General features: G+C 34.6%; 3 protein-coding genes and 2 pseudogenes across 7 annotated transcripts; 2 read left to right on the forward strand and 3 right to left on the reverse strand.

Annotated features, from left to right (window-relative positions):
- Positions 1–5,250: 5,250 nt before the first annotated feature.
- Positions 5,251–10,799, reverse strand: LOC129900415 (anthranilate synthase alpha subunit 2, chloroplastic-like). Of its 2 annotated transcripts, XM_055975388.1 has the most exons (11): positions 10,667–10,799; positions 10,041–10,225; positions 9,748–9,940; positions 8,033–8,184; positions 7,652–7,767; positions 7,329–7,575; positions 7,171–7,227; positions 6,900–7,052; positions 6,685–6,765; positions 5,984–6,070; positions 5,251–5,853 (listed from the first exon to the last, which is right to left on the reverse strand). In XM_055975388.1, exons 1-11 carry the CDS (start codon positions 10,785–10,787, stop codon positions 5,455–5,457), a joined length of 1,791 nt encoding a protein of 596 aa, XP_055831363.1. In that variant the 5' UTR covers positions 10,788–10,799; the 3' UTR covers positions 5,251–5,454. The 2 variants fall into 2 exon arrangements, with proteins under 2 accessions (XP_055831363.1, XP_055831364.1); XM_055975389.1 differs by lacking the exon at positions 10,667–10,799 and having other exon boundaries at positions 10,052–10,176.
- LOC129901794 (5S ribosomal RNA) lies at positions 9,202–9,312 on the reverse strand (annotated as a pseudogene).
- A 5,165-nt stretch (positions 10,800–15,964) lies between the features above and the next one.
- Positions 15,965–55,770, forward strand: LOC129900891 (DExH-box ATP-dependent RNA helicase DExH11). 4 transcript variants are annotated; one of them, XM_055975971.1, is made up of 23 exons: positions 15,965–16,341; positions 26,545–26,802; positions 26,984–27,244; positions 27,341–27,412; positions 27,594–27,669; positions 33,512–33,723; positions 33,865–33,972; positions 34,289–34,390; positions 34,645–34,845; positions 34,945–35,055; positions 37,682–37,749; positions 37,930–38,317; positions 38,573–38,728; positions 38,835–38,945; positions 40,061–40,114; positions 42,463–42,720; positions 43,406–43,515; positions 44,331–44,484; positions 45,236–45,692; positions 52,790–53,004; positions 53,104–53,342; positions 55,015–55,141; positions 55,278–55,770. In XM_055975971.1, the coding sequence occupies exons 1-23, from the start codon at positions 16,207–16,209 to the stop codon at positions 55,488–55,490; spliced, it is 4,086 nt and encodes a 1,361-aa protein (XP_055831946.1). In that variant the 5' UTR covers positions 15,965–16,206; the 3' UTR covers positions 55,491–55,770. The 4 variants fall into 4 exon arrangements, with proteins under 4 accessions (XP_055831946.1, XP_055831949.1, XP_055831948.1 ...); XM_055975974.1 differs by having other exon boundaries at positions 33,542–33,723; XM_055975973.1 differs by having other exon boundaries at positions 27,350–27,412.
- On the forward strand, positions 41,501–41,676 carry LOC129901890 (U2 spliceosomal RNA; annotated as a pseudogene).
- Positions 55,693–59,130, reverse strand: LOC129900892 (uncharacterized). The gene is made up of 4 exons (XM_055975976.1): positions 58,729–59,130; positions 57,805–57,900; positions 57,062–57,199; positions 55,693–56,006 (listed from the first exon to the last, which is right to left on the reverse strand). The coding sequence occupies exons 1-4, from the start codon at positions 58,966–58,968 to the stop codon at positions 55,965–55,967; spliced, it is 516 nt and encodes a 171-aa protein (XP_055831951.1). The 5' UTR covers positions 58,969–59,130; the 3' UTR covers positions 55,693–55,964.
- Positions 59,131–72,089: the final 12,959 nt, after the last annotated feature.

The raw sequence follows: 72,089 nt of genomic DNA on the forward strand, positions 1-72,089 counted from the left end.
ACTAGGTTCTTCATTTTTTTTGAATTTCTATAGAACTATATATAATGCGAATAAATTCAGACATAGTACTAAATTTTATATTCAAATTTAACATAGCACCAATTAAATAAATAGGAGGAATATAAAAAAAATATTTTTAAAATTTTTCTATCATTCCAGTTACAACTTCTTTGTAATCATATTTATTTTTATATTCAATAAGCAATACAAAAATTTCGGCTAAATAAGGTAAAACATTAAAAACAGCAGGATAATAAGCATCGAAAAATTCAATAGTAGTCAAATAAAATTTTTCTAAAAACATAACAACATCATCAATTTTAGTCCAACCAGATTCTTGCAACATGGCTTCAAAAAATTTATATGCATATTGATTAAAAGTTGTAGTTATAGGGCTTTATAAATATTGCAAGTTTTTAAAAAATCATAATTATAATTTCACCTAGTCTCAATTTCTTAGGCATTAATATTGGTCTAAGATTATTTTCATCGCATTTTATTTTAAATTTTTTAAGTCTAACTTTTCTATTATTTCCTTGAATAAAACCAACTGCATACCTAATTTTTTTAATTGTTGACTCAAACAAATAAAGTCCATTTTTTACAATTAAATTATATATATGACAAGCACATCTAATATGAAAAATATTAAAGGGAGGGGGGAGCGCAGTTTTTAAAGAATTAACAGCAGCGGTGTTGTTGGATGCATTATCAAAACAAATACATAAAACTTTGTTTTGAAGACCATAATATTTTGTAACCATTGATATAGAATCAGAAATAAATTGTGTAGTATGTTTTCAGTCTTCAGCATATTGAAATGCTAATATGTTTTTGCATGACAAAATCACTATCTATCCAATAACAAGTAATAATTAAATAATCATTTTTATTTATAACACGACTAAGATTAGAAGTAAGTGAAACTCTACATGGAATATTTGTTAATAACCAACGTAAAGAGTATGCATATTGTCCATAAAGTCTAAAAATATATGATCTACAAGTATTTCTAGGAATACCTTTAAATATGCGATTATAAAATGATTGTATAAAATGATAAAAACATCAGAAGAAACAAATGAAAAAGATAGACAATCCAAAGCTATCATTTTTGCTAACTTTTCATGGTCCCTCATTTTATTATACGTCCTCATTAATATTTTGGTCTGTGGTTTTAATCTATCTTGAATTGACCCAGTAGAACCTCCTATTCGTTCTCTCCAACCAGCATTATCCTTATCTAGATGTTTAGTCAATTGACCCGTCCCACCTTTATTACTCCTTGCCTTATGCTCGAAAATTATTTGACAATCTTTACATTGAACTATAGTTGTACCGGCTATGCGTTCAAAATAATGTCGTGCTAAACTAGTCTTTTTTTTTCTTTTACAGGTCGTGGAGGAAGATTAACATTTCTAAATTAAGCATTACCTATATCTACATCAGGTCTAGTTCGTGTAACATCTCATCATCATTACTATCTTGTTCTATTTCTACTCAACTTCATTTGGTTCTTCTATACCGTAAGTTTCTTTATATTCATTTTCAAACATATCATGTGCACCTACACTTATTTCTCCAAATGCACTAGGTGGTGCTTCAGACATACGTGAATAATTTTTGCTTGTACTACCTCTACGAGAAGCACTCTTTTTTTCTTACTACCACTATCTCCGGGACACAATTTTTTAACACTTTTACCTACTTTTTTTAATCTATTCATTATGCAAATTAAAATAATAAAAATTATAAACGCAAAAATTAAATATTTAAATATTCTAAAATTAATTTACTAAATAAAAGCAAGAGAAGGAACGATTATACCAAATTACCGGAATTAAATAAAGAATCATTAAATTGATGAAATGTTGAAAACTTGAAAATTAAAAACTTCCACTTGATGTTGTTAATTGCAAAAAATAATAAAAGATTGATATTACTTTAAGAGAGAATTGAGAATTAGAGAGAGAATTGAGAGAATTAGATGATTGTTGGTGGGAAAAATAAGTAAATGTTGTAGGTATTTATTGAAAAATAATTGATTAATAATTTTTTTATATTTTTTTAAAAAAACACAATTTTGGCCACTTTCTGAAAAGTGGCCCAACGGATATATTAAATAAAAAAAAACTTCCTACGGGGCCGATGAACAGGTGGGCCGGCTATCGGTCCCTTACCATGCGAATTCAAAAAATTAACCGGACTGGCCCAGTCCGTTAAAAAGGTGGGTCTGCTACCGGTATCGGGCCCTTGGTGGGCTGGTGTTAATGGCCAGCCACCGGACGGACGGGCCCAGTTTACAAGTCTAACATCAGACCATTTCCCCTTAATTAAAAAGAGTTAGGTATGATGCATCCTTAATTAATGTAATGTATTATTCAATAAGTTATATTGTTTAGTACATTGAATTAGCTAACAATATTAGCAGAAAGACAAGTTATTTTCTTTTGAATTAATTGTTGTCTTTCTTTCTCTTTTGAGTGTATCATTTCGATTAAATTTTATGTATGATTAATAACCGACCAAACCGAACCAAAATCGATAACAATCAAATGATAAATGTATATTATATTTAATTGAGAAAAGACTCAAATACTCCATCGAACTTTGAGAAAAGATTCATCTATGCCATTCGTTAAAGCTTTGACTCATTTATGTCATTTCTGTCTAAGAAAAGATTCATCCATGCCATTCATTTATCAAATTAGCTCGAACAATTGTGAATGCAAAAATGACAAAGTTAATAAAAAACCAAATCAAAATATCATACATAGTAAAAATATTTTCTTTAATTTTGAATTAAAATCAAAACATATAGTATTGATTTTGTGGCAATGGACTTACGTTGATGATGAAGCCTAACTAAGAACCCGTTTGAATTGTCTTATAAGTTGTTTTCATCTTTTTTTGAGTGTTTGGCTGGCCAACTTAAAGTAATTTTGTGCTTAAAATAAGGCTCAATAAATAGTTAGGTTTATTTGGATGAACTTATTTTAAGCAGTTTATAAGTTGAAAACAGCGTATAAGTCAAAAAAAAAAACTGGCCTGCACCTACTTTTTTTTTTTAATTTATAAACTGTTTTCAACTTATAAGTTGCTTAAAAATAAGTCAATCCAAACAGTCTATTAGTTTTATTACATGCATAATAACACTTCATATTGTTTATATAGACACCATGCCGTAGTTTTTTCCTTATTTTTTTTCTCGTGCAAATTAATGTAAATATTACTAAAAATAAGAATTACCATATTTTGATGGAGAAATATCAAATGAAAAAACTGCCTAAAAAAACACTTGAAAAATTAGAAAAAAATAACTCCAATAAAAGAGATACAAAGAAAAGGAAAATTTGATAAGTGAAAAAAAAAATCTTCTTACGGAATCAGTTTCCTACAAAAGCTTAAAAAATAAAAAAAAACTTTTTAGACAATTATTTGGTGTATGGGATGGAAACTTTTTTTTAAAACGTTGTTATTATGGAATAAGTCATGAAAAAAAAGTCTCACACATTACTATTAATTCCTTATTTCATGGCAACCTTTCCTTTGATTTTTATTCTAAGTTTTTACAATTAATTTTAAAAAATTTATATTTCCAAGTGTTTTCCTAGCATGCTGCTTTTTAATATAATGTATATATTTTCCTAGTCTACCATATGGTAATTTTCATTTTTAGTAATATTTTCAATTAACACATTAAAATAAAAATAAAAAATAAGGAAATAATTGAAGAAATAACATCTATATAAACAATAGAAAATATGCAAGGAATATGAAGTTCCATCTTTCACAAAGTTAACGTAAGTTCCTTTGCTTTTCTTTGTCATTATTTAAATAAATTGTGTGTTTATATGAAGAAGTTTATAGTACATTCATGCATGGATAAAATCAATATGTTTTGACATAAGAAAAGTAAAAAAGAAATGTTAACGTATTTTGATTTAGTTTTTGAATTAATCTATTTAATTATGTTACATATTGCAGCAATTCGAGTTTGGCATATAATATCAAAAGCTACACAAAGATGTCTTCATCAAGAAACAACAATGAGAACTTGAAGATGAAGAATAAGTTAGAAGAGGTGAGAGAACATATACAAGAGCGAACAAACTACGTTAAACAACTTGATCAGGTGCAAGATAATCATGGACACGATTTGAGGAGAGATAGATTTGATGCTTCAAATCAAATCAATAGATTGAAAGATTATGAGACCAAGCTTGAAGATAAATTGATGGAAAAGGGTGTTAGTTACTACAAATTTTTTTAATTTATAGTAAATCATAGTAGATGATTTAGGACTTCCCCAAATTTGTTACTAGCTAGCTTAGGACTTCAAATTTTATATTCTAGTTCACTATTTTTTTTATGTTATTCTTTTCTTTTTTTTAAGATTATTAAAATAAAGGGGAGTATTCTTTATTTATTTTTTCAGACAAATTATTTAGATGACTATTCCGAAGAAGCATTAGAAAATTATTTGTCAAATTCTATGGCATATATGAAGGGGAAAAAATGTTAGTTGATAAAAACAGTCTCTAAAGCAGATTGCTATTAAACTGATCTTAATCTAACATTTAATACAATTAAGTTCCCTAGTATTAGAATTCATATACATTTTCTACTGATACATGCAATATTTTTCAGTGAGAAGTTTTTTTTTCTTTTTTTTTTCTAGAATTAAAATATGAAAGTATATAACTCTTATTATTATCTCGTTCCTTAAAAATTGGAAGAGCATTTGAATATGAAAAATCCGTAATTAAATAATTATCAAAAAATCATTTATTTGTTTTAGTTGTCGTAGGGTGTTCACGATTTGGGTAAAAATCAATCCAAATCAAAAAATCAAATCAAACAGATTAAATAAATCGATTTATATTTGGTATAATTTGAATTTGCACTTTTAAGAACTGATAATATTTGGTTTTGTTTTAAAAAATTGAAGAAACAATCGAACCAAACCAACAAATTATTTTAAAATTATATATACATAATATATTATTTTTATGAACAATTTTTATACGAAAAATACCGATTGTTTATGTATTATTCAATAAGTTTATGTTGTTTAGTACATTCAATTAGCTAACAATATTAGCAGAAGACAATTCATTTCATTTTGAATGAATTGTTGTCTTCTTTTCTCTTTTGAATGAATTGTTTTGTTTAATTTTTGTGTATGATTAATAACCAAACTAAATTGATATCAACCAAACCGATAAACGTATATTATATTTGGTTTGGTTTGGTTTTAATAATTTAAAAATCGATTTATAAATTGGTTTGGTTTTGATTTTGACCAGTAACCGACCCAAACCGACTCGTTAACACCCCTAGTAGAGGGATTACAAAATGAGGAATCGAACCCTCACCAACAAAATGAAAGTTCAGGTAGAAATCCAACTAACTGAGCTACTGAGATTCGTCAAGCACATTTCATTTGGCTAGTTAGTTTCTTTTTTCATTTACTCTGGCCCTTGAAAATAGATTTGGAACAGAACCATTTATCTTGAGTACTGATGATCTTCCCTTAACAAAAGTTGATTCAGCCAAGTCAATTGCCCTGCATAGACAAGCTATTTTATTTTCACATTCTATCTGTTTCTCATCAGGATCACTATCAGCGGCAATTCGAGCCTCAGATTGGAGATGTGCAACCCATTCTCGACGTTTACTGGCATTCGTGTATGAATACATTGTGTCATAACGAGCTCCGTTCAAGAATACCATCGTCCTTAGAGCTAATCCCATGTCCATGTCACCTGAAAATGAAATGCCTCCAAATCCACCGCTGTAAGGCCCTCTCCGACTTACTTCTAGCTTATCGATCAACTCCATTGCCTTTACCTGGATCGTATATATATCAAATCCTTATATAGAATCCATAGCCGTCCTAGGGCTTGTCCGACTAGGACTACAATAAACTACATTTCCATCAACAATGAATGACCAGTGAATTTAAAGTCGAGAGTGTAACCTTTGGTGATCCACTGACAGTCCCAACAGGCAACGCAGCACGCAGTGCATCCCAACAGGTTAAATGATCAAGCAACTCTCCCGACACCTGTTGTCGAAAAAAATGTCATAATATGACTCCTATAAATGTGTTATCATGCTTGTAAAGATTCATGTCTAGATATTCCAAGTAATAGGAAGTCAGATGAAACAACCAAAGATCATTTTCCCGAGATGTAATCTACTGCATGTTATACCCTCATGAGCTAGCTTTTGGGGTTAAGTTACATTTCTCATTATTCACTTTGTTTCAACAATAAATATTGGATGCATAGCCTAGTGGGAGTGAGATCTCAGGTTCAAATCCCATCTGCCTAAGCCTTTTTAGGCAGACTACTAACTACTTGTGCTGGTGGAACATAGCTGTGAAATAGTCGAGCTGGACCAGACATCACCATCATAAACAATATAAGATGACACCGACGTCACACAATCAAATGTACCCATATGCTGAGTTTTGAAACATAGGAGATTGTCGCATATGAACCATCTAAGTATATCATCAATTGGGAATTGCTTCTGTTTTTCTTTTCTTTTGGGTCAATATTGTCCATAAGTTATTCAATGTAAAGGAAAATTAAGAGTCCAACAAGAACAACATTTTCATAAAGGTAAATTAGGTTCCAGTACAACCTCAGATAAGAAAATTGAATATGGACTCACCGTGGAGCTTACGTGCATCACATGGGGATACCTCTCGATGCTCATGAGCTTTTCAACATTCACAGAACCAGGTTTAGATACCTATAGCAAGAAAAGTTCGGTAAAACATCGTATTTTTCAAGTGCAAGTCATGACATATTCAGCAAATACCAACACTGTGACAAAGCAGAGATAACAACTAACAGGAACGGATAGCAGAAGGGTCAGTATCAAACCTTTCCTACATCATTTCGTCCTAAATCGACTAGCATGATGTGCTCCACACATTGCTTCTCATCTTTTAACATCTGCATTTCCAACATCAAATCCTCATCAGGTGTCTTCCCTCTTCTGCTTGTCCCAGCTAATGGTCGATTAACGATTCTTCTCTGTCAATGGAGCAAATGGACATTACAAACTCTCAAAAACTAACTAATTGTGTGAAACAATGAAAAAGGGAGACATCTAAGGTTCAATCGTTGAGAACAACAAGATCATCACTCTTACTTTCTTCACACGCGTTAGAATTTCTGGACTCGATGCAACTAAAATACAGCCTCTGGCCTGATAATATAGAAAAGATAACATAGTAACTCCACTGAAGCACAAATAACTAGGAATATCAGACAATTACTCACAGTGAACGCGAAGAACGGACAACTTACTTGTATGTAAGTCATGTATGGGCTTGGATTCACAATTCTTAATGCTCTGTAGACTTCAAATGGATCAGCAAATGTTCTTCTCTCAAAACGTTGACTTAAAACAATTTGAAATATGTCTCCTGAAGCAATGTGTTCCTTTGCCTGTAAGACGGCATTCTTGTACTCATCACGTGTCATGTTTCCCGTGGTTAACGATGATCCAAATTCATGAATACGGAAATCCACAGAACCGGGAGATAACCTTGGACTAAAAAAGAAAAATTAAATATGTAAATACTAATGTTTCTCAATTGCTTGCTTTTATTATGCAAAAAAGGACTTACGACTCGATTCCTTGTACTCTAGACATTAATATTTCCAAGCGTTTCTTCCCGTCTATATAAGCCTCAGGAAGAGAGGAGTACTGATCCAACCGCACCCAGTGAATCACATACGCTTTCTGCAGGAACAAGAAGTTTATAACAAAGGGAAATCAAAGTATGAGTTGTTCTGAGTTGGTTTACTTTCAGAGAAACCAACATGCACCTGTTGACATTTTTGAAGAGTCCAAGCAACATAGACTATAACACAAGTATTTATCGTGTTCTCATATGCGCCAAGTAAATCAAGAACAAATGATGATAACAACTTGACATTAAAAAGGCTGGATAAAAACTAATGGATAGAGAGACTATTCATAAGTGCAAAATTGGACAAAAAAATACCTTCTCTACATGATCAAACACAATGACATCCTCATAAAGTCCTAACTGAATATCTGCAAGGTTACGGTCATCTTCTAGAGCGCTTAGGAATGGTAACTTCTTGTTCTCTACGTATCGAACTGTGTCATATGAGAAGTAACCAACCCATCCACCTGTTTGAAGTGATATTAATGACAGTAGTTTTGCAATTTTCATCTGAGAGTCATATTTAAAAATGCAGGTGAGTACACAAAATGGCAGAATAGTATATCTGTTACAGATATATGTGAGTAAACAGATTGCACCACATGTCTACCAAGTTATCATGTGCATGGAGCTCAAGGTGTAGTAGCCTTCTCAAATACAATCAGTGTTGTCAAATGCTCGCTTAAGCCCCCGAAGCGAGGCTCAAAACGTGTTGAGCGCTTCGTGTCGCTTAATGTGGGCTTCAATGTCGTCATCAAGGTTCTAACACATACTTTTCCTTGCCAACGAGCCTCTTCTAAAGAGGCGACAATAAACAATTGATATTTCACTTTATCCTTAAAAAAATCAGTTTCTTTGTTCATATATTTGTGATTCATGCTTATTATAATGTAGGGATTACATAAACCCCATAATATTAAGAGCTAATTACATCATATCTCTTACTCTTTTTTCAAATTACAAAAATCCCTTAAATTTGATGGAATCCGAATGCATCCCAAAAACGCCCCGATACAACGCGTCTTTGTTCCGTATACATCACTCAATGTCCCGATACATCACGTCTCAGTTTCGGATACATCACTCAATGTCCCGATACATCATGTAAAGTAATGTATCTGACCGATACATCTCGTAAAGTGATGTATCTGACCGATACATCGCGTAAAGTGATGTATCTGATTGATACATCACATAAAGTGATTTATCCGAGTATAGTGGAGAGTAGAGATTTTTGTAATCTTTTCAAATGATAGGAAATTTTAGAGAATATAGTAAAATAAATTGTGTATTTAGATAATTTTTCCTATAATTATTGGTCTTGCACTAAATCTATAAATTTGGACTTTTTCTCCCTTTGTACTTTTTTCATTAAAGCCCATGTTTTATTTGAACTTAAAGCCCCAACCGAAAGGACCTTAGAGCCTTTTTGTGCTTTTTGCTTTTAATAATACTAAATACAACAACATACCCGCTGAAAAGGAGGGATGCAATACAAGGACTTTCCAGGTGGTCACCCATTCTAGTACTACTCTCACTCAAGCATACTTAACTTTGGAATTCTGGTGGGATCCAGTACTAGTATGCTCACATCCAGTACATACTTTTTCTCAAATATTTCAAAAATAATCAAGGAACTTAGGCTGATGCAAAACTACATCCATGACTAGCCTGTAATGAAATGGAACATAACAGAGCAGATTGACTAAATAATAGGGAATCCCGAATCTCCCAACAGAAAGTACAATTCATTTAAAAATTATTGGAGTTAGTTGAGAATTGGGAAGATTTATAAATACTGCAAAAGAACATATCCATAAGTGCTACATTATTTCTCAACTACTTCAATAAATTTTAGATCCCCAGTATCACACAAGTGGAAATATTTATGACTCTCATGACACTTATGTTTTTTTGGATGAACACCCTCACGGTGCCCTAGATCCGCCCCTGATTATATAAGGGTATGTTTTCCAGTGAACTAAGTAAACAGTTACTCGTACGACAATTAGTAAAAACAAAATCCTCACCACAAAAGGTATCAGGAAGTTCATCATCAATAAGTCCGGGCTTCCATCCGTTGGAAATACTTGCTGGAATTGTCATCGGATCTTGGACCGTCTTCTGAGTCAATTTTCCAGTCTGGTGGTCTAATATAGTCACATTGTGTTCCTTAGCTACAATTTCCATGGATGGTTGAGCTCCCACCAAGCTATAACGACCCTGAGAAAAATAACTATAACATTTACCTAGCATGATCGATAAATATCTATATCAAATCAATCAAAAAACTAAGTAAAATTCAGAAAAATATCCCCCTTACAACACTAGAACCTTGAATACCAGGTTCAACTGACTCATATAGAAAGCTTGGAGCTTCATGATCGTCTTCTTTCACCAAACATCGGTATGCCAAAACCGGAGTCAGATGATCAGAAAAAATGGTTCTATGCAGCGGAATCAAGTTTCCGCTTTTAGAAACTTCAATGAACCTCTCCTCATCCATAACTGAACAAAAGGAAAACAATTTATTTAATTTTTTTCTCACACACAGACACATATATCGTATGTATAAAATTGAACAAGTAGACGCACGCGTCTCGCGTTCATAATACATGTAGGATGCAATGTAGGACATAAACTTGTTCAATTTCTTAAAAAGTTTGTGTACTTACTCATAAAGACATTTTTAATTTTGTTTCCGAGCTCAAGAGAAAAACAGTCCAAAGGTTATACTGCTCCCTAGCTCTGTCCCAATTCATATCATACATTTTTCTTATTTGGAAAATGTTTGACACATTATCAACATTTTACTAGCAAAAAGTCCATAAACATGCAAAATTCAAGGGTAATTTTGAAATATTACAAAGTGTTATCATATTTCTTAATCAAACTACGTCACATAAATTGAGATAAACTGAGTAGTTAGGCACGGAGAGATATATATACCATGGCCAAGAGATGAAGAGCAACAATGGACACGAGCATAAGTTGAACTCCGGCTAGAAATGAGAGCAACCGGCATAACATTCCGATAAGAGATAGGTAATGACTGCATGCCTGAATTCATGATCAAAATTGAAATGTAGGATTTTGTGATGGTGACTTTGAAAATGGATCACTTATTTATAGTCTCAAAAAAAACATTTACTTCTACTTTCTACCTGTTTGGCCATACATAATGATTGTACTCCTTGTGTCGCAAGTTATGTGGCACTTTGGAATGTCGAGATTCAAATATATTTTTCCGTAAACATAATTTTTTAATATATTTTTTAAATATTTTATATTATCAATTATTATGATTTATAGTACTATTACGTAGTTTTTAGATATGTAGATTTTATTTCAAAAAAAAAATAAAAATTTCATGCTCGAATTTACAATCAAAATTAATTTATTCGAGTATCGAATTTTGAAAGAAAAATTAACGACTTTTTTTGGGAAAATTTGTTTGGTCATAATATGTCTTACTTTTTTGTGAAAATTTATAAACAAACAATAAAATATCCCATAAAGTGGTTTTAAGGAGAGCTGGTGTAGGTAGACCGTATCCAATTTTGAAGGTACAAATGTTGTTTTTCAATACGCCTTCAGTTCAACGGCCATAATCAAAAGCACTTAGAAAAAGAAAATAACATAAATATAAAAAAAGCCATGACAAAATACTATAAAAAGAATGACAAAGTATGCATAGTAACTATAAAGGAAATACGACTTTTAAAAATCAAAATTTTAAAATCTATTAAAAACTTGTTTTGGAGCCAAAGTTTTTGGCAAAATCTTTGAAATTTGGAAATTTATCCCAAGTTTTTATATTTTTTAAACAAAGTCTATCTACAGATTTTTATCTATCATTTTCGTTCATCAGATCTATAAATGCATGCTCACTGTGAAAAGATTGTTTGTAGAATGTGAAAGATTATATTAAAGAATATAGTTAGTTACAAAATATTGTTATTATTTATTTATTTATTTTCATTGATGGATATTTATAACTAATTATAATTTGACAAATTTTAGTATATAATAGGGATGGCAATGGGGCGGGGCAGGGTGGGTTGAACTAATTATTATCAAAATTAATACGGGACGGGGTGGATTGCGGGTTGTTGCGGGGTTTAAGGTATCAAATAAGAACCCGAAGAAAATTAAATCTTTGTAATAAGTAATAATCAAATATATAAAAAATTTTATATTAAACTTCAACTTTAATTTTAAATTCTTCTTTTTTTTTAATTTTTTTACATTAGACAAACATTAATTAGAGTTAATTAGCAATTAAGAAACAATTATTGAAATATTAACTATAAATAATTAATTAATAGTTGAGATGTTAATTAGCGAAAAATGAAAAAAAATTATGAATTTTATTTTTCATATTAAGCTCAATTAAAAAAGAAAAAAACATAAACAATTTATGCTGGTGAATCTATATGGGGCGGGGCGGGTTGAAAATGAAAAAATATTGTTATGGGGGGCGGTTTAAAAAAATTACGGATTGAAATCAACCCACCCCACACCCGCCCGTCCCTCCCCATTGTCATCCTTAGTAGATAATAATAATTTTGTTCCGAACTTATGGATATTTTTGATAGTTTTTCAAACTTATATTAAAGAATTAAGCTTTCTTTAGTTTGTTAAGTTTGGAGGCAATTTTATCTAAAGAATTTTCATTAAATGAATATAAAGGTCATTATTGTAATGCTTTTCTTATGGGGGGCAAATACCAAGATCAATCTCTATAAGAATCATTTATAAACTTAATCTTTTTTCTATATATATGTCAAAAATAACCATTTTTAAAATAACAGACAAATAAAAAATGAATGGAACTATGGAAGGAGTAATAAATATTTCAATTAATAAATTTAACTACAACCTACCCCCAAATAATTGCGACAAGTGGTCTATTTTGCAGAAAGGATAAGTTACTACTTCTTCCGTTCTTATTTATTTGTCAAAAAATTTCTAATTTGATTTTCTTTTTTACTTGTCAATTTTGACAAATCAAGAAAGAATAATTTTTTTCTTCCTATTATATCCCCAATTTATTAATATGAGTTAATGTCTTTGAAAAATGTAGTGAGTAAATATGTTTACAACTCTATTAATTAATAGGGGCAAAATAATAAACTCAATATACCAGTTATTATTTTTTTAATAAGTGTGTTCAGTCAAAATTTGATAAGTAAAAAGAAACTGAGGGGGTATTTTGTTTAAATTTCTTAACCTACTAGAATACCACTATTAATTCAAAATTGCTACTTGCACCATTGCCATAAATAAGGAATTTATGACGTGAACAGAATTCTTCTAAAAGTCAAGATTACTTTTAGGTAAAAGGGGTAAATATATCTTTGAATTTTGCGATTTAAAATAAATACTTTTTTATCATAAGTTCGTGACAAACATATATTTTTTACTAAATTTGATACCAAACTCAACTAAAGATAAACCAATTTCAATTTCTCTATTTTATAGACCTGACCCAAATTCATTTTAAGGGTAAAAAAAATAGAGAGGAGTAATTTTTTCTATTTTTTTTAAAATCAAATGATATATTTAGAATTAAAATATCAGTTTTAAGATTGTTCTTTTAATTTAGTAAATATATGTTTGTTAACAAAAAGGATAAATATGCATTATATGTTTGATAACAGAGTATATATGCATCACTTTTTAACAAGGAATGTATCCGTAAATATGTCTGTTACAAAACTTATGATAAAATTGTCTCTGTGTAACCTATAGATCACACATTCGAACGGTGAAAATATTATTTTTCAATTTGAATATTTTCATGGTAAACTCCTTTATTTTTATATAGGAAGGTTTTACATTATGATTTGAGACTACAAAGATTACATCCATTATAGTGGTGAAATCTCCTGACCAATCTTGTTCAACTAAGATAGTAATTAACCAAGCGGCCAAATCAATCAATGATATGATGAATTTCATAATATTTATAACAATAATATATTCACTATAATTTTACAAAATTGGGTCTCAGAAAAGTAAGATGTACGCAAATCTTATCCCTTCTTTGAAAATAGAGAGGTTGTTTCCGATATATCCTCAACAAAAGGGAAAAAAAATACTCCAAAACAATATAGAGAAAGAAATAATGGAATGAAAAAGTCATGACAAAATATTATAAACAACTTGATAAATCATCCTAAACATTAATCATAACAAAATAAAATGATAATTGAAGTAGAAAAAACCCACAGATAATATGAATTGTATTGTATATAAAATGCATGATAGAATAAAATATGGATATACATATATACATAAAAGAGAAACATGATAACCAATAGAATCATAGACATGACATGGAAAGGATTAAGAAGTCAAAAGTCATTAAGTTGTCTTAACATACAGTCTTTCATTATACATTAGTTCATCATGAGAGTTTATAAGTATATCTGATATAAACTATTATGTGAGCATATGGATTTTGATCTTGACCGGCTCAGCTAGGTCATCTCATATCCATAGAGTATGAGACATACATATATAATAAGTCCTTATTAAGAGTACATAGAGGAGTTGCCGACCCAAATATACAATCTTTTAATTTACGTCAGCAAACATAGTTAACAATTTTTATCCGGTGCACTAAAGCTTTCGCTATGCGCAGGGTTTTGGGAAGGGCCCGACCACAAGGGTCTATTGTACGCAGCCTTATCTTGCATTTCTGCCAGAGGCTGTTTCCAAGACTTAAACTCGTGACTTCCTGATCACATGGCAGCAACATTACCAGTTACTACAAGGCTTCTCTTCATTTCATGAAAAAGAACAAGCCAACTATTTTTGATTTTTGGGTTTGATCTTCTTTTTTTTCCCAATTTTTTCTTTTCGTCATTTTTCTTGGAGCATAAAACATAAATATAAAATAATCAATCTATTAAGGCTATGGATAAACTTTTTTCATATTCAAAATATGCTTAGCAACTAACAAGAATTGAACACTGATGAATTTATTTTATCAAAATATCTTTATGTGAAATTTAATCTATAATTCGTGATAATTTTTCACTCACACTAATATAGTATAGCAAAAAATAGGGTCGTGTATCGGTCAATTCGATTCCGTTTTAAAATTTATCGATTTGACTTATCGGTTTGTAGACATGTTATATCTTTATAGAACCATCAAGATATTGACTTATCGGTTATCAGTTTATCGATTATTGATCGTTATCGATTTGGTTATCATTTTAACCGTTAAGATTTGATACACAAAAAAATCATTGAAAATCACTTAGAAACAAGGTGACAAACCAAATGCACCATGCACATGAGTTGACAGATTATTTTTTGCTCAAAAACAAACACTGGTACATTGTAGAATAACCGAGAGGTTGAGACAACTAGAAATAAAAGTATGAAACGAAATCTTACGTCAAAGACTTTATATACTGAATGGTATAAACAAAATTTATTAATTTACTATCGGATTATCTATTAATCCGTTAAGAAAAAACCTCAAATTGTTAAGAACCAATAATTCAATAATAAAAAAAATTAAAACCTTTATCGCTAAACCGCTAATCCATTATCGATAAAACAATAACTTTTTTTTGATTCAGGTTATTGATTTCAATTCGATCTTAAACCTACATAACCTGAATGTTGCATTCATGTATACTTTCAAGCTTAGTAAACAAATAGGTCTTAAAATAACAACATTTCTTAATAAACAAAAGACAAAGAAATTGAAGTATCCATACATTGATAAGAAAGTGACCACATATGTTAGAATCAATCATTTAAATAATAATAATAAACAATCTTTTAATTATTACATCTAAAAAATAGATCAAAAGATATGACTAGGCTATACAAAATTGTATAACATTTTAAATTATATAACAAAATATTTAATTTATATATCGGTTCAATTTAATTTTTCTTATTCAATATCAATCAAACAAAAATAAATATATGTCAAATTTTAAATTGATTGATTTGATTATTTTAATTTGGTCAATTTTTTTCTTGAATAGCCTTAATCCAACATTACTCAACTTGTGGGGTTGTCACGCAATGAGTTATTATTATTAAAGCATTGTCTCCATAATGAGTCATGTGACGTGTTAATTGAATTTATTCAAACCTCAATTTAAGTTATCGAACACCAAACAAAAAGATAAAAAAAGGTTTACTAAATCATTTAAAACTTTATTTGGGGTTTAAAGCAAAAAAGTTTAGTTTATGTAGCAAAACGTTGCACCCTTAAACTATACGAGGCAAAAGTGCTAAATATTTAGGTCCTAAGAAAAACAAAATATAAATGAACATCCCGCCGTGACCTATCGCCGGCAAGTATCTCCGAAACCACCGCAAACGGCGAATTTTTTTACCTTCTTCGGCATTATTCCGGCGGAACATCGCCGGAGATATCAGAGTACTGACACACTTTTTTTGAGCATGTGGAAGAATCAAAACTGAAAGCGAAGAAAGAGCATTGCAGAACAATGGATCGGATAGTAGCAGCAAAGGAACTATCTTTTCGAATAGGGTTTACAGGACACAGTGGTCATCTCAGGATCGAGCCTCTTCCTCCTGTTGAACGTGATACTCCTCTCAATTCTATTCCTGACTTCATATTGGTAAGCTTTTCTGTCACTCACACTCCTTATCTTTCCTTTTACTAAGGGGGTCGTTTGGTACGAAGGATAAGGTATAATAATTACGCGATAAAATGCATGCTGTGTTTGGTTAGAGATAATAATTAATCACGAAATATCCCTAAGGGTGTTATTGGGGTCACCTTGCTTGCACCTGGACTTTTCCACAGGATACTTTCTTAACAGAGACGTATCTAGGATTTTTAGACATTAGCTCCTGAATTAAGGTGTAGCATTTGAATTGCTATATAGGCATTTGTTTAACGAGGGTTCAAATCCCACTCTTTCAGCACTTCACCTAATTCATTGATGTTAATGATTGAAATGTATCAAGTAGCAACGGAAATAATGATTCCAAGAGCATTTGCTTGGTCTTTTTCTAGTTTGATTGCCATCTATGGTTTGGATAAGTTAGAAAGAAGTTCTTTCTCTGGAAGGGAAGCAATCGACGGTTGGATCTGGGGATAGGAAGGAGAGTGATTGTAATGAAGTAGGGTATAAAGAGGGATTCAATACTCTTTAAAAGGCGTTTCATCTATTTTGGGTTCTATTATTTTTTGACAACTATCTTCAACATGTGTGTGGCTTGGAATGACTTTCATCCGAGTCTTTGCTCTAGCATGAAAGTTTCATTTCATAGGACAACTTACCATTATACGTTTTGTATTATCGAGCCGTACTTTGGTCTTAGGCATACATACACACACTCTGGCATACACGCACACGCACACGCACATTAGGTGTTCATCCATTTTAGGTTTTATTACTTCATAACAATTATATACAACCCGGGGGAGGCGCGCGCGGGGGGGTGCTTCGGTGCCCCCTCCGCGCGCATCCCTCCCGTCCCCGACGGCGCGCTTGCGCGCTCGATTTTTCGGGCGAATGCAAGGCAAGGCTGCGTACAATAGACCCTTGTGGTCAGGCCCTTCCCCGGACCCCGCGCATAGCGGGAGCTTTAGTGCACCGGGCTGCCCCTTTTATAACAATTATATACAACATATGTGGACCTGGAATGACTTTCATGTTCTTGCTCCATCATGGAAGTTTCATTTCACCATAGGTGAACATAGCATGATAGTTTCTATTTCATCGAGCTCTATTTTGGTCTCTGATAGGAGTACATGTTAATCAATCACATGTAAATAGGGTTTGAATCAGAATTCATGGGTACCCGTACTAGATACGACTTACTACTTGGCAACTCTGTCAACCAAAACTTAGGTATATGAGAAGAAATCAGTTAGCTTTTTATACATTTACACTCCCTATCTATACATTCCTGGAGATTTTATAGTTTTATGTTTTTGCTTTTTTTAGTATGTGGATTGAATGCATGTTAGTTAACCACCAATAGAAAGAGGAAAGTAAATTTTAAATTAATATAACTTATTTATGACAACAACGAGAACTACACTTAATTCCAAATTGTTGGGTCGGTTATATGAATACTCCTTATTTGTTCTGCTATATTTGAACCGTTACATGCTCCCTATGTAGGCAGTAACCGTTGGGGGTTTATGGGGAGAGAGAATACATCATCGTCTAACAACTATTTCCAACTAACAACCACACTACCGAGGTTGAAAGCGTCTCACAGCATAAACCCAACAAACTAGACTCTTATCGGAAGCCGCACATGCCCACATGCGCCACCTGGCCGTGACACTTCTTCGATGACGGCAGGCGCACGAGCCGTTTTCCATAAACTTTTTGTTGACATTTTCTTCTACCAGGGTGCTTGCTCGCCATCTTAGAGTCTTCCAATCTAGGTCAATACTCTCGCCGGTGATCAGAGAAGTGGTAACTGACTTTCCAATTTGTTTTGATGACTCTTTGATTTTTGACTACATTTCGGCGTCATTCTTTTTTCTAGGGAGCTCAGTTTTCATAATTGAGTTTGATCATCCATGTCAGGCCTTATTCGGTGACCAGAAAGCAATAATACAAGTTTTAAGTGTCTTTTTAGCTTTTCCATCAACTATTTTCCTTTTTGTTCAACTGTCTAGATATCAATTGGGTGGAAACAGCCAGAGGAGGCTATTTCTTTCCTGTTGAATCAAAGAAGGTTTTTTTTTTTTGAACTTGGTAACTTTGTATTATATCACAAAAGAATACATGGGTTGTATTGAAACCTTATAGAGAAGTTTACTCCTAATTTCACTTCTCTATAATTAGATTGAGTCTAGAACATCAATAATAGAGTTAGTGTCATTTGAGTATGATTGATTACACCAAAAAACTAAAAGAAGAATGCAGTTAAGTTTAAGTTTCTGCACATTATTCACTATACTCTCAAAGCATCTTGAATTCCTCTCTTTCCAGATAGGCACCATATAGCCCTAGGGATAATTCTCCATGTATTTCTGTCCTTTGCATGAACCCCTTCTTCCTCCCAGCTCATTAAGGCCTCAGTCACTTTCCTAGGCATGATCCAGGAAATGCCTTTAAGGCTGAGAAGTAGTCTTCATAATTGTTGGGTGTATTGGCAATGTAAAAATAGATGGTTGACTGTCTCAGCTGTTTCACCACATAGGAAACACCTGGAGCACAAGTTATCCCCCTCGTCATGACATTGTCCTGTGTAAGGACTGCTTCCTTAGCCATTAATCAGACAAAGCATGAAACTTTGTGAGGTATCCTACTCTTCCATATCTGTTTCCAGGGCTGGTTTGTTTGATCCATCATCTTATTGGCTTTGTTGACTTTGAAAATTCCCCTGTCATCCCTGTCCACCACAAAACAACCTCACCTGTCTGTAATCCATTGAAAGTATCCACTGTGTTGAAAAATTCAGCAACTCTCATGATCTCCCATTCATTCAACTGTATCCTGAAATTGAAATTCCAACCCTGTGGGGACCATAGCTCTGCTATGGAACTTTGTTGGAACAAAACCATGTTGTAAATATCTGGGAAAAGTATTTCTATGTTTCCTTTCTCATGCCAAATATCCTCCCAGAATCTGATCCTCCCTCTCTCCATAACTGTTATTTTTGAATTGCTTTTAACTTCATTCCACAGACTCCTGGTGGATCTCCAGAGACTAACTCCATAAGGGTGGTCACTTCTTTAGTTGTCCAGTTGTCCTCTTCCTCATATTTGGCTCCAATCACCTTCCTCCATAACATCTGGTTATTATTTATATACTTCCACAACCACTTCATGCTTAGAGCCTTGCTTTGAAGTTGTAGATTCTTTATCCCCATCCCTCTATTCTTCTTACCAGTCATCACTGCCTTCCATTTTACCAAGTGAAAACTTCTTCTCCTTGTTACCCTGCCACAAGAAATTCCTCCTGATGCTATCCAACCTCTTAATGACCCCTGCTAGAATAGGGAAAAGGGACATCATATAGGTTGGTAAAGCATCAAGTACTGAGTTGATAAGGGTCAGTCTACCCCCTATGGATAAGTACTGAGTCTTCCACTTGGCTAGTTTCTTCTTGCACTTCTCAGTCACACTGTTCCAAATTTCTATGGACTTAGAATTGGCTCTTAAGGGCATTCCCAAATAAGTAGTTGGTAGTGCTCCTATTTCACCACCCAAGATTAAAGCTAACCAACTTATATTGCTACCTCATTAATAGGATACATCGCACTCTTTATCCAGTTAATATGTAGCCCAGATACACCTTCAAACAGGACTAAAATCACCCTTAGGTACTTTAGTTGTTCCTCCTCAGCATCACAAAATATCAGGGTGTAATCTGCATATTGCAAATGTGTAACTTCTAATCTCTCAGTTCCTTCTCTGGCCACATCAAAGCCCCTTAACCACCCTCTCAAGTTAGCTCATGTTATTTACTCCCTCCATAGTGATCAGGAACAAAAAGGGGGACAAGGGGTCACCTTGTCTGAGTTCTCTTTGAGTTTGGAAGAACCCTGCAAGATTGCCATTGATAAGGATTGAGAAGCTAACTGTTGAGATACAAAATTTTACCCAATTCAACCACTTCTGCCCAAAACCCATCATTTCCAGCATCTTTTCTAAGTACTTCCATAACATGATCATATGCCTTTTCTATATCCAGCTTACAGAGTACACCAGGTTCCTTTTATTTATTTCTTGAGTCCACAACTTCATTTGCAATCATGACTGCATCCATTATCTGTCTCCCTTTAATAAAAGCCATTTGTTGTGAATCTATCAACTTATCTACCACCCTTTTTAGCCTCTCAGTCAAAACTTTAGAGATCAGTTTGTATACAATTAAACTAATTGGCCTAAAATCTCTCAACTCCTTGGCACCTTTCTTTTTTGGTACACGGGCTATGGATGTTGCATTGAAGCTCTTCTCAAATACTTCTTGCTCATAGAAGTTTTGGAAGGTGTCCATAATGTCTTGCTTTACCACATCCCAACATGTAATGGAAAACCGAATAGTAAAGCCATCTGGACCGTCTGCTTTATCAATTGCACACATCTTTAAGCACCTGAGGGCTTCACTTTCCTCAAAGTTACTTTGGGTAGTCTGAATTTCTTCTTCTATTAGAATAGGACATTGTACATTTTGATACAAAGGTCTTTACTGAGTAGTTTCCTTATACAGCCTAGTGTGTAATCAATAATTTCCCCTTTAATTCCTTTAATTCCGTTTGGCTCTTGGGTCAATTCTCCCTGTATCACAAGCTGGTCAATGTTGTTATATCTTCTGTGTGCATTTGTAGTCTTGTGAAAGAATTTAGTATTCTTATCACCTTCCTTCAGCCATAAAGCCCTTGATTTTTGCCTCCATGAGATTTCCTCCTTCTTGATCAACTCCTCATATTTTAGCAACAACACAGATTTTAATGCAGATTCCTCATATGTGAGAGTTTTGTCTTCCCTGTCAGCATCTAAGTCAGCCATCTGTTCCAACAATTTCTTCCTCTGAATGCTCAAGTTTCCTCCTTCTTCCTCCTTCTTCCATTCTTCGAGTTTGATCTTCAGAGCTTTTAATTTGCATACCAATCTATTGTCAGGTTTCCCAGTGAAGTTGGAAAATTAGCACCAATCCCTGACTCTATCAATTAAACCCTCAAATTTCAACCACCAATTCTCAAATTTGAAATAGCTTTTGTTCCTTTCCCAAGATCCCCAAGTAAAGCTATAGGTATATGATTAGAGCCCAGACTCTGAAGGGGAATCTGTTTCAGAGTTTGAAAATTGTCATCCCACTCCTCGGAAATTAATATTTCGTCAATCCTGGAGGCTACATCAGGATGATCCCCGTTGAACCAGGTATATGTAGCATCCTCTAGTTGTAGGTCAACTAGTTTCATGTCTTCAATAAAGTCTGAGAATTCCTTCATGCCCCTGGTTCTGTATGTACAATTCTTCTTCTCAGATGTGTATCTAGCTACATTGAAATCCCCACAGATGGCCCATGGCCCTTCCACCAAACCTCCTACAGAACCCACCTCTTCCCAAACTAGTCTTCTTTCCTTGTAACAGTTGGGAGGATACTCTCCTGTAATGTGGCATTTGAAGTCTTGTGCTTGAGATTCAAATTTACAGCTGATGGATTATGCCTTTATTTCCAAAATTTCCCCCTCCAGGCTCTCTCATCCCACATCATTAAAATTCCCCCTCTTGTCCCACTGGACTCTAGATATGCTTGTTTGATCCATCTGCCTCCCCAGACTTGTTTGGCCTACTCTGTAACATTGCCTTCTAGTTTTGTTTCTTGAAGGCATATGATGTCTGCCTTCCACCCCTATATCATACTATTCACCAACCTCCTCTTGTCTCTATTATTTAGTCCCCTAACATACCAAGAGGCTAGCTTGATCTTCATCCGGTTTTAGTACTTGTGTTCCTCCCCTTTCCTCAGTTTCCTGTACTTTTGAACTTGATATCAAAGCATATCAAATTTTTAATTCTTGTACCCCCTTATTCTTTGTCTTGCTCCTGTCTTCTTGCCTGTCTACAACTGTCTATTTGTACCAGTAGTTCTACGGCTTCCTCCTCATAACCTTGAAAATCAACCCCAAAGATTTTTCCCAATTTAATTAGGTTCTGTTGTACCCTCATTCCTCTATAAGTTGGAATCAGTTGTATGATTCTCACTAATCATGTTTTTCCATTTAAGCTCAACTCATGCCATCATTATACCAAATAAAAATAAAAGTAAAAATAAGTTAAATATATATAAATAATCGCACTATTTTATTGTACTTGTTCCTTTTTTCTTCATATTTTGCTTTGTCATACTTTCTATAGTATCTGCTTTGATATACTTTTCCTTGAGCATAGGGTCTATTATAAACAACCTCTCTACCTCCCAAGACAGGGGTAATGTCTGCGTACACTCTATGGTACTACGCTTCTAAGACCCCACTTATGGTATTACACTGAGTATTTTTTTTAAATAGAAATAATAGTGGTAATGACAGCAACAATAATATAATAATGATAATAATATCAATTGATTGCGAAAATACAAAAGGGAAAGAGAGAAAAAGGATTATCTGCCTTGGGGTGAGGACTAAAACCCTTTAGTTCTTCTCTATCTATGACGGAGAGTAGGGACCCTTATTCTAGTGTTGTTGCTGTAGAGAGAGAGAGGAGACTAGCTAAGCCTAAGGAGTTCGAATTAGTGTTGGCACCTTGACATAGCACACAATTGGAACAAGAGCTGGGAAAGGCAATTTGTGATGAGAAAAACATGAGCTAGTTGGAGCTCATTAAAGGACATCCAATTTGCAGTTGGTTAAAAAAGTCGTCCATAAATTCCATTTTGTAGTAGGGTCTTCTGTTGGTGGAAGAAAATGAGGGAGATGGTGGGTGAGAGGGATACGAGGGAGTTCCTATAGGGCATATTGGATATGTTTAGATAGAGGAAAAACAAGGTTGAGGAGATCTCTCGACCATTAGCCATCATTGAAGAGGGGTGGGGGGGGGGAGAGAATGACTAATTTGGCGGGGAGTAGATTTTTAAAGTTTGGGGGGGGGGGGGGTTCGTAGGTGTTTTATTTGAGAAGGTAGACAGAGTCAGAGCTTTTAATTGACATAGAACAAGAGTCTAGAGGAGTAAGCAATGATCGAAAATGGGTCAAAAGGATGAGGAGGAAAAGATTGTTGGTGGAATCTCATAAAATAAGAGGTAACACTATGTTTATGAAAGGAGGTATATGAGGAAAGAGAGAGATAGGATGGAGAGTGGGGATAGGCCAGTGGGGAGGGGTTGAAGGAGATGTTTTAGGGTTTTCCACATTTATAGTGGAATTTTATATTCCGTGGATAGTGGGCCCTCAGTATTGTTAGGTTCCAAGAGTAAAGGGTGTGGTACATAATGGTGTCAAAGGGAATGGAAAAGTTTTCAGAGTGTAGTCAAGGGAAAACCATCATTCCACTCGCAAAGAAGTTAAAAATACTGAGAAGGGACATAAGAGTGTAGAGTAGAAAGGTTTTTGGGAGGGCAGAAGTAAAAATATAAGAGCTTATGAATGTATTGGGGGAAGTTGAGAGGGAAAAAGGGGTGAGGGAGTTGGAGCAAAGTGAAAATTGAGGAAGGAAGAGGTGAAGAGAGACTTATGAATGCATTGGGAGGGTAGAAGTAAAGATGTAAGAGCTTATGAATGCATTGGGGGAAGTTGAGAGGGCAAAAGGGGTGAGGGAGTTGGAGCAAAGTGAAAATATAGGAAGGAAGAGGTGAAGAGAGCTAGCTATGTTGGCAATAGCTCAATATAGTACTTGGTGACGGTAAAGAAAAGAGAAGAAAATTTAAGGAGTGAATGGTTTTATTGTTCGTTCAAGCATATTGGCATTTAAATAGCGCTAACAAGTAATCCTAAAAAATGAAAAAAAAGTAATCCTTAAAGGAAAGTGAAGTAATTCCTATTCTAGTTTTAATGTTATAAGTATTTTTTCCCATATTTACTAGGAATGCACTCTTTCCATATTAACAATTTTCTAATTTTTTTATTGGTAAGGTAATTTTTTTTTATCAAAAACTGGGGGATAACCGCGTATTCAAGCCATATACCAAGATAAGAGAATCTACACCAAAATCTGGTTTTCAACAAAAGAAATCCAATCCTGTATATAAATTGGGACCTCGTAAGCACACCAAAAAGAAACTAAGGACAAAACACAACTCTGCAATTTTACAACTTTTTGGTGTAGGAGGAGTCTCAGAATTTATTGATAACCAATTTGTTATTGACCTTCCTTTGACATGTTCATCTTTCACTTTGTCTAAATCAGAAGATTCTTCTTCTAGATCGAGTCTTGACAATTTCTTGGTGTCCACTTCGTGGAAGGAGTTGACTTCGAATTTGATTCAGATTCCTCTTCCAAGATTGACTTCTGACCATTCACCCATTATGCTTGACGGTGGAAGAGGAAGGAACGCCGAAGCCCCATTCAAATTTGAAAATATGTGGTTGAGGGTGGCAGAGTTTAGGATAGAGTAGTAGGGTGGTGGAATAGTTATGTGGTTATGGAGAATCCATCTTTTCGACTCGCTAAAAAGTTGAAATTTCTCAAGAGGGACATTAGGGAGTGGAACAGGGAAGTGTTTGGGAGGGTTGAGGTGAAGATGAAAAGCTAATTCATGAAGTAGGGGAATTGGAAAGGGTCGAACGAGGGAGGCAGTTTGTGGAATGTGAATTAATGATCTTTTATTAATAATATTCTTACTTCATCTAAAAAGATCACACCCCTTGCCGCCAACCATGCCAAGAAACAAACCTTTCTTGGTGCTCTAGGGATCCAAATGGAGTTGTGGAGGAAGTACCTTCCTTTTTCACTAGCAAACTCTTATAAAAAGAACTAATAGTGGATAAGCCGTCACCAATCTCCCGCTACCTCCATACATCAGAAAAGTTGTTTGGTGTGTCTATCCCATACAAAAGCTCTATAAAGTTATGAAAATCTTTCATCTCCCAATCATGAATGTTCAAATCAATTAGGAACATGTTGTATGTTCCCAACTTGCAATAGATATACTTTGATTTTAGTTACCTTTTCCTCAAAAAATAGATGTACTCTGATTTTGGAGCGACGGAGTGACTTTATAAGAATATCTTTCATCTGATACTATGCTTGTATCATGCTCTGATACCAACAACAATAACAACAAAAACTAGTGTAATCCCACAGGTGGGGTCTGGGGAGGATAGAGTGTACACAGACCTTACCCCTACCTTGAGAAGGTAGTTTCCGATAAATCCTTGTCTAAATAAAAAAGAGAGGCAGTAGTAACACACAGAAAAAACAAGAAAATAAGATAAAGAGGTTTAATAATAACATGTAGTAATGGTAATCTAAAGATAGGGAAAACAAAAAGAATACTATTAATACTCTAAGAATGGGAAAGTATACGCCTGCCTACCTACTACCCTTCTACCCTAATCTTCGACCTCCACCCCCTCAAGGGTCGTGTCCTCGGTGACAGTGGTGAATCTAGGATTTTCACTAAGTGGTCTTGTTTATAATTATTGGTTTTCTTGATTGGTAAGCAGAAACTATGTTTTCTTGATTTGGATGGATAATCAAGTCCATATAATTCAGATCAAGCAAGGACCCACCAAATTCTTGATATCTACTTAATAACAAGTGATATATTGTTTGCAGAATTCCTAGAGATCAAACTTTAGCGCTGGACCTAGTGTGATTGTCTTTTTCCCTCTAATTTGCTTTTGCAGTAATAATTAACACCTTGCAAACTTCTGGCCGTCCTTTCTGGGTCCCCTTAATTGAAGCCTATGTTGTTTTGTAATCTAGCTTTTGGCTTTTGACTATATTATAAGTGGGAGATTTGAGGAAGCTTTAGTTTTAGAGAGTCCCTAATTTTTCATAAAAGACAAATGATTTTGCATTTAAACAGAAACTACCTGGATTGAGTCTAATGAATACAGAGGATTCCAATACCCAAGTGATCTAATCTGGGACTGAAGCTTAGTTGATTGGTTGACTGCTCTTTGAACTGCTACCTTGCAAGGCCAAGGACTTTCAAGTCTTTGTTTAAGACTTTCAAGTCTTTGTTTAACTTTCATATACTAGCAGCATATCGATGCTTAATATTTCCAGTTATATGAATAGCTTCCGTCATGAGCTTTTCTCCCTAATAATGACATCTCTACTTGATGTGTAATATTTAAATTTATAATTCCAATTCTCTCTCCATATCAGTTCTCATACACATTCCTCTTTAAAAAAAGAGTAGACACTGTTTACGGTCACTTTTACGTTGTTTCAGCCACCTGCATTTCCAAAGGAAACACCTGAAACAATAAGGGAATATATTAGGGAGAAGTATCTATTGCCTCAGCTGGACGCAGATGAGTTTTCTCCCGAAAAAGTCGGAAGGCAGTGGGAGTTTGATTGGTTTGAGAGAGCTAAAATCCTTCCAGATCCATCTTTGCCTCGATCTGTTGTTGTTCCAACATGGGAAGTGCCTTTTAGACGTCAGAGGGACAGATTGTATAATGGAGGATGGGAGCCAAAGTCAGAGGAGGTATACAGAATTTGCATTTTTATTTTGTCAACTTTTTAAGTGTTCATGTTTTAACAAGCTCCTTTCACTACTGATTTCCATTTCCTTTTCATACGAAGATCACTGGAGAATTTCAGGATCTGACAATTTGCTTTTTGGTTGCTAATCCTGACAATTTGTGGCTAACTTCTGACTTTCTCAGAGAGATGTATCAGAACTTACAGTTGGAGCTGATGATTCTGGGGCTCTACCACGCATTGTTGGACCACCAAAGGATTTTGTTAGAGGAAGCATCAACAATCGTCCGTTTCGACCTGGTGGCTTGGATGATTCCCCTTCGTTGGGCAGAGTTGTTCCTGATGGTGCTACGAATGGTGAATGGGTAAGAGAGGTGCTTAATGGCGGTCCTGCCCAAACCGCTCCTCCAAGCTTTAAGCAAGGACCTGATCTTGGCGATCTTAAGGTAATGGTTTTGAGTATTTCTAACCATTGAAGAGCTTTTGATTAAGTTATTATTCTGTAACAAGACGTTATGAGATATCTTATTTGTATATTCAAGGATACACAGTCATGCTCTTGGAATATATATGAGGATCAGAGTGCTGTCATGAACACAGTGGAGGTGAAACTGGTCAGTACCATCTTATCTATACAACAGACATCTAATTTTATATTTCCATCTATCAAGTAAAAACTGTGATGGATTATATGCACCCTAGGTCTGCTTGTCAGATTTGCTTTGGAATGTGTCGAGTAATTTTGTCCTCATCTTCTGTTTTTTTTTTGATAAACATCTGTCTGGCAATCTGCAGAGTGAGTTATCCGTGCAGTTTGATGACTTGTTCAAGAAAGCTTGGCAAGAGGATGTCACAGAATTTATTGGAGATGGTCTGTATTATCTAGAGACTTCTTTTAATTGTTCTATGTTTCTTGTGTTTGAAGAGTGATGATTTCATAGTCAAAGATCTCTAGATTAGCCAAAAGCCAATTTAGCTAGGACAGGGTTAGTTTTCTTTATCTGATATATATAGCAAACATGTAATATTTTAGGATAGCATGCTTATATGCCATGCATTCCTCCTTGAAGCTCAGGTTTTCCTTTTTTCCCCCACTTTTATTGGGAAAGCAGTTTCGATAGCAGAAGAGTGAAATGCTTATTTAACACCATCATGTGCTCAGGTAGTTTTGATCACTGAAGTCTTAAGTGAAATGTTTTGGTCATGGATGCTGGTTGAGGTTGGATAAAGGGATTTTTATGTTGATGACAATGAAGGAAATGGAGCTCGCACATGTGCTTTATGCTGATGGTACCCTATTGCTATGTGAAGCAGACAGGGTGCAGGCTTGCTTTATATATGAGGGTCATTTTTTTGGTGTTCAAAGCTGTGTCAGGGCTCAAAGTTAACTTGTCCAAAAGTACTGTTTTCTCTGTTAATGCTGAGGATTCTATTGCTGAGTTCTCTGAGATCCTGCAATGTAAAATAGAAGCTTTTCCCACTTCAAGCATTGTTCGTTAAGTGGTCTTAAGACACCTTGACCCTTGCACCACAATCAACCGAGGAAGCCGAAGCTAAATAGTTTGAGCTTTCCATTAATGGTTCTGAAGTGATCATAGGGCTTGAACTTCCAATTCCTGTATTTTTGGACCCAAAAATATCAATCTCGAAAGGCATCTTGTGAAATCAAAATTTGGTAGCCAAAAATCTGCAAATATGTTGCCAAACCCCCGGAATCTAATAAAAAAGGTGGTGGTTGCCGAAAAATTAGATCCGATTGCCGAATATTGGTCGGAATCAGGAAATAATTGTATGGGTAGCCTCGGAATGAAGAGGCAATTCTACTGGGAAAAAACTGCTGGAAAGTGGCCGGAACAGAGCTCACGCGCTGGCATGTGGCCATATCTTGCCGGAAAAGTCGCACCTCTAATCGACGCGTGAGGCCTGAGGTGGTCTTTTACGATGGGTCTAGCTGGGTTTTTGTTTCTGGAGAGTGGGGGACCTAGTGGTGGTGTTGGTTTTCACACAACACTGATGGAAACAGATCATAACAAAAATCAGCCTTGACAGTCACCGGAAATTGACACACGGTGACCTGTCTGACTGAGTTTTCTTCCTCGAGAAGTTTCTCACTAATGCTCTGATATGATGTGAAAAATATAGGAGAAAAAATATTATTGATTTATGTATTTACATTATTAGTCAGACCCTATTTATAGACACTATCCTACAATGCTTTATCAAGTAGGATTGTATATACTATTCCTATTCTTAGTAGGATTGTATATACTATTCTTACTCCTAATCCTTTTTAACCCATTCGGGACTCCCATTGGGTGTTAGAAAGAAAGATGTGGGGTTGCAGGAAGGATAGTTCAATTAGCAACCTGGTCTTTCTACTTATGTTATTTTTCCTTTTACCTCCTAAGATGAAAAATGATTGAATTCACTTCGAAGGAATGTCATATGGCAAGGAAATAAAGAGAATAGATTTGTCACGACCCAAACTAGGGCCTAGATGTGACACGACGATTAGGATTCCTGAAGAAACCCCAACCAAGCCTCTTAGCATATCTTAAGCATACATAAGGTAAACAATAAGCAGAAACTCATAAAAGTCCAAGGAGACAAAGCATAACTAGAGAGAATCAACACAACATAGACTCTTTATACATATGCTACATGACTACATAGGCGGGGACTAAGACATGTTCCTAGCTCACCCTCAAAGAAAGTAATGACACAACATAGAATAGTCTTTAAACATCATCATAGTCTAAAAATGACAATAAAAAGGAAAAAATGACTCGGTTTGCCCTCGAAGCATGAGGACTGACCATTAACTCTTCAAATGGATCACCGACTAGTCACAAGAATAGAATGGAGCGCCCGTCCCTACATTGTGATATAATGTAGGCAATAAAGTATGCGTTAGTACGTTTGAATATACTAAGGGGTCGTTTAGTAAAATGTATTAGCAAAATTAATGCATGCATTAATTATGTGTATTAGTAGTACCTTGTTTGGTACACTTTTTCATGTCAAGCATTAGTTATACACTCTATTGTGTATTAAGGTGTGTATTACTAATACCATGTATTTCTAGGTATTAGTAATGCAAGGGGATTTAATGCATGCATTAACATGTTTAAAGACCCAATTACCCCTCAAAATCCTTTTTACATCTTTTTCGCTATAATTATTGAGGATATTTTTGTAAATAAATATTTTTATGCAATGCATGCTATTTTTAATACACTAACCCAAACAATGCATAAGAAATATTCTATCTATAATTAATGCAAGCATAACTAATACAAGCATTACTAATACACCCTATTTAGCATTACTTTTATACACTCTACCAAACGACCCCTAAGTATGTAGGCAATGCAATGCATAGAAAACCATGTTTGTGCAAATGACCATTTTAAATAGCATGATAGAAGAAGTAGTAAAAATCATAAGTAGTCATAAGAAAGATCAATGCATAATACACCATAAGAGTATCATATAAAGTAAATGATAGGATTAGTCATTTAAAACATAAAAAGGACCATACATATGTGGGATATAACCATAATCGACATTAAGACCATGTGAGCCATAACATGAAATCCGATGATTCCCACATCGAGAAGGGGGAGGCTACTTGCCAAGGCAGACTCCGTCCAATATTATCATCATTATAAGGCCATATTGGCAAAAGAAATCCTACGGTAGCAACCTAGTTTTAGGGACTAGAGGTTGCTACTAAGGCTTAGGTCGAGCCCCCACCTCAAAGTCCTCTCGGTGCTAAGTTAACATCCCACGGAATACATATCATAATCATAACGTAGTTTTACAAGAAATAGAAATCTTATAATATCGTATATCATCATGGCTGCCATACCCAATTCCCATACTACTAATGAACTTTGGTTTATAAGAAAAATTGATCCACGATAATTGATGGTATTTCGGGTATCATACTAATCGAGACCCACTTTTAGGAAAAATGTTCAAAAGCATTGATGGCATATCGGGATGTCATACATGTCATATCATAATCCTAAACATATCATAGGAATAGCTCATTCGTCATCATTCATTACTTTTCAAGAGCCATTAGCTCATTATCATGTGATTCATGTAATCTGGGTGTAGGCCTTCTGTCATTACGAATTCTTTCCGTGAAACATCATTGGGGTCTTAAGTTACCCTCATTCATAAAACTTACTTTCATACTTGAAATCCAAGATCATAGCTTATACTTGAAATTAGGGTAAAACATGAACACATGATCAATTGACTTGGAAATCATGAAACTAACTTGAAAACATACATGATCATATACTTTATATCAACCCATACATAATTCATGAAAATAACATCAATTGGAAGTATAATTGAAAATACCCATAATCAATCCATATTATGAACCCTAGAGATCAATGTTGTAAAATTCATAGAAAAACTCTTTAATTCCATGCAATAATTATCAATTTATATTGAAATAGGATCATAATCATAGTTTAAAATCATAATTCATGCAATTGGAATAGGGATCCTAAACCGATAAAAATACATACTTTAATTGATTGAAAAAGTAGGGAATTTGTTGGGCTTCATAGGTGAAAGTACCCTAGGATTAATTATCCGCATACCTTGAGTGAGAAGACCAAATAATTTGGAAGAATTTGAGAGTTTTGATGGAGAGATTGAGTGAATTTCTTGGAGGTCTTCAATGGAGTCCTTGAGAGCTTTTGTAGAGAGAGAAATATTTGAATAGGTGAATTGTGGTAGAATGAAGAAGAATAGGGGTTTAGGTTAGTTTATGGAGCCGAATTAGGTCCTAAAAACGTCCAGGTTCATTAACTAACATTTAGGGAAATGTCTAAAGTAACCCCACTTAAAACTGAATTTGGGAACATGTAAATTGCATTTGGCACATGCATTTGATGAACAAAATGTAAATCGCATTCATGACATGAGTTTTATGACTAATTTGTCCGGAAGTGATTATTGGCCAGATTTCGGGAAAAATTGCACTATGGGGAAGCAATTCCACGACGCAGACTTGCCGCGCACCCTACTATTTTTTGCGATTCTTGAAAAATTTATCTTTTGATATTCGGGTCCTAAAAATCCACCGAAGCCATTTTTGGAATGCTTAACCTTATTATATCATATTTCAACCTTCAAATACCCGGGGTATTGCAAGATGTTCACCTAGTGGGATGGAAATCTTTGATCTCTAGTGAAAAAGCTGGTGGAAATGCTGAAAGGACAAAATTTCATCTGCGAAATGGGAGTCTGTGACTAGGGGTAAAAGGGATGTGGACTTGGAGTCAAGAACTCAAATTACATAACAGAAGTCTTCTATGTAAATGGTTGTAGAGGTTGAATGATGGGAAGGATGCTTTGTGGAAGAGGGTCATTGTTACTGAATATGGCAAAAATAGATATTGGGATCCCAGAATAGTTGATTCTCCCTTTGGGGTTACACCTTGGAAGCACACCATGACTCTATGGGGTGATTTTGAAATAGCATTAAGTTGAAATTTGGTGGTGAGAGTAAAACTAGAATTTGACTGACTTACGGGACAATGATGGACTCCTTAAGGGTCAGTTCCCAGCACTTTTAGCCTAGTTAGACTAGGAATGCTTAATTGCTGACTGATTTACTAATTCAGGGGGGGAACCTTAGATCAAGGAGAGGACAGAAGAAACTGTGGATGACAATACCCATCTGTATTGCGTGGACAGTTTTCTCGAAAGGAATAAAAGATGTTTTGAAGTCAGAAAGGATTTTACTTCTTGTGTTAAACCATATATGTATTCAGAATTTAGTCTTTTGTGTTGAAAGAGAATTATGTAACTAGGATGCTAGAAACAATGTACTTGTTTGATTCTCTTGTGATGTAGGACTGGACATGTTCTTTTGCTTGTACTGAATATTAGTACCATCTTGGTACCTTTATTAATAATATTTCTTACCTTTTTTTAAAAGGTGCTCTCTCTCTGACATGTTAAGCTTTTAGATGAGATGTCCACATAATTCAACAATGAGTAAGTAGTAACCATGGAAGTTAAAGGAGATGTTGAATTGTGGATTAACATATGCATAGTGTGAGACTTTTTCTACATTTTATTTTACAAAAAGAAGTGATGCTTTGAAGATAAATCAAGTCATGTCCAGAAGATAAAGTTGAAGTGTTTGGTACTTATGTATTTTTGGTTTAAAGGAGCATGTGTAGAAAGATCATGATTCAATTTTTGATGTTTTAGACTCCTTGTAAATGATAGAGGAGCTGTAAGGTTGGTCTCTTTACAATCCTGTAATTATGGATGATTATACCGTCTTTGTTTAGTAATTACTATTTATATAAGATATGTTAACTGTTTCCAAAATAAAATGAAGAAGTAGTGATGCTTCTAGTTGAACATTGAAGAGACAGGAAGATTATAGCAAAGTTATCAAAACAATTATATATATTTGAATCATGGGCTATTGTGAAATAAATAAATTATTAGAGAGAGAATTATCTTCTCTATGTGTTCTCTAAGAAGAAAACATTGAGGATGCTGTCCAGTTGGTAGACTTTTTAGGATATCTGTAAATTAGTTTTTTCTGCTGTTTAGTTTTTTTTTTCCATTTCACTGTTGATATCTTTTTGGAGGTGGCCAGCCTCACCCTTAATGCTGAGGAATACAATTACCAGTTCTCCAAAAAATTTATTCCTCTCATATAGGTCATATGTCTGAATTGCAATCTGAAGCAGAACAATTGACATCTGTCAAGCCAGAGCCACTTCAGGTTGAAGCTGAAGTAAACAAGTCCGAAGTGGCTGATGAGGGTTTAGCAACTGAGATATCTGTCTTGGATGAGATTTTGTCTGTTGAAGCAGAAGGATCAATATCAAGATTGGATGGGGATAAAGATGGTGCACGTCAAGTGAATGATGTAATGCTTCACACATTTCTTGCTTAAACAGAGTTCTCCATTTCCTTTATTTGATAAGTAAAAGAGGAGTTCTCCATTTCTGAATACTGTATCAAGTAGAATGATTTTCTTTTATTCTTTTGCCCTACACATCTGATGCAGGGATGGGCTGTTACTGGAGGCAGTGAAGTAATTGTAGAACGATTTCATGATCTCATTCCAGATATGGCTCTTACTTTCCCCTTTGAACTCGACCCCTTTCAAAAGGAGGTATAAATCTATGGTTTATGTAGTGTTTTTTAATTCTCGTATGGAACTTGGCATATCTCTGCTTTATTTAATTTCGTGTCCCTTAAAATTGATGGGAAAATACATGCTTTCAATCATGGGGGCCATGTTTTAGTCAGATGATGTTTCATTGGCTTGAAAGGCGAAGTGTTATTTTTGAACATAATAGGCTGAGTCTGTTTGCTTTTTTATTAACTTGAAGCTATTTGTTGTGTTTCTTATTCCTTTTCATTTCAGGCATATACATGCCTATCAAGCTGTCAAAAAATTGTGGTCCTTCTCATTGCGTTAATTGCAGGCCATTTATCATCTTGAAAAGGGGAACTCTGTCTTTGTTGCTGCTCATACATCTGCTGGGAAGACTGTTGTGGCAGAATATGCATTCGCTTTGGCAGCTAAAGTATGAATTCTCTTGCTATCATGAATTTTATGCTATTTGACTCTTTTTTTGGTTATAAAATAATATAACAAGAATTTTATACTGATATCTAATGTAATATCTTCTTCTTTGCTTATAAATAAAATGTCTTCTGTTTTACATCTCCTATTTATGAGTTTCTTTACAACTTTTTTGGGTCAATTCTGTCCAAATTTTCGTGTCTTTATTTGTCAATAGATTTGCACCAAATTTATGTTTTTTATTGTGTGCTGCAGCACTGTACCAGGGCTGTATATACAGCTCCAATCAAAACAATCAGCAATCAGAAATACAGGGATTTTTGTGGGAGATTTGATGTTGGCCTTCTCACAGGAGATATAAGCTTGAGACCCGAGGCCTCTTGTCTTATAATGACCACTGAGATATTAAGGTCAATGCTTTATAGAGGGGCTGATATGATTCGGGATATAGAATGGGTAATTGTTAAATATTTTGTTCTGCCTGTTTCGCTTCTACAACCTTTCCAGTACTTGAGATAATTTGGTTGGTTACTGGTATTGTTGTTGTGAGTATAGGTTATATTTGATGAAGTGCATTATGTCAATGATGTTGAAAGAGGTGTTGTTTGGGAAGAAGTTATCATTATGCTCCCAAGAAATATCAATTTTGTCCTCCTTTCAGCTACGGTAGGTCTTGATATTTTAGTTACTTTATTTGTGCGTTGGATCAGAACACTTAATGAAGATATGAGAGTTAAAGACACAACAAAAAGTTGTGCGAGGATGCGTGGGACAAATGTCTTACGCCTGCAATTTCTTATATACACGTTTTACTATGTATAACTTCACATTTGATCAATGCGGGACACTGATATGTACAGTAGAGTAGTACAACTTCTAACTATTTACACTTGGCAAATCTAACATTTCATTCAACCTGAAGTCTGTTCCCACTGGTCGAATGTCGCATGCTTGTTAATGTAATTAATTAGACGATGGACATGGTAAATATGTTTATATGATCATTTGACATTATGAATCTATTGACAATGTCTCTTGAGAGTATCTTTTATGTGAAAGCAGCTTGTATGTATTTCTTGAAACTCTGGATTTGATGCAATATCTGGTGCAGATTGATCATCACACAAGTTCCATCTGAGTATTTTATTTGAACTTAAATTCCTTCTCTATTTTTTTGATCCGTATGAGTTCACAAGTTGCTGTTGCGATGGCTCAATACTTTGACACTGGATCTTGTAATCACACTTTGATTTTTGCTCTTCAGGATACTAATTTGTCTTTAATTAGAACACAATATTCAAATGTAAAATGACTATTAGAAGAGAACCCTGTTCAATCAGCATCAATATATGAGAAATAAAGACACGGGAGAAAGATTTATGAGAATGCATGAGACCAATGTCTTATGCCTGCATTTTTTTATATGCACACTTTACAAAGTATAATTATGCATTTAGTCAATGTGGGGTGCTCATACATATAGTGACTGGCCCTTTGAACCATTTACTCTTGGCCTATCTAAGAAAAGGTAGCATTTGACATTTGCTTGATTTGAGCTTAATTACTATTGTCTAAAATAACATAATAGGGTCAACAGATAGGCATATTATACTTTATGTGAATAACAATTGCAGGGTGTCATGGATTAGAGGCCTCCCTTAGTTACTATTTGAAAATTTTTTTTGGTCATCAAAGTCATAATCGTTACACTTCAACAGAGTTGATTAGCTATCATTTTTGTGGCACCGGACAGCTTTCTCATGACATGACACTTCTTGATCAGTTTCGGGTTTACATTAATTGAAGATAATGACTGCTTGGTTGTTGGTCAGAAAGCGGTTGCTTGATAAAATGTACTGCTGAGAGGAAACATTGGAAACCAGATTGGAACTTTTGAAAAATCTGTAATCTGGTAGTATGCTGATTTCTTCTTTCACCAAATTCTGTCGACAAATGTTAAAACCTTTTGGTGCCACAAAGAAGAAATGGAACATCTTCAAATTTGTAATTGACCATCAAATTATCTCTGTGGACTGTGGCTTGTAAACAATGGGTATTTTGGACAAAAGTCTTAAGGTTCTTCTAGTTGAGCCCTCGCTCCTCTTAAAAAGGACCAAACATAGAAGTAAAAATAGTCAGCTAATGTAAGATATTCTTCCAGAAACTCTTATTTTGATGCGTCATTGACGGTGAGATATTTGCTGCATCCAAAGTTGTGGCTTAGTGGTCAATGAAGTGGGTGGAGAACAATGAGGTCTTAGGTTTAAATCCCAGCGGTGACAAAACAATCTAAGTGATTTCTTCTCATTTGCCCAAGCCTTGGTGGGCACAGTACCTATACTGGTGGGGGTAGTAGGTACTTGATGGAGTAGTCTAGGTACACTCAAGCTAGACTGGGCAACACTGTCATAATTTCTTTTTTTTTTGTTGCTGAATTTGATATGTTGTCTATATATATGTCACATCTGGCCCTCTTTTCATCTTGAGGTGGCTTTCAATAACCCTTCCCCCAGATCAATTTAAGCACAAAGGGGACTATGCTGTCTAAACTTCAGTGTCAAATTTTGGACCATTTCGACCATAAAGACAACTATGTCGAAGATCTCTAAATTTCTATTGGAGTGGGAACACAATCCTTCCTAAAAAAGGACTTCGTGAACCTATTGCATGGTTGTAGTAGGTTGGCACTGTGCCTATCTTTTGTTTATAGAATAAGTCTTCAATTACCTCATTTGGTTGATTGTTTTACATTAATCTAATGAAAACTACAAAAAAAGGAAGTGAAAAAGAGAAATGTGAAAAGTGAACATAAGGAATCATAATAGGGCTTTTGGCATACAACTTGAAATCAATGGAAACCTGATTTCTTGGATCGGCAGTGGGTCCCGACTCGCCATTCATCATTTACCATTGTGTGTAGCATTATCGCCTATAGATAACCAAGATGGTAAGTATAGATGTGTGGGGACAGGGTTTCTGTAACTTGCCAATGTGCAAATTGCTGGCAGTAAAGAGTTGATTTCTACCATTGAAAGGCCCCGACCTTTTATGACATAGCGTATTTGGACGAAATTAAAATTGGAAAAGATGCTAACCTACTGCAGTTGCAATGTAATAGATTAGTAAAACCTGTCAAAAGGAGCTGTCAAGTTGGGAAGACATAATATAAGTAGGTGCTTCAGTGGGAAGAAACGTTAGCCCCACTATTGGTCTCTAACTATGAACTAGAAAATCAAATGCTTGAGCCTTTGCTAGGAGGGCATCTAAGAGATGTTTCATTTTTTCATTGCAGGTACCAAACACAATTGAATTTGCAGACTGGATTGGTCGTACAAAACAAAAGCAAATTCGTGTGACTGGGTTAGTTGTGCTTTCTTTAAATTATAACTCAAAAAATTGAAGTTATACGACTTTGTTTCTTGAAATTCCCTGGGGGCGTACCATGATTCTGGAAACAAGACAGGAGCTTTTATCATTATAATATATCTATAGAGTGTTTGCTTGATCTGGTTTCCTTTTTCTTTTGACCTTTTCTATCAGGACTACCAAAAGACCTGTCCCTTTGGAACATTGTCTCTTCTATTCTGGGGAGCTTTACAAAGTGTGCGAGAATGAAAAGTTTCTGCCTCATGGATTTAAAGCAGCCAAAGATGTACATAAGAAGAAAACCACAAGTTCTGTCTCTGGTGGCACCAGCTTGCGTCCTGGGTCTTCAACAGCTGCTGATAAGGGTCGAGGGCAGAGGCGTGATAGCACTTCTCAGGCGAAGCAGCACAAGCATTCTGGTCCCCAAAAATTCGGGAATTTTGGTGCTGGTTGGGGAATGCAAAGCACTGGGCCTGGACAGAACGTTATGGGGTTTAGGAGATCAGAGGCATCTTTGTGGCTGACACTGATTAATAAACTGTTGAAGAAATCACTGTTACCTGTATGTAAAAAAAATTCCTTTTTTTTAACATGCATAGTTCCTTGTATATCTTCCTCTCACTGCTTGCTTACAGTATAGTTAGCATTGCTGATAGCATGTTCCGGAGCTGCTAGTATTTAATCTCTTGATAATTTGTCCGCTGTGTTTTTCTTCTCTTCTCTTTTAAAAGCTTGACTGTACCATTTTCATTTACAGGTTGATAGTAGACTTATCATGTATTAACGCCTAATATTTGTCATGAAACTGTAATTTCAGGTGGTTATATTTTGTTTTTCGAAGAATCGATGTGACAAATCAGCTGATAATATCCCTGGTACCGATCTCACAAGTAGCTCTGAGAAAAGTGAAATTAGGATATTTTGTGATAAAGCATTTTCGCGGCTTAAGGGATCTGACAGAAACTTACCGCAGGTGTCCTACCTAATTTGCTGCATTTGTTAATCTAGCTGACCATCTGGTTCTTGGTGTCCTGCTTAATTCCAGAACAGTGTCTTATTGATGGTCATCTGAACTACAGATTGTCAGAATTCAAAGCCTTCTCCACAGGGGCATTGCTGTGCATCATGCAGGGCTCCTCCCAATTGTCAAGGAAGTTGTAGAAATGCTTTTTTGTCGAGGTTTGGTTAAGGTAATTCAACATGCCAGCTTTTTTAAGGGAAAAGGCACATTGTTCCACACAAAAGCCCATATCGTTAGGACGTTACCATATTTAATTACTTATTTCATTTCAGATATTATTCTGCATTAAGCATGTAAGAGGCATATATTTTTATGCTAGAGTACTTGTTAGTGTACATAAAGACATGCTCATATACTTCATTGCATAATGGATACTCATACATACAGAATAAAGTTAGCGACTCAATGAAAATTACTGGAAGTTAATTTCAGATATTTAAAAATTACATTACTACTTACTATTGCATTGCCAAGTAGCTACACGCCCGTGGTGGGAGGTCCATAACTGGTTAGGAGTACATTGGGTTATGCTGAGAACAGTAAAGGAGGCAATGTATAGCTGGGCTTTCAGAAGATGGAGGAGAAGAACCAAATGTAGTTCCACGAGCAATCATTTGGGTAGTTTGGAGAAAGAGGAATAGGAGGGTCGAGAACAATTTTGTACATGTGAGGAGTAGCCTACGGTCACTAGTTTCTTTTTGGTTTACCCATGACGCCCCCTTGTTTGTGAAAATTATTGGGTGACCTTGTAGAGACATATTTTGGTTTAGGTTTCTCCGCTTTTAGGTGTACTACTTAAAATGCAGGGATTTCCCTTCTATTAATAAAATTATTTAACCTTAAAAAGAAAAACATAAAGCAATTAGCATTTGGTCATGTTAGTATATACTAGTACTGATAGTATATCCTAGTAGGAAATTATACTAATTAACTTTTTAACATCTGGGAAGAGTCTACTAGCTTTGGATCCAAATAAGAAATTTTGGACTCCATGATTCTTGGTTTTGAAAGTATGACTCGTGATCTAATGTTATGTTCTTTTCAAGTGACAAATTAACTAACTAAATAAAGGGAAAACAGTTGAAATAGTTAAGTGGTGAAATCCTGGAACAAAGTTGAACGTTGGGCTAGTCATTTTCATGTTATCTACTTTATCACTGCTGCTGAAGTTTCTTTACCTCCTTTAGCCATTTTGTGACCCATTTGTTATCAACATTCCTGTCCTTTGGTTAAATTTACTTTTGAAGGCCTTATATGTTCATTTACTTCTTGGTTCTTTCTTAGGTTCTGTTCTCGACAGAGACATTTGCAATGGGAGTTAATGCTCCAGCCAGGACGGTAAGTCATCATTTGTAGTGATCTTGTTACTTTGAGTGCAGTTATTTTCATAGAACATACTCCATTCCATTTTATGTGACCATGTTTTACTGGGTACGGAGTTAACAAAAGAAAGGAAGACTTGTGAAACTTGTGGTCTAGAACAAATCAAAGACATTTGTGTTGCTATAAATCATTTCATTAAGGTAAAATGGGAAGTGTAAAGTCAAACTTTTTCTAAATACAAAAAGATGTTATTCTTTTTTGGACAGACTAAAAAGGTAAGTCTGCCATGTGAATTGGTATAGCAGGAATTAAATGTTTGCTCTTTTTATGATAAAAGAATCTTTGTCATACGATTCACACCATGTCTTGACTCTTGAGTAACTGAGGATAGTGATCGCGTTTCCATTTAATTGTTGTAGAGTGGTTTTTCTATATATTCATTGTTAAGATTCGAAGGCTGAGAACTTTAAGAACTAGCTCTGGATCTTTAATCGTCAACCTCAGAACACATTAAGAAAGAATGATTAATTCTGGAAACATCCTCCTCCAAGGAAAAATCTAAAGCATATACAGGAGAGAGGTTAACTGAGCTACAGTGGTATATTAGCTCTATTCAGGGGCTGGACAGAATGCAGAAACAGTTAAGAATGAGCTGGGAGTTAAAGAACTTAGAAAGTGAAGATAATGGAGGAAAGCAGAGAAGGTAGAAGAAATCACATAAATTTCTGGAATGCGTTTAAATCAAGTTTGCCAGTAGCACAAAATATGCACATGTTTTATGAAAGAAAGACCACATAGGAAATCAGATTTTATTGACAATCTTAGGGGTTATCGTCTTAAGATTTGGTGGATATTTTTAAGGATTGTTTACTGTGGAATTGATTATCCATTGGTTTCCAATGAATGACTCATCTTGAAGGGGTGAATTTCTTGAAGTTCAATTTGACCATTGATTTGAATTAGCTCCAAGGTCCATTTGTTTTCAGAGGTATCAGAGCTAGGACCTGTCCATATCTTGTACTATCCAATGTTGTTTCCACATTATATTGTCCATATTCTAGATGTCCAGTTCTGGGAGTGCAGAGGGGTGGGTGGTGGGGGTGGCGGGTGGTGGTGTTAAGTGCCCACATTGGTGGAGGGACTGAGCTGTTGTATCTTTATATTGAAGAAAATCATTCTTGATGAAATCTTGAATTTTCAGTACCAAACCTGGCAATATCTTTATATAGCTTTGGTCAGGTTTGCTTTCTGTTTCTGGTCATTCTTGGCTTGTAATATCTTACCTGCATAATTTCCTTGATGTTCAAACTTCCTATCCCTAATTCCTTGATGACATGAGGCATATTATTGCTGAGTACCATCTTAGATTGCAGAATTTCTTATCAGTTTAATATCTGATATGTGGGCTGTCGGCCTTTTGGCTAAGATCATGTGTAGTATCTATTCTAATCAGTTTAATAGCTGATATGAGTGCTATCAGCCCACACAATACTAATTCAATTTTTTAAAGGGGAGCATTCATTAATGTAGTTTGCTACCTGGGCTCATGTATGTTGCTCAACAGGTAAATAACTTCAGTGGTGACACTCATAAGCTAAACAACTTCAGTGGTGGAATTTGTCAAGATGACAGTACTTGCCTGTAAAATATTGATTTCTCTTGTAGTACCTCCCAAACCTCTAAGATTACTATTTGTATCAAAGAAAGTATTGGTTACTTCTGACCCTATGCATTTGCTCCCTTTATCCAATTCAATTGTCACATTTCCATATGCAGCAAATGAACAGATTGAAATAGTTAGTACAGAAAATTTACATGGTTATTGGGTCTAAAGTATGATTAACCACTTTGCATTGAAGTTTTAACAGTATAATGAACCCAACATACCTTCTATATTTTTTACTGTAATATATTAGAAAATGGTAACATGAGAAGAGAAAGTCAAGAACAGTTTGAGCTGTTCACTTCTTATGTGGGATCGATTGATCCCATCTGGAAAAACTATTGGTAAAAGGTCTCCTTAGTTCAGTGTCTGATAATTTATTGAAGAAATTTTGAATTTTCAGTCCCAAACATGGCAATTCCTTAATATAGCTTTTGGCGGGTTTGGTTTCTGTATTATGGTCATTCCTGGCTTATAATTTTTTACCTGCGTATTTTCCTTGATGTTCAAACTTCCTGTGCTCTCTAATTCCTTGCGACATGTGGCATATTATTGCAGCGTACCATCTTAGATTTCAGAATTTCTTTAGTTTTCCAGTCAATTTTTGCAGTTACTTAGCTTAGGATCTGTTAAGCAAGCATCTCTCTCTATTCAAATATCCTATTGCTAAAAAGTTTAAACTGCATTAAATTTTGGGCAGGTTGTTTTTGATACTTTAAGAAAGTTTGATGGCAAGGAATTTAGGCAGCTACTTCCCGGAGAGTACACTCAGATGGCTGGGCGTGCTGGAAGGAGAGGACTTGATAAAACTGGTACAGTTGTGGTGATGTGCCGAGATGAGATCCCTTACGAGAATGATTTGGAGCATGTAATAGTTGGCACTGCAACTAAGCTTGCATCTCAGTTTCGACTGACCTACATCATGATTTTGCATCTACTTCGGGTTGAAGAACTGAAGGTACGTAGTTGTGACTAATCAGGAAAGAAGAGAAACAGCTTGATCTCAAAGTAGTCCATACACAGCATCTACTTCAAAATTCATTTTCTGACAGTTCATTTTCCTTGCAATTTTGTTTTATATGATTTTAGAACTAGTCGGTTCTTGTACTGCATCATTACCATCTTCATTTATTTCTCTCCTGGAGCTTGTATGTAGTAGCTAGTTGAAGTATTTGCATGCCTGTTTATTCACCTGCAAAACATTCTTTAAGGACGCTTTAGCTGATAAAGTTCATGGTTTTTGAATACATACAATAAGTCTAAAAGTCTCAAGCATCCTCGGGAAATTCAATGTTTCTTTTTCATTTTTTCTTTTTTCTTTGTTCTTAATAAGCAACAAAAAAGGATTAACACAAAAGACATTTAACAGAGAAGAACTACTCTAAAAGTACTGCATGTACCTCTGACATATAACCTTTTCTTTTTTCTTTGTCAGAAGACAGCTGATTTTCAACAACATTATTGAGCAACGGCGTAATGCCATTAGATCTCATAACTCATAATTTTAGAGTAATGGTGCATGTTAGTAACATGATTCATGCTAATGATGTGTTCCATTTCACGGATTGATGTTCATTCTCACTCCATAGTTAACTCATCCCAGCAGATTTCTCCTGATGAAGTACATTTTACAAATTTTGCAGGTTGAGGACATGCTGAAAAGAAGTTTTGCTGAATTTCATGCTCAGAAGAAACTACCTGAGCAACAACAACTCTTGATGCGAAAGCTTGCTCAGCCTACAAAATCTGTTGAGTAAGCATTACTAAAACAGTTGCACTATCTGAGTTTTCTACCATAATCCTCTTTGTGGATTCATTTTTCAACATGCATTTGTCATGCCTTAATACACTTATATGTGCTTCCTTGTTTGTGTGCATGTGCTTCAATGCTTTGATGTTGTGTAGATTTTCTCAATCTTATTCTTTTGTACATTTTTTTTGAAACTGGTAACGTGTATATATATATATATATATATATATATATATATATATATATATATATATATTAAAGTTGCACCATAACAGTGCCAAAAGACTTTACAAAATCCCAACCAAGCATAGGCTACTACTTCGCAAGGATCCTATCATATCAACTAGTGATTCAGCCGCCTCAGCAGAGCTTTCTTTACACCAAAAATAAAACAAAAATATATAATTCATCTTTATTTTCTCCACAATATTGTATTTGTCTTCAAAAGTTCTATAGTTCCTCTCAAGCAAGGACAAGTTTCCCCCAATTTTTCTTACTCACTGCCCATTTTGTTTATTCTTTTGTACTTCCTGGTATTGTTTAACAAGTCCTCTCTCTCTCACACCCACACACTCGCACACGCGCCGCGCACACACACACACAAAAAACAGAGAGCAGCACAGACAGCAATGGTCTTGAGAACCCTGCTTTTTGGTAGTGCTTTTAATTGCTAAATTTTATAAAGCCTGTCCGGTCTATGAAATGCTTGCTTCTATGAAGCCTATTATACCTTCTAAATGCTACCTTCCATGGATGACTCTCACATCATTTGTGATATTTATTTGCATAGTAAAATAAGTATGATTTGTCTGATATAGATGCATAAAGGGTGAACCAGCAATTGAGGACTACTTTGACATGTATACTGAGGCAGAAAAATATAGCAACCAAATAGCAGAGGCAGTAATGCAGTCGACAGCTTCTCAGCAGTACCTTACTCTTGGGAGAGCAGTGGTTGTAAAATCACAATCAGTAAGTTCTATTACATTCTTTTCACCAAATAGGCATTAGGCAGTAGCCTCTATTCATCTTCAAGGTCAAAATTGTCAGCTATCTGGCATACAATAATAATAATAATAACTTTGCACCGATCCCAAAGTAGTTGCCTCTATATATTAAAGCATTGTTCTATTTGCACTTCTTTCATTCTAATACTCAATAATGTTTCTTTTGAGACACAGTAGAGTTGAGCTATCTGGTATGATTTGGAAATTTACAAGGCCAAGGTTCTTTAGTTCCATGATCTAGTCCTCTGCAACAGAGAGTCCCATCATAATCTTTAGTATGCAGAAACATATGAACATTATCTATGATATATCATTTAAATGTAACCAAATATGGTATTAATAAACCAGCAAAGAACATATGGTTCAAAGTGTTTCATGAAGTAGGTCAACGTCTCTTATGGAATTTTCAATGGTAAAAATGGCTGGAGGTTGATAATCTGGATGATGTGACTGGGCCTCCTAGCATAGAAACTTCTGCAGTTTGAGATCACTTGTTTTGGAGACTGAAAGTGTTCCAATTCCTTTTGCAGTTTGTTCTGATCCACTGTTTCATCTTAGAAGTATCCTAATCCTGTCTACTTTTGCCTATCTCATGAGGTTACTTGGATATTGGAAATATATAATTTTTGACTTACAGCTCATATTTCCATTGAAGAGATTCACATGACAAGTCTGAAACATGTGTGAATGTTTTTCTTTCCCTTTACTACTTGCAGGGCAAAGATCACTTACTAGGCGTTGTGGTGAAGACACCTTCCTCTAACAACAGACAATATATAGTTCTAGTTCTGACTCCTGATTTGCCTTCAACTCTGGAAACTTCGTCAGATGCAAGCAACAGGAAAGACCAAAAAAATTCTGAATTGCAGATATTAGTGCCTAAATCAAGACGGGGTTATGAGGATGAGTATTGTTCGTCAGTCACCACCCGGAAGGGATCTGGTGTTGTCAACATCAAATTGCCTCACCGCGGTAATGCTGCCGGAGTGAATTATGAGGTTCGAGGAGTTGATAACAAGGATTTCTTGTATATATGTGTGAAAAAGATTAAGATTGATCAAGTTCGGCTTCTTGAAGATGTTAGTGCTGGGGCCTACTCTATCACAATACAACAGCTGCTGGGTCTGAAATCTGAAGGAAATAAGTATCCTCCAGCCTTAGATCCGGTTAAAGGTATGCCAGCATTATTTGAATGGTTATCTGTACTTGCCATATATATAATCTTTGTTTGTTGTTTTATTCTAGCATGTGACTATTATTAACATGCAGCTGCACTTGCTTTTGCTGCTTCTTTACCATCAATAGTTCTATTCTCATATCAGCGGTGTATCCATGGAAGTCCAATGACTGGCTATCACTCGATTTTATATAAGGCTATTAAATGCATCAGTTTCCTGACCTTAGCTTTTCTCAAATCGCCATTTGACTCCAGAAATTGTGGATGAAGCATAAGAAACTCTGTAATCGTCACTTATTATGTTAGTGCTTCATTTACTCTCTGACGAAATATCTGCATGTTGTAGCATGCTAGGATAAGGATGGAGTCTCAACAATTGGTCTTTCTAATGAATAATAGGGAACTCTGCCAGTCAAATGGAACATGTTCTAATTATAATAGGGAGTGTCCAGTTGTGTCCTCAGAGGTCAACCTATGATTTCATGTTACTGCACTTACTTGAACTTTGTAGTGTAAAGTACATTTTTTGTGCCATGATCATTCACACATATACCAAACAAAAGATGCCAACAGCCTGTTTGGCCAAGCCTCTAAAATTAGCTTATTTTGAAAAATGCTTTTCAAAAAAGTACTTTTGGGGGAAAAAGTTACATTTTTTAGCTTCTGAAAAACAACTTGTGCTACTCCCAGAATCATTTATTTTCTCTCAAAAGTTGGGCCAAACACAACTTTTTTTCAAATAAGCACTTTTTTGAAAAAAATAAACACTTTCGGAAACAACCTCTCTATCTCAATGAGGTAGTGGTAAGGTCTGTGTACATCCTACCCTCTCCAGACCCCACTTGTGAGATTTTACTGGGTATGTTGTTGTTGTTGTTGGTCTCCCAAAAGCTTGATCAAACAGGCTACAAAATTGATTTCAATATTCTCTCTCGCAACTGGAGATGCACCAGCAATATAGTTGGCTCTGCTAGAATTTTAATTTAGGTCATGGTGCAATAGTTTCCCCACTTGTGGGATTACACTGGGTATGTTGGTGGTGGTGCAAAGGCTGGTCCTGTAGCTTCCTATTGCATTGGTTTCAAAGAAAAAGTCGTAGCTGAAGTAAAGAATTATAGACCCATAAGCATTGTGGGAGTAATTACAAAATCAAAGCTGAATTACACACACGGCTCAATAGTGTTATGAACATTTGAATTTCTGGCAATCAAAATGCTCTCATCAAGGGAAGACAAATCATGGATGCAACTTTAGTCGTAAATGAGGTCTTAGATTATAACTGTGAAAAGGAAAGAAAAATTGAGAGGGAACAAAATTTGATTATTCCCTCAAGTCATTGGGGTTTAAATAACTAGTGTACATATTTCAGGAAAGGAAAAAGAAAAAAGACATAATTACAACAGTAAACCAAACTATACTATATTTGCAAAATCTTAGATTAGTCTAGAATATCTATGAGATTTTAACACTCCCCCTCGAGTTGGTGCATATAACTTGTTACAAATGTAGCTCATACGAAAACTAGTGAGGGACTTAGCGAAAATATCTGCAAGCTGATTATTTTGACTTAATTTCGTAACAATGTCTCCCGAGAGATTTCTTTTATCTGATGAAGTGACAATCAATCTTATATGTTTGATTCTCTCACTTGATCATAAAAAAAGTTTAGTACTCTCATGAAATACTCGATTTGCTATAATATGAAGAGTAACTTGATTATTGCACACAAGTTCCGTATGACTAATTTCTCCTAACTTCAATTTTCTGAGCAACTGCTTAATCCAAATTAGTTCGCAAGTTGCCACAATCATTACTCGTCATTTAACTTGGGCACTAGATCGAGCAACCACTTTGTGTTTCTTGCTTTTTCAAGACACCAAATAACTTCCTACCAAAGCACAATATTCAGACGTAAACCACTTATCTAAGGTGTTCCTGTCCAATCAGTGCAATCATATCCAATAATTTGCTCATGACCTCGATCCTCAAAAATCTATCCTTTGCCCAGGGCTGATTTTATGCATAGAACAACCGCATTGCAGCGACCATCACGTGGAGAGTCCGTAAACCAACTTACAACACTGACAGGACAGGCAATCAGGTCGAGTCATTGGGAGACAGTTCAACTTACCATGCAGTCCCTGTACCTTTCAGGATCACTAAGGGGTCGTTTGGTTGCTGGTTAGGAAGGGAGTTATTCATGAATTAAAACTATCATAACTAATATCATGTTTGGTAGCTTTTTAGTTGCTTTGTTCAAAATTCAGGATACCAAGTATGATATTTAGTTATCATTTTACAGTCCCACATAAATAACGCATGTATAAGTTAGGAGTCAATTTATGGTTATTTTATGTTGAATAAAAGATAGAATAAATAATACATGAATAACTAATCTCTGTATTACATTACCATTATCTGCATAACTCTAGCCAGCTACCAAATGACCCCTATGGCTTCCCCTGTCATGGTAGAAGTTTAATATTAGGGTCCATAAGAGTGTCAATTGGTCTATAGTCTGTCATACTTGTCTCCTCATGAATGTCTAGGGCATACTTACGCTGTGAGATGACAATTTCTGATTTGGACTCTGCGACCTCAATCCAGGAAATACTTCAATCTGCCTAGGTCCTTCCTCTGGAAATGTTGTACGAGATGTTGCTTCAAGTATCCATAATTTGCTGTGTTCCATTCCCTTAGTTTCCCCTTCAACAACTTCAATTTTGAGGCTAAAACAAAATCAAGTCTACCAATGACTGAAAGAATCCCACCATGCCTTAATTCTGTCTTTGAATCTTGCATATGAGTTCGATCCATTTGGTTCCTTTTTTTCTCAAGAAAAGAAATGAGAGACAAGAAAACATATTTGATTATGATTAAAAGGAACAATCTTTAATAGACCAAGATCCAGCTTCAGGCCATTCTTGGTGAACATGATCTTCATAATCTCTTCCGGCCCGCAGATGTAGGAAGGTGGCCTGCTTGCCTACTAACCGAACTGCGTAAGAAAAATGACTCCTTGTTGGTGGTTGATATGTATCAGATCATTTGTGGGTTGAAACTCTCTTTTCTTTCAGCTTTCCCTTTCCAGTGGACTAGGTCAAGGCTGCTGTAAGCACTTTTGATCTCAATCATCCGCTTTAGAGGTTAATCAATAGGGAAATCCACATTTTTTTTTATCTTCCTCTAAAAAATTCTTTTTCATGGGCATCATCATGACCTTAGGCGGAATTGGTCTTGGCTGGAAGAATGAAAGACACTGGCAAGCATAGAGCAGCCGTAAAAAGGGGTTCCACAACAGCAGTGAGGGACAACCCGTCGGGGAGGATGACACTACTGGCAAAGACCGTCTAGCGAAAATGCCGCCGGCACGAAGCGTGGTAGGCCTGCACCGGGGGAGCATACCATAGGGAAGAAAGCGAGCCCGGACGGTAGAAGAGCCAGGGGAGGCCGGGTCATTTGATGGAAATAGTGCAGCCAATAACTTCAAACTTGAAATAGGATTTATTAGCTCCCCAATCACCACATTTTAATAGAATAGGAGAGTGGCAGAAGCCACTCTTGGCAACAAAGATTGCCTGATATTTCTGAACTTCTCATCCCACTCTGGTGAGAATAAGTAAGCGTTTGGACATGCAATTTCATCTTATAATTTGAAATCATGCGATGAAATTACCGTTTGGACATGCAATTTTATCTCATGATTTCAAATCATGAGATGGGATTCCAAATTCTCCAAAAAGCTTAATTTGGGAATTTCATATCATGATTTCTAGGGGTGTCAAAATGAGCCCAAATATAGGTAACCCGTCTAACCCACCCAAACTTTTATGGGTTGCACTCAAAATAATTTGTATTGGGTTCAATCTCAACCCATTTTAAAAGAATCTTCAATTGAGCCCAACTTAATCTCCAATTTCAACCCGTTTTAAGACTCTTTATTTGCATTGGTATAATGTATGTTCTCATATTAAAGGTATGAATTACTATCTATTTTATTTCTTTTAGGATTAATCTATCCATTTGTAAATTTTTATTTTTATTTTCTTGAGTTGAAATTCAAATTGTAGTTATAAAAGGTAAATAATAATATGTTAAAATTATTGTGATTAAGCGGGTCAAATTGGACGGGTCATGACCCAACCCAGATTTTAGCCCAATTGAGCCCAACCCATTTGAGCCCAAAGTAAATTTGGGTGGGTCGTGACCCAACCCGATTTTTATTTCAACCCATTTTAATATTCTCAATTTCAACCCAACCCGTTCATTTGACACCCCACAATGATTTCACATTTTTCAAATACAAAAATTGACCCACAAGTTTATATTTTGTAAAAAAATAAAATCCACCATTTTATATCTACCAACCATTTATTTCATATGTAAACAAAATTTATAGTTGATATTATTACTGTTACCACCCTTTAAACCATTTATATCAGATATAAACATTACTCTCACCAACCAAATTTTGTTATTACTTCAAATCAACACCTATTTTATTTATTATTACCAACCAAATTTAAAGAGTAGTACATTGCAATTCATGTTCAATTTTACTTTTTTATTAAACTTAAGTTCGATCAATAAATGTTGTATTTTTTTAGAATAGCTTTCTGTTAGTGTATTACACTTTTGTTATGTACTTTCACTTATTTAGTAAGATTGTATAAATAATTATATGAGCAAAAGATACAACTTAAAAATTCAAATTGCATGTCCAAACAATACAAAACTTCAACTTCATAGCATAATTTCATCTCAAGGGGCCAAATGATCCTGGAAGCTTCTCCAAGATTGTTCATTCTGTTCCAGGTGTAGGATACACCAAATAAAGGTGGATTCACCAGCTCAAGCAAGCTCCCATATAATGTCAGAAACTTTTTTATTGCTCTGGTGAGAGGAGTAACATTGAACCTGATGGCGTTGAAATCACCACACAGCCTATGAGCCTTCACATAATCCTCTGATAGCTGCCAATTCCCACCAAGTACCCTTCTTTCAGTTGCCATGAGGACCATAGACTCCAAAGATGGACCAAGTAAAGGGGTTGTTCAAATCTGTCATCTGACATGTAATGCAATAGCTTCCTGTTTGGTCAAGCTCCCCCTTGTAGGATCTTTTATCCCACATAATTCACATTTCCCCCTTTAGTTCCACTAGCCTCCAGAAATACACAATCCATCCACCTGTTGCTCCAAATTTGTCTGGAAAAGGAACTGTCATTTTCTTCCAACTTTGTTTCTTGTAACACCACTACTGCTGGCTTCCATTTTGATAATAACATTTTCACTACATTCCTCTCCTTACTGTTCAGTCACCACACATTCAAAAAGATTATTTTTAGCTTCATTGATCACCCAATTTTAAAGAATTCCCCCCTGATTCTTGACTCCCCCATCCTTATATTTTATAGTTTATACTGCATGAATAATATTCTCCAGCAGTGAATAAATTATCCCTTTTTCATACATTGGGTCTGAGTTGTGCCTCTGTGTGGTCTATAACATCAATTCTTGGCTGGAGCGAGACCTGTAGAGAAAGATCAGATTCTACAATGAAGGTCTTAAAAGATGGATTGACCATCTCCATGTTTCGAAAAGAGCCAGGACCAACTTCTATTAATTCTGTCAAATTTGGCTGGGAAAACTTGGTCAGCCCACCTCATGAAATAGCCTCTTCCAGATTCTCTGTTAATTCCTTCCCATGTGTTGAGGCATGTGCACTTGGTTTGAAATTTAAAAGACCCCTTCTCAATATAGGATCTGCCATATCGTCTAGCCCTAAATCCAGGCTATTATCGATGCCAGTGTTTGATCCCCTCTGCGACTGTCTGTAAGTCGCACGGCTGATTCTTTTCAGAATTTCTTTCCAGATCGGGATGGAATAGAAAATACCTTCCCATTCAATGTTGATGTGACTAGGAATTTGCTCCGTGTCTCCTTTGACCCTCATGTGAGCACATCGGAGGTGATTTTTGAGCTCAGTTTCTTCGTTTTCAGTTCACCCTTTGCATCTTTCCCTGATTTCTTTCGTCATCTCCATCGTCCAAAGCTGTAGAGGAAGGCCCAATATTCTAATCCAAGTTCTGGCACATCGGCAATTTTCCCGCATGCAACAGATGCCGGAGACCACCATGACAGATGTAGTGCTTTCTTTTCCCACCTCCAGTCCCCTATTAGAGTGTGCTCCGCCATGCTCCTAGTTGGGAACTCAAAGAGAAAATGATGGTCACACATTTTGGATGCCCCTATGTAGCTGCCCCATTTGCTGTAAGCCCATCTGTGCATGACTCTATGGTTTGGGATCTCCTCGCCATCGAGATGGCCCAGCAAGCATCTGCTCAGAATCTCTTTATCCAGGATTCCACCAATCTGTTGGCTTTTATGGAGTTTCCTTCACCTGGATCCACCGAGAGAGTGCAAGATCTCACTGACCATTTATTTTTGTTAGTAGCTTCAGCATAGGAAGAGTTCAATTATTGGGGAGGAGTGACTGTTGTAATGTCGTTTATTCTCTGAATAAAATTTCCAATTTTATCTGCTGGCTTGTCACAAACAGCACTGAATGCTGATTCTGGAATAATAATAATGGACCTTTTACTCCCCTGTACTGCAACAATGGAAACAAATCTGCTGAAACCATTGAACTTCTTTGTACAGAAATAAATTGCTTGATGGTCCCTAAGCTTCCACCTCCTGGCTTCATTTCCTCCGGCCTCAGAAGCCTTGTGCAATAAATAGCAAATCCATGACACAACTTTCCAGCTGATTATCATCCTTCTAAGCAACATATCTCTAGTTTCCCTCCGTCCAAAACATGTTTCCGACAAGGTGACATTCTTTGTGATATAGGAAGATTTGTCTCCAGTCCTAAAATAAATTTTGTTAACCATGTCTTTAGTCAATCAAGTATGCTTGAAGAAAAACACGGCTACCAAGTTGTTGGGTGATCCTGGAGAAAGAACCTTTTGACTTACTAGTCCAGTGTTTGCATTGTCTTTATAAGTTTTGATTTTGTTATAGTGAATATATGGTAATTGCTGTCTGTAAGATTCTCCACAGTTCATTCTCTAATGAAGATTCTATGCCAGATCTGAAGTTGAAAGATGTGAATCTTGTGGAAGCATACTACAAATGGAATAATCTCTTGCAGAAAATGGCACAGAATAAGTGTCATGGTTGTATTAAATTGGATGAGCACATGACATTAGCTAGAGAATTAAAGAAGCACCGAGAGGAAGTGAATGCTTTGAAGTTTGAAATGTCAGATGAGGCACTACAGCAGATGCCAGATTTTCAGGGTCGGGTATGGAACCATATTATCATAATACTTTGGTTTCCCTTTTCGTGCCAATCAATTCTTGCAAAGGAAGGGATCATAAACATCCCCTTTCACTATTTGCAGATAGATGTGTTAAAAGAAATTGGCTGTATAGATGCTGACCTTGTAGTTCAAATCAAAGGTCGTGTTGCTTGTGAAATGAATTCCGGAGAGGAGTTGATATGCACAGAATGTTTATTTGAGAATCAACTAGATGACCTGGAACCAGAAGAGGCAGTGGCGATCATGTCTTCCTTTGTGTTTCAGCAGAAGGAGACTTCTGAATCTTTCCTCACGCCAAAGCTTTCTCAGGCTAAAAGGAGGTTATTTTACTTTCGAAAATATTTGGTTGATATTCTTATACATGATATCTGTACTGAATTGTTGTTGATAGTTTTGGATAAGTTTTTTTTAATGAAGAGTTTCGATAATATTTTGTGCTTTCGGTGTCTGAATTATTGAGGGATCAAACCTGCATATAAGCCATGGCGATTTTTCTAAATGTTTCTTTAATGGATGAGCTTAAAAGACGGTGTAAGACTTCTCCTTGTTATACATTAGGTTTAATGATAGAAAACTCATCAAAATTAATTGATGACTTCACCTTCTTTTTCTCACTGCTTGTTGGACAATTTAGGGAACTAATTGGGCTCTCTATCTCAAGGATTGGAATAAAACACATCATTCTTGTTTTTTATGAGAACAAAACTATCACGTCAAATATGTTCTCATGTTTCACAGAATTGCATATGCAATACAATTTACTAGTTACTAACTTCGTTTTATCTCTATAATTGGAATATAATATGTCAAGTTAAATATGTCACCTATTTCACGGAATTGCACATCCGAAGACACACATACCACAAGGTCACTGGTCAAAGAGCTATGACACCTCTTTCTTGATATAACAAAGTGGGTACTGTGAAGGTAGAGGTGGAGAGTGAGTTGTGGTAAGCAATTTATGTTGAGTGTCCCACATTGATGGTGGAAATGGGCTGTTGTTTCTTATATGTTTTTTGGGAAATCCTCATTACATGAGCTAGCTTTTGGGGTTCAGTTAGGCCGAAGGTCCATTTCTCATCATGGTATTAAAGGCAGACCTGTTCCTGTTCTTGGTTTACTCAGCGTTGGGCCCCATTGTTTGTTGTTTTCTCTCCAAATATCCGGTTCCGAGTGTGTGAGGAATGTTAAGTGTTCCACATTGGTGGTGAAAAAAGGTGGTTGTCTCCTTATATGGTCTTGGACAATTCTAACCTCATGAGTACTTTTGGAGTTGAGTTAGGCCCAAGGCTCATTTCTTATCAAGTTGTTTCTTCTTTGTTATAGTGAATACACTTTTAGGAGGGAAAAGGCTTTGATGGCAGGCTGCCAATTCTCTTATATTGTCAAGTGTATGCCCTGCTTTTCCTTTATTGAAGTTTTTTTGAAGGAGATGGGATTTGGTCAGATTTACAAATCAAGCATGTAGTGGTCTAAGACCTCGTTGGTACTTTTGGGTCTTTCTCTGTAATGCACAACTGCTAGTGGAATATCTTTTTACTGCAAAATTTCCAAATTTCCCTCAGTAAAAAAGTTACTGAACAACAGAGGATAGAATTTTACACAGCTTCAGATTGTCCGCAGAACATTTCTGTCATGATTTGTGCCTACAAAGGCTATTACTATTTAAACGATGTGTGTCCACTTGGCTCTTTTTTACTTCTGAAGTCATGTTTCCTTCTTGCACTTTGTCATGTTTCCTTCTTGCACTTTGTCAATGTTTTCTACTTGTATTTAGTTGACTAGTGTAACCCTACTTGTTGATTATGGTGATTTCATTCTGATTAGCTTCATTCTTATCTTTTCTAATTGTTTCAAGTCATTCTGATGTATTCTGTAGGTATTTTCTCATTAATTACCATGCGCTGAAACTTTAATCCTGTTCTTTGGGCTTATAGCTTTTTTTTTTGTTTCTTTGTTCTGAATGACAATATCATTATCGTGGCATTTCAGATTACACGAAACTGCAATAAGACTTGGGGGGCTTCAGGCTCAGTTTAAGCTACCGATTGACCCAGAGGAGTATGCCCAAGAGAACCTTAAGTTTGGTTTGGTTGAAGTGGTATACGAATGGGCAAAGGTTCTCTCTCTCTATCTCTCAAATCAAGAATTTGCATGTGTGCTTGCGTATAACTTAATATCATGATATCCTACCCTCAGCTTGATTCTTCCGTTCTCCAGTGAGGGGTGTCTCTAATTCTGCTTCCTTCTTGCAGGGCACCCCATTTGCTGAGATTTGTGAACTCACCGATGTCCCTGAAGGTGTAATAGTGAGGACTATTGTTAGATTAGACGAGACATGTCGTGAATTTAGAAATGCTGCAGCAATTATGGGCAACTCTGCACTGTACAAGAAAATGGAAACTGCATCTAATGTGATCAAGCGCGATATCGTGTTTGCAGCTAGCTTGTATATTACTGGAGTTTGATTAGATCAAGAAGCCTTGATTTCAACTGCAATTCTAAAGGAACTGCCAAACACTTGTTGTACACTAAAATATGTTCACCAAGGTGTGGACTTTGAGCAAGGATACCCTACACTTTGGCAAATTTGTACAGAAATTCAAGTCCTTCATATGTACATTTACCATTCGACAGTAAATTATGGCCTGATTAGCTTAGAGAAATACATCAACTTGAAGATTAATATGCATGGCATTCACTTTTCGTTAACAACAATTTAACCCGAAACCTCTGATTAAGGGCTTAGGTTATTCCAACCATTCCATCACACCTCACTTCACTAGTGGAAATTTGGCCATCTTTTATGATCACGTCTGAAATAATTTTTATAGCATGTCATTCAAATACAACCAAACACGAGACAAATTGAAGCCAAGCTTCACAGAAATACAAAATAAGCAGGGTCTGTAATATCTGCTGCATTTTATCAGAACACAATTTCAGTTATCACTTCTGTTTGGTTTCTCTGAGATAAAATTAACCTGATCCATCAAAATGAAAAGCTATTAGATGTAACATTTGAGAATTTCAATATCCAAAGAGAAAAAAAAGAACACGTTTTCCTATCATTCAATCATATATTAAACCAAACAACAAATTGTTGTCTGTGTGAAGCTTCCATTTCCAACCAGTAGGAATATAGTCCAACTGAATCAAGTTCCAATATTGTAAGGTAATATTTCTGTACCGGCTTGAGCAGCCGAAATATTGATACTGGGAGATTGGGGATCGGCTGAAACACTCGAAGATGCACATTTGGGGATTCCTAGCATTAGTATGAGTTCGTTGACCGCGTAAGGGCGATCCATCTTGATGATTCAAGGGAAGGGGCCTAGCCTGTTTAGTTCCATCTCCTTGAGTTTCAATTGGAATGCAACAGTGAGTCATTATAGTGTACAATTTGAATTAATTTGCTTAGATGTATGGGACCTGTCTCCACTCTTTCTTTATCGAGTTATAATTTAGAGTGAATAGGTTAAGAAACCCATAATTGTTACCGTTTTGCAAGGTTCATATCTAAATTATTGAGTGTTCACAAAACCCCTGAACTACCATCAACTCTTATTAGAATACCCCTTGAAGGAGTGAATATATTAATATGCACTTTCCCCCTGCCCCCCACCCCCACCCCGACCCCACCCAAATCATTGTTTTCAAGTTTAATGCCTAAATTATTAGGTGTTCACTCAACTCTCTAACTACCTTTAACTCATTGTGCCATGTGAGCTCATTTCTAAAGACATTTTTAATCTCCTACGCGCCTCTTAGCAAGACAAAATTTGTTGCCATATATCCAGCCGGGGGTTTCTAATTAAATGGGAGTTATAGTCTAGGAGGTAACAAAAAACACCAATAGTTGAAGTATGAAATTCGCAAAATAATAATACTTTAGGAGGGTTTTAACCTATTCACCCTTATAATTTATTTATTTTTTTAAATTCTTTCTCTCATCTTACTACTGCTTATTTCAAACAATTAATTTAATCTAGCAATGGAAAATTTCAAAAATCAGACAAAATGTTTCATTTGTGCATACCTCATCAACAGCAGATGGAATCCAGTCATTAGTAGCTGGATTTCCCTTGTAAACATGGCTTGAATCAGTAGCAGAATCAACTCCTATATTGAAAGTGTTCCCATTTGCATTCTCCACCTTGATAAATCCTGTTCCTGTCTGCATTTTCCAACCAAAAAGATGTTCATTAAGCTTTTTTCTTTTAACCAAAATCTACATTGCTCTCGGATCCTCGAAAAATACCTCCGCGAGCATGTCAGATCTTCCAAAATTGCATTATTTTTAGAGAATTAGTCAGGCCTCTCTATAACATCCATACTCTATAACAACATTTCACTGTAACATCAAAGTTTTCTTTGGAACTGATTTTCACATTAGATTATATTATATGTGGAGTTAAATGGTAAAACTTTATAATGTCTATAAAATAAAACCGTGGATTATACCAAGCAAATTCCTTCTTTTAAATAACACACCTAAACTATCATTTTTTGTGCAAAGTTCCATTGTTCTATTTACCTACCTAAATCTATCACTTTTTCGCGAGTTTCATACCTTAACTATCACTCCTTTTTTATTAAAACACATCTCGACTCTGAGTTGGCCTACACACACCCGTTGTCACTGGGAACACTCTTATATGTTCTTTTTAACAACATTCGTTGTAACAGCCAAAATATTTAGACAAACAATGTCGTTATAGAGAGGTTCAACTGTAATTGAAAATCTTTGGTATTAGGAGTGTTAAGAGTGAGAGTAGTAACCGTGTGGTGCTGCTTGTCAATGCAATTAAGATCTTTGTAATACTCTGTTTCAACAAATTCCTCTGTCACTTGGCTGCTTCCATTGTAAACCAATTTCTGCAAAACCAAAAACAAAAAGATCTATGAAACTAAAATACATAGATTTTGAAGGATCCGACACACACCTGCATTATTTTTGAAGAATCCTAGCAATATATATACCCGAAATCTTTTACATCTTTTCATCTAGAGATGCGGCCGTTGTTGTCTTTATGCCTTTTTGCCTATCTTACTCTTTCTCAAGGGACAAATGTCAACAATGCTATCATTAACATAGATACATTGTTCAACAAAAGTGTGATTCAAGTGTGCTATTCCTAGTCTTAATTTGTTAACTACAATACCAACTACACTTCAATGCCATACGAAGGTTATCTCGCTCCAATATTAAAAAAAAAAGTAGTTTCTCTATAACTACAAGTTCTACTGATAAATAAATCACCCACAAGAAACCCCAAAAGAGAGCAATGAGGAAAGATAGAGCTTGACACGAAAATCATTTTCAAGGGGTTAGTTATGAGTTCGACAGAATTCATTAACTTTAGCTCAAATATCATATTTGTATTAAAAATGCATCTATTATGTGCAAATAATCTACTCAGAACCTATTAAGCAAAAAGAATTATAATTCAGAACCAACTAGTATTTTTGATGCAGAATATAAATTTATATGTAAAAAATCCATAAAATTTGCAAATAACAACTATTAGGTATGAAATCGTAACTTTAAAATATATTAATCATTCAATGCTAAGAATCCTACTAGAATATCGAATCCATAAAGATTAAATCCTGAATCAACCTTTGTTTATAAGCTAGAAACTTTAAATCCTGAATTTATCTAAAAAAAAAAAAAAAAAGACAAATGTAGAGGAGGAGGTAGACCTGAGGATCATTTTCGAGACGTTGGAATTCGAGATTTTCGGGAATTGTGTCATGAGAAGAAGGACAGAGATTGATGTGATCAACATAAGCAGAAGAATAGTCACTACGTTGAGGTTTACTGTGTCTTTTTGGTGCAATGCCATCAAAATACTCTCTTGTTGCCTCTTCTGTCTTTGTTTCTTCCTCTTTTGATACATGGACATCACTTCTATTTGGTCTAATATTTCCATTCACTTCCATTTCTTCTTCTTCTTGTTGTTGAAAACCTTGAAAAAAGGTGATATTATTTGTTTGATGTTATAATGTCATGTGCTACAAATGTTGAAAAGTAAATATCTTTGGGGTAGATATTTCATCCTTGAAAGATATTTTAGTCATGTTTGGAAGTAGGTGGTAGATTGGTTGGTTTAGTAGATCTTCATTTTTACATATAACAGATCTGAAAATAATATATACGAGAAAATGAAAATAATTTTTGTATGTTTATATTGTAAGTAGTCATATAAAATCATTTTCTTCTTGTTATTGTTTAAAAAATCTTGAAAAAAAGGTAATATTATTTGTGTGATGTTAGTTCTCAAATATTAAAGGGGTTCAATGTCATATCATGTGCTATACAAATGTTGATAAGTGGTTAGGTGTCTTTGGGGGTAGATATTTCTTTCCTAAAAGATATTTTGGTCATGTTTGGAAGTTTGTTGTGGGTAGGTTGGTTTTGTATATCTTTCATTTTTACATATAATAGATTTGAAAAAAAACACACGATAATTTAAAAATAAAATAAAATTGTATGTTCAAATTTGTAAGTAGCCATTGCATGACCCTTTTTTTAATGGAAATGTTGAAAAGTTACTTGGTTTAGTTGTTCTTTAAATATTCATTTTTAATTTTGTATTTTTTTTTATTTGAGATTTTTATTTTTATACGCAATAGATCTGAAAATAACATACATTAGATTAGAAAAGATTAATTTGTTCTATTCAAGTGGTAAGTGGCCATATACGACTATTTCTTCGAAAGGAATTGGTCACAATATATGTTTCATATGGAGAATACTAAGTTCAAATGAACCAATATCTTAACCGTGGATATATGCATGCTTACTATTCCTTACATAAGAGGTAAATTTATTTAAATTCAACGAGCTCAAATTTTAAGATTCGTTGCATGAACTCATTATATTCTCAAAATAAATTATGCATTGATAGCTGTTATTTATTTTATTGTAATAAATTTTTACACATAAATTTATTCTATGCACAGAAAGTACTAGTGAGATGAATAAGGTATTGTATGTAGCGACGGATTCACAGTCCCTGCCTTTCGTTTCAACTTAGATGACCTGATTCATAGTATACAAGGGTCAAATTAATTAATTTTCTGCATGAATTTGGACATAAATCTTTAACTTTTTAAAAATAAAATTTAAATATTTTGAAACTACATAACAAAAAACAATGTTTAGTCATCATATTAACAATTCAAAATAATATTTAAAAATATCATTAGTGAAAGAAAATATCTTTTTAATTCTCCAAATAATAACGACTACACATAAAATAGAACAAAAGAAGGGTAGGTTTAGGATTATGTTAATTTCAAAATTTGATACTATTTATATTATATTAATATAAACACCCCATACAAATAATTTTCTCCAAGCACAAGATTCTTTTAAATAAATATCTAATGAGCCTTATCCACTCAAGAAAGAAGTTGTTGTGAAGTCTCTTTCAAGGGAAACAATCGAGTGGTTGTGTGACTGCCTAAAAAACATGTACTCTGAAAGATGTGTGTTTCTTTAAAACTTGTCATACCTGTCTCAACCTTTTCCTTTTATTTATTTCTCTGATTAATTTAAATTTATATCGTGTATACTATATTGAAAATGGAAACAAAAAAAAAATTAAAAGTTGAATTATCAAAATATCCATAATATTTTTTATATAAAATTATAAATTTACTATCCAACAAATGATAAATGATACAATTAAATGGAAATTCATTTTGTTCTAAAGAGAATTCAAAGAGTGGGCTATAAATTCAGGTAAAAAGTAATTCTCTTTTCTATTACTTTTAGTAGTGTTCGTTAATTTTATAAGTTGAATTATTGTTTTGCAAATGCAGCTAGAGATGTAGATACTTTTTTCTAGGCAACAACGCAATAACAAAAAGAGTCATGGAAGAAAAAAAAATTCTAGATGGTAAGGTGATTGAAGAGTTTGTTAAGGCAATTAATGATGTAACTGAAAAGAAGAATCATATGACAATGTCAACAAATTCAACAAGATTCAATAAATTCAAAAAGATTGATGAACTATCAAGTATTGTTAAACAGACATATTTGAAGAATACGATAAAAGAAAAATACATAAGGTTACTTTAGAAAGACAATTTATCTTTTTTAGCTCATACTTTTGTACAGCAAGTCTGAGTTTGATTACCCAAATTTTATTGTGGCTTTTATGATTTTGCACTAGCACACTCATTTCTAATATCATCGTATAGTATATTATAAATTCTGTAATGATCATAGAATATTTAATTTTTTCTAACTTTTATTTTCTTCATGCAGGTTAATTAGTAAAGGTTTCTTACTAATATAGTTATTACAATGAAATGAATATCTTCGGTTATGAGATTTTTGACTATGATAGTCATTATTGAATCTTCAATAGAAAAAGTGCATCTTTATTATTTATCTTTTGATGTAAATTTTAATATTAGGTTGATTTTCATGTTCATTAGTAGTCTTCACCTTTTTACTTCCTCTTATATGTTTACTATAGCGCTATGAATTATGTGAAATTTCACAATATAAATTTTGTGGGATGAAATTATTTTCTTTGACGCTAAGGTCAATTTCTTCCATTTTTTTTTCTTTTAATGTACTCTAATTTCTTGTACGTTTTTGGGCGTATAATTTATTGGTACTTTGTATGTAATATTATTTATCTTGTTTTTGTTTTTTGGTAATTAATATATTGATTGTTACTCTTTTCCGATAAAAGTTGGTTTAAAATGCTATTTGTTTTTCCTATTTTTAGATTTTACCATATTTTTATTATTTTAATTATAAAACATGCATATGTATGCAATCATATTTAGGTCATTTATTTAAGGAAAAACACTTAAATATGTCATCCGTTAAAAATTTGGCTCATCTATGTCATTTTTGTTTGAGAAAAGGCTTATCCATACCATTATTTATAAACTAAAAATATTTTTCGATAAAAGTTGAATTAAAATGCTATTTGTTTTTCCTATTTTTAGATTTTACCATATTTTTATTATTTTAATTATAAAACATGCATATGTAGGCAATCATATTTAGGTCATTTATTTAAGGAAAAAGGGTTAAATATGTCATCCGTTAAAAGTTTGGCTCATTTATGTCATTTCTGTTTGAGAAAAGACTTATCCATACCATTATTTATAAACTAAAAAATATTTTCTGATAAAGGTTGGTTTAAAATGCTATTTGTTTTTCCTATTTTTAGATTTTACCATATTTTTATTATTTTAATTATAAAACATGCATATGTATGCAATCATATTTAAGTCATTTATTTAAGGAAAAAGGGTTAAATATGTCATCCGTTAAAAGTTTGGCTCATTTATGTCATTTCTGTTTGAGAAAAGACTTATCCATACCATTATTTATAAACTAAAAATATTTTTTGATAAAAGTTGGTTTAAAATGCTATTTGTTTTTCCTATTTTTAGATTTTACCATATTTTTATTATTTTAATTATAAAACATGCATATGTATGCAATCATATTTAGGTCATTTATTTAAGGGAAAAGGGTTAAATATGTCATCCGTTAAAAGTTTGGCTCATTTATGTCATTTTCGTTTGAGAAAAGGCTCATCCATGCCATTATTTATAAACTAAAAATATTTTTCATTTTTTAAAACTATTTTGTACACGTGGTCAATTATGATTCGACCACGTCATTAGCTAAATTATTTTTAAAATAAAAAAGGTTCAAATATGGCATCAAACTTTGAGAAAAGACTCTTCTATGCCATCCGTTAAAAGTTTGGCTCATCAATGCCATTTCAGTTGACAAATAATGACATAGATGAGCCTTTTTTCAAATGAAAATGACATAAATGAGCCAAACTTTTAACGAATGATATAAATAAGTATTTTCTCAAAATTCGATGACATATTTAAACATTTTTTCTTTATTTAAAATTAAGATGGACAGTGAGGGTACGTGACGGAGGTATACTTTTATGTGCTGACTCTTTGACTTCTTTTTCTATTTTCTTGAAATTTAATTAATTAAATTTTGTCTAATTATAATTAATATAACGCGTTGGTCGAGTTATTTCAATTTCTTCTAATGTAATAAATAGATTTGTAATATTCGAGGCGTTTGAAGGCCGGGATATGATATAATAAAGAAAAACATTGCAAAAATGACCTCGGTGAATTTTTAGGTCAAATATTTTGAAAAATAAAATTTTCGAAAAATTCTCTTTCCAGAAGAGTGTGCGACCACTCCGTGTTGTGGAGATGGTCCGGCACAGTTCAAATTCTTCCTTCATCAAAATCTGGCAAAATTTCTCTTTCGCTCAAAATTTCTACCTTCCTAATGCTTATGGATCTCCTTTATCCAGTGACTTAGTCACCACTCGTTGTCTCACCTATGGATCTAATCTATATAATACTTGCACCATGAAAGTTAATAAACTTAAATTCTTACATACGCTATTGCAAGCCTACTAGATCAATTTCATAAAATTAGCATCACTAACCCAAAAATATCATTTATTTTCACCTTGATGATCATTCACATTTCAAACTTAGTGTCTAGCACCAAACACGCATAACAATCCAACTTCATATACTATTCTAGCTTAGCATCTACTAGATAAAGTTTGAGGAACACTAGTCCACTTAAACCTCATACTAATGACAGTCGATCTTAATCTTACCATTTATCTAATTACAATATATTAACATATCCTTCTTTTTCACATCACTACTACTTATCCATTCATACATCTAAACTATATTCATAACTCTACAAGCATTAATAGGTTCATTTTCAAAATAACAAAGCAACGCCTAGATCTATCAATCCCTAACCACTGACTTCTTCTCTACCTTCTACCACGCAAACTATTTTAACTTACTAACCCTTAGTAGTTACCATCAGAAGACTTAATATCTCAATTCTAACATATCGAGACATAACTTCTCTTTATATAAAAAATAAGCTACACTTTGATAATTCACTATCCCCACCTTGTGGCTACTACAATTCTAGATTCACACTCCTAATCTTGGGTCATTCTACTACTTATAAATCATGAAATCTCATATCACACTATTTTTCGAGTGCCAATACTACCTAGGAATCTGGACACATGCTTTCTCCTTTCATGTATGTTCTATGTAACAAAGGATTACAGAGGAATCTGAATGCATATCATATTTTGACTCAATAACAGGATTCACATATATAAGGACGTATGATTTTGAATTGAAGGTTTAAAACACATTAATGGGCTCATCTCGAGCCCTTTGTGGGATCTCTGTAATTCTAATAGTTCTGTTTGACAACATGTTATCAGTAGGAATTGAACTTTACTACTTCTATCATCTTGAAGATGAGGAATAGTTGGAGGTGTTGGAGAATCGCACGAATCTGCATATGTTTCTTAGAAGATAACTCCTTTGCACGATCTAGAGTATGAAAGAAGGTAAAGTATTTTCTAAACATCCCGTAGCCTCCTCCTCATAAGTGTGGCATGCTTCACACCCATAAAAAGGAATCTACTAGATGAGTCTTTTCAGACATCCTAGGACAATTGAACCTAGTGCTCTAATACCAAGTTTGTCACGATCCGAGTATACACCTTAGCCGAGACACGGTACTTAGGACCATGAGTGGTACCAAGCTAAATCTTGTCATAGTACATCAAAGCATATCATAAGAAAACTATGCAGAAGATGGAACATATGCATAAAAGGTCTTATTAGAAAGATAACATATCCATGAAGACTAAAAACTAATGTCTAAAATAAGACTCTAACATTTAAACTAAAAGAAATAAGTTTGTCGGTACATGGCCCCGACTACCATTGCTTAGTAAAATAACTAACTAAAACTACTCCATGAAATTCCTGAATAAGGAAGACTCACCAACTACTGACTGGGAACTGATGCAATCTCACTAGCCATGAGTCTAAGAACGAGTATCAGAAGCTGCATCATAAAAGAATGCAGCGCAGAGAAAATATGCGTCAGTACGTGAAATGTACTGAGTATATAATGGAACACTATCATAATCATATAAATAACATATGGAGAAATAGTGAAATAGGATTTCTAAAATCATAATCATAATAAAGGAATTGAAATAAATAGTTGGAGTTTATGCATAAAAATTAGTTTAAAAGGACATTGTTTCAAAAACATATACATCAAAGTAAGTCTAAATCAGTATCCTTGCATAATCATATTAATAATATAGTATACTTAAAATGAACCATAAAAGGTTAAGAACACATAGTAAAAAGATGCATAAATGAGGGAGTTTCTTATAACCGACATACACCACGTGAGCTCATGTTGTCCAAAAGCTAACCCAGTTGGGCGGGCTGTCCTATACCTTGATAGGGTATAAGACCATATAAAATCTAGGTGGCTCCAGTAGTGTGTGCCTCTTAGGGCTATATGGAGTTGTCCGACAAAGAGGTATACTCAAGTCCTACGGTGGCACATAGTTATGGGACTTAGGGATTACTACTAAAGGTCCACGAACGCTAATGGAAACCTTCATATCTAAAGTCCACTCGGTGCTAAATTGTCCTTCCAAAATAACATAAATACATATTAATGCTCATAAGTATAAAAAAATCATATGTGAGACTAAGCTCAAAAGTCAAATCTTAAATCATAAGTGAGACTAAGATCAATAATCAGATCTTAAATCTTAAGTGTTGTGAGGCAGTGCTCAAATATCTCTTTTATAAGCATATCTTTACTTCTATGCATAGGACTTTAAACATGAGAAAAATTACTTGAAATCATGCATTACCTGTAAATACTCAAAAGTAGATTTCATAACTTCATAAATAATCATGACACATGCTTGGAGAATCGTAATCATATAATAAAACATATAATTCATAGTAATTTAGTGAGATGCATAAGAAATATTTTATAAAAACTCTAACTTTACATAAAAATCATAGCTTGAAGAAAATTGGGTAAAACCCTAAATTTAAATATAATTCATTATATAATCAAAATACTTTAGATATGAGAGTGGAAGGAATACTCTCATTGAAGCCTTACATACCTGAGAGAACGAAGCTTGAAAGAAGAACATGTTTGGAAACCTTGAAGCCCTAGCTTTTGCTTTTCTTGCTGTAGTTTTTGAGTTGAGGGAGTTGAGAGCATAGAATTTTAGGAGTGTATCAGAGGATTTAATGAAAAAAACTGATTTTCTACGTGTTTAAGACCATTTAGATAACTCCCAAAGGTTTTAGAACTAAAATACCTTCTTAGAAACTCAAAATCGGCCAAAATCACCGTTCTGTTATCATCTGAGTGACGGACCATCGCTTGGATAATGGGCTGTCGCCCAGAACATCATAACTAGACTAAAAATTGACCATTCTGCTTAAGTGTGACGGCCAAGTCTGACGGGCCATCATTGGTCTGACATGCTATCTTATTTCCCATTGGACACTGACAGCTTGCAGCGTCTCTAATAAAATGGTCATAATATTTTACTCCAAACTCGGATTGACGCAAACTTGGCTGATTTGGAAAGAAGACTCAAAGAAATTTAATGTGATTAGTCATAGGATACCCAAATAATTATGGTTTTTGAGATATGGTCATTTGAAGTTGATCCTTGTATGAACTCATGTGAAAACTTAGTCGGTAGGAAAACTTTGAACTTGACTTAGTGCTAGAGGTTCCTTATGACCCTAACTCGCATCTAATACACTTTAATTACTCAGGAATGAACATTAACATACATATATAACTTAGAAATCATCAGGTTTGGGTCTATACGCATATGTAGGATGGTTTGAATATTTGCTTAGAAATTATGTGGCATTACAATATCTCCCCCTTGGGATCATTCATCCTCAAATGAAGATCAAAGCTACAATAGACATATGAATAGAGTAAACCAATATTTTTTTGGGATAATTGAGTTGTGTAAAATAGCATAAAATAATTTATACTAACAATGAAGGTCTAGCAATCAACACTAAGAAATGTAGAAGCACGAGCTAAGAGTGTATGTAACAACTTAGGAATGAAGGACATAAATAAGGTTGTGAACTTGGCCTCCATTGGCCTCTGTAACACTTGGAAAGGTAACTCTTTTAGCATTCAGGGGGAAGGAATCATAGGTATAATTCATGTGAGACACCGAAATAGTTTCATAAAGTATGAACAATATAGATTTAAACATGGACCACACACCATCTGAAGCTACTTCGCATAAGATGTGGGTACCATGGGCATGAGGTAAGAATAGTTCTATTATTCCTTAAGCGATACAACTGTCGGCCTTTAAACTTATCAGCACAACCCAACCACACATCTCATCTTAAATATTACCCTTTATTAGCTACAACTCAAAATCCTCACGTGGGTACATATGACTATTTTTACTCAAGTCTGAGTCTAACTGCATGCTGTCACAATGTTCAAGCCTAACCTGAACTCACAAGGTGCTGCATGTAAGATGAACGTACTATTCTTATATTTCTGTAGGGAATTCCATCTCAAGAATACTACTTCTTCTTACTACCCTATTTAGCTAACCTCTAGTTCAAATCAAGAAGCTTCAAGTGCATAATGTATTCATCCATATGTTTATCAACATAATATTCAAGATTATCACTATAACCACTTCATGGACTTCAAGTTAACCAACCCATCTTATAATATTTAGCTTTCCTAACATATTTACAAGCTAAAATTTTCAAGGACTATACCAAAAGACATAGCAAGACCTTTCTTTTAATTTAATACAATAGATCATTGATCTCCCTCCAATTTTATAACCTTAGGTAGAATAGGCATACCCCAATCTTCCCAATAAGGGACAACTATCTTCTCATATAAAAGCATCATTCAACTACTATCAACCCCACTATCGTAACATAGGAAGAATCATTGAAAGACTAGAATATGAGGATTTGGAATAAGAGAGATACTATAAGATCATAACTTATATTTATCATAACTTTAACACTTATAAATGGAGGCCTAGAGAGAATAGTGTAATAGGCACGAGTACATCATGTACTTGAAGCATAAATCATACATAAAGAGGCATTCTAAGCATAGAACATGTCATAACTGTCCATCACTATAATGAGTGAATGTAAGTAAGGATTAGAACAATGAAATCATAGACACGAGTTGTTCAAGAAACTGATCTGAAAACGTAGATAGCATCTTGCTATTTTACTTATCACTAAAAATGTATCATGAGTACACACGACTGAGCATGCTGAGAAATCATAGGTTCATAAATCGTGAGTTGTATATCCTAGAGCTAGAAGTCATAGATTCATAGAGTAATATGGGGGTCATTTTTCTGAAACTATTGCTTTCTATTATAGAATTTGAGCATGGGTAGGAATCTGTATAAGTGCATGAGTATGGGTCATGGGCATGATGCCTACACGAAAAAGATTAGAAGAGTGTCATAATGACTGGAATTTGATAAAGACTCTATCGTAGAAATGAATTGTTATCTCATCATAACTCCTTCTGGAATGCATCACCATCTAATTCACAAGACTTGATTTGGTTCTTTACCCCATCATCTCCTCCTTAGATAAAGGCTAACATTCCAAGTTTGTGGGCCTATTCCATATCCTCTAAACTCATCGATAATATCCACATAAATGCTTAACTAATCCGTACAAACTATATTTGGAATATACTAGCTTCATTATATGATATTCTTTTTAGAGATACCACTTTTAACTTCTTCTACCTTCTATAATCATCATCATATAACATAAGCTCTTACTAGCAACATAACCAAATTCCTTAGCAACTCATAGTCTAATCTTTCATGCTATTCTACTAACATCACACCTCTAAGTTCATATCCCTCCAAATCAATGGACAATAAAACTTCACTAAAAGACACAACATCGTCTATCTCTAAATCCTCGATTCAACTCTTAAAAACACCCAATAAGACATACTATATTTAGTTTTCTCCACACCTAACTACTCAAACATACTAATTAGGAACACATAACTCTTAATAATCTTAGAATATCATGCAACCACATATTACCTTGGTTAATTTCTACCTTCCTAATGCTTAAGGATCTCCTTTATCTAGTGACTTAGTCATCACTCATTGTCTCACCTACGGATCACATATATATAATACTTGCATCATGACACTTGTTGAAAGTTAATAAACTTAAATTCTTACATATACTATTGCAATCCTACTAGATCAATTTCATAAAACTAGCATCACTAACCCAAAACTATCATTTATTTTACCCTTGGTGATCATTCATATTTCAAACTTAGTGTCTAGCACCAAACATGCATAACAATCCAACGTCACATACTATTCTGGCTTAGCATCTACTAGATAAAATTTATGAAACACTAGTCCACTTAAACCTCATACGAATAACAGTCAATCTTAATCTTATCATTTATCTAATTACAATATATTAGCATATCCTTCTTTTCCACATCATTACTACTTATCCATCCATACATCTAAACTATATTCATAGATCTACAAGCATTAATCGGTTCCTTTTCAAAATCACAAAGAAATGCCTAGATCTATCAATCCCTAACCACCGACTTCTTCTCTACCTTCTACCACACAAACTACTTTAACTTACTATCCCTTAGTAGTTACCACCTGAAGACTTAACACCTCAATTCTAACATAATCGAGACATAACTTCTCTCTCTATATATAAATAGGCTACACTTTAATATTTCACTATTCCCACCTTCTGGCTACTACAATTCTAGGTTCACACTCCTAATCTTGGGTCATTCTACTACTTATAAATCATGAAATCTCAGATCACACTATTTTTTGAGTGTCAATACTACCGAGGAATCTGTACACATACTTTATCCTTTCATGTATGTTCTATGTAACAAAGGACTACAGAGGAATCTGAATACATATCATATTTTGACTCAACAACACGAGTCATATACATAAGGATGTATGATTTTTAATTGGAGGTTTAAAACACAATAATTGGCTCATCTCGAGCCCTTTGCACGATATCTGTAATGCTAATAGATTTTTTTGAAACATATTATCAGTAAGAATTGAGATTTACTACTTTTATCACCTCGAAGATGAGGAATAGTTGGAGGTGTTCGAGAATCGAATGAATCTGCATATGTTTCTTAGAAAATAACTCCTTTGCACGATCTAGAGTATGAAGAAGGTAAAGTATTTCCTAAATATCCCGTAACCTCCTCCTTATAAGTGTGGCACGATTCACACCAATAAAAAGGACTCTACTAGATGCCTCTTTTTAGACATCCTAGGACACTTGAACCTAGTGCTCTAATACCAAGTTTGTCACGATCTGAGTCTACACCTTAGCCGAGACACGATACTTAGGACCATGAGTGGTACCAAGCTAACTTTTGTCATAGTAGATCAAAGCATATCATAAGAAAATTATGCGGAAGATGGAACATATGCATAAAAGGTCTTATTAGAAAGATAACATATTTATGAAGACTAAAACTAACATCTAAAACAATCCTCTAACATATGAACTAAAAGAAATAAATTTATCGGGACATGGCCCCCGACTATCATTGCTTAGTAAAAGAACTTACTAAAACTACTTCATGAAGTCCCCGAATAAGGAAGACTAACCAACTGCTAATTGATGCAACCTCACTAGCCATGAGTCTGAAAATAAGTGTCAGAATCTACATTATAAAATGATGCAGTGAAGATAAAGTATGCGTTAATACGTGAAATGTACTGAGTATATAAGGGAAGACTATCATAATCATATAAATAACATATAGAGAAACAGTGAAATTGAATTTCTAAAATCATAATCATAATAAAGAAACTGAAAGAAATAGTTGGAATCTATGCATAGAAATCAATTTAAAAGGAAATTCTTTCAAAAACATATACAGCAAGGTAAGTCTAAATCAGTAGCCTTGCATAATCATATTCATAATATAGCATACTTAAAATGAAACATATAAGGTTAAGAACATATAGTAAAAAGATGTATAAATTGGGGAGTTTCTTAAAATCGACATACACCATGTGAGATCATGATATTCAATAGCTAACCAAGTTGGCCAGACTGCCCTATATCCTTCCAAGGTATAAGACCATATCATATCTAGGTGGATCCACTAGTGTGTGCCTCTTAGGCCATATGAAGTTGTTCGATAAAGTGGTATACTCAAGTACTACAGTGGGACGTAGTTATGAGACTTAGGGATTACTATTAAAGGTCCATGGATGCTAATGGAAACCTTCAGACCTAAAATCCACTCGGTGCTAAATATTCCTCCCAAAATAACATAAATACATATTAATACTCATAAGTATAAAAAACTGTCCATATATCTAAATAATATGTGAGACTAATCTCAAAAGTCAAATCTTAAATCATAAGTGAGACTAAGATCAATAATCAGATCTTAAATCATAAGTGTTGTGAGGCAGTTCTCAAATATCTCTTTTATAAGCATATCTTTACTTCTATGCATAGGACTTTAAACATGAGAAAAATTACTTGAAATCATGCATTACCTATAAATACTCAAATGTAGATTTTATAAATTCATAAATAATCTTGACACATGCTTGGAGAATCATAATTATATAATAAAACATATAGTTCATAGTAATTCAGTGAGATGTATAAGAAATCTTTCATAAAAACTCTAACTTTACATAAAAATCATAGCTTGAAGAAGATTGGGTAAAACCCTAGATTTCAATATAATTCATTACATAACCAAAATACTTGAGGGATGAGAGTGAAAGAAATACTCTCATTGAAGTCTTACATACCTGAGAGAACGAAGCTTGAAGAAGAACTTGCTTGGAAACCTTCAAACCATAGCTTTTGCTTTTCTTGTGGTAGTTTTTGAGTTGAGGGAGTTGAGAGCATATAATTTTAGTGAATGAGAGGTTTTAATGAAAAAAAGATGATTTTCTACGTGTTTAAGACCATTTAGATAACTCCCCAAGGTTTTAGGTCTAAAATACCCTCGTAGAATCTCAAAATCGGCTAAAATCACTGTTCTATCGTCATCGGAGTGATAGGTTATTGCTTGGGTGATGGTCCATCTCTTATAC

The sequence above is a fragment of the Solanum dulcamara genome, chromosome 8 (assembly GCF_947179165.1).
Source record: "Solanum dulcamara chromosome 8, daSolDulc1.2, whole genome shotgun sequence".
NCBI classification, from domain to species: domain Eukaryota; kingdom Viridiplantae; phylum Streptophyta; class Magnoliopsida; order Solanales; family Solanaceae; genus Solanum; species Solanum dulcamara.

Coding starts and splice junctions, on each gene's coding strand:
- LOC129900415 (XM_055975388.1), bottom strand. CDS start 10,787: ATGAATTCAGGCATGCAGTCATTACCTATCTCTTATCGGAATGTTATG. Junction 7,228..7,328: donor CATACATGACTTACATACAA/GTAAGTTGTCCG, acceptor CTATATTATCAG/GCCAGAGGCTGTATTTTAGT. Junction 6,071..6,684: donor TGATGCACGTAAGCTCCACG/GTGAGTCCATAT, acceptor TTTCGACAACAG/GTGTCGGGAGAGTTGCTTGA.
- LOC129900891 (XM_055975971.1), top strand. CDS start 16,207: ATGGATCGGATAGTAGCAGCAAAGGAACTATCTTTTCGAATAGGGTTT. Junction 26,803..26,983: donor GGGAGCCAAAGTCAGAGGAG/GTATACAGAATT, acceptor TGACTTTCTCAG/AGAGATGTATCAGAACTTAC. Junction 35,056..37,681: donor TTGTCCTCCTTTCAGCTACG/GTAGGTCTTGAT, acceptor TTTTCATTGCAG/GTACCAAACACAATTGAATT.
- LOC129900892 (XM_055975976.1), bottom strand. CDS start 58,968: ATGGAAGTGAATGGAAATATTAGACCAAATAGAAGTGATGTCCATGTA. Junction 57,901..58,728: donor GTCTCGAAAATGATCCTCAG/GTCTACCTCCTC, acceptor TTGGTTTTGCAG/AAATTGGTTTACAATGGAAG. Junction 56,007..57,061: donor TTCCATCTGCTGTTGATGAG/GTATGCACAAAT, acceptor TTGATGGATCAG/GTTAATTTTATCTCAGAGAA.